This window comes from Sphaeramia orbicularis, chromosome 12 (assembly GCF_902148855.1).
Source record: "Sphaeramia orbicularis chromosome 12, fSphaOr1.1, whole genome shotgun sequence".
Lineage (NCBI taxonomy): Eukaryota > Metazoa > Chordata > Actinopteri > Kurtiformes > Apogonidae > Sphaeramia > Sphaeramia orbicularis.
Window position 1 is genome coordinate 23024174 of NC_043968.1, and position 70624 is coordinate 23094797.

Consider the following 70624-nt stretch of genomic DNA (forward strand, 5'->3'; position numbering starts at 1 on the left):
AGATTATTTAAATCAGGAATATCGGAGCACGCAGTTGGCTGGTTTAAAAATTACCTGACAGTGTGCAGGTAGACGGCTGTACTTCCAGTTTACTCACCTTGACAAAAGGTGTGCCACAAGGGTCAGTCCTGGGGCCACTTTTATTCATAATTTACATTAATAACATCAATCACAATATATCAAACGCAAAATTTCATTTTTATGCTGATGATACAGTCATGTACACTTCTGCTTCCACTCCTGTCAAAGCCCTTATCCAGCTACAACTTGCTTTTAATACTGTCCAACAAAATTTTCATGACTTAAGAGTGGTTCTAAACGCAGATAAAACAAAAGTCATGCTGTTTTCAAACTCAAGGTCCACATTGTCAAACCTGCCTTCACTGATCACTACCCAGGGAACACAGATAGAACTCGTCCCGACCTATAAATATTTAGGCATTTTAATTGACAGCTCCCTTTCTTTCTCTGCGCACATTCAGCAGCTTGTTAGAAAACTAAAACTAAAACTTGGCTTCTTCTTTCGAATTAAATCATGTCTGTCTTTCGAATCAAGAAGGAGACTGGTTTCAGCAACATTTCTGTCTGTGTTGGACTATGGTGATGTCTTGTACATGCATGCCTCCACCCATAGTTTACGGTCACTGGACAGTGTGTATCATGGAGCTCTGAGGTTCATCAGCAATTCTAAATCTCTTACCCATCATTGTCTGCTTTATGATCGTGTAGGATGGTCTTCCTTGTCAGCTCGCAGACTGAGTCACTGGCGTATTTTAATTTACAAGTCTATTTTAGGTCTGCTCCCATCCTACCTTCAGACCTACATCAGTCGGAGAACCACAGACTCTTATAATCTGCGTTCTCAGGATCTTTTCTTGTTGTCTGTTCCCAAAGTTAGAACTGAACAGGGGAAAAAGGCCTTCAGGTATGCGGCCCCATTCACCTGGAATGAACTACAAAAAGACCTGAAACTGAAGGATCTGGTTTCATTGGACACTTTTAAGAGGATGCTGTGTGATTTAGAGAGGGAGACATCTGGCTGCAGATGTTTTACCTGACGCACTTTTGTTTACATTTCATGAGCACTTTTTGAGTTGACTTTGGAAGGTTTGACTTGTCTGTTTGCTTTTTATGTATTCGTTTTATGTGTGGAAGTCTGTCTGTAACTATTTAATAGGTAACCATCTAAAAATGTTATTTTTTAGTCAGTTACAATACTTTATTGCTTATAGTATGAAAGGATAGCAATGAAACAAAAAAAATATAACAAAATTGTGCTTTATTTTCCAAATAAATTCTCCTTTACTGCGTGAAATACAATTCTCCTTTACTGCGTGAAAACATAAAAAATTAAAAACGTGGGGTCTGCTGGGACCCCAGGTTACCTATTAAGGGTTAATGTACTGCTGCCCGTCTTGGCCAGGACACTCTTGAAAAAGAGATTCTTAATCTCAATGAGGTTTTCCTGGTTAAATAAAGGTAAAAAAAATACAAAAAATATGATTTGAAGTTAAAATCTTACACAAGAACACCAAAACATTTGTTGACAACAGCAACAAATCCAACTTAAGCAATTTTTGGGAATCATGTTTATGGCCGCCTTCTAGCCCAGATCTAAACCCTCTGGATTATGCTGTTTGGGGCGTTTTAGAACATGCTACCAATAGAATTGAGGTGGTTTTCAGCTGTTCTCACACGCTAATGAGATTGGTATGCCAGGAATGTGTGCTCTGTTTTGGTGTTTTCTGACAAATCTGACACTTTTCTAAGGATTATTACACTTATCTAGGATTATTCTGTTCATTTATTTCAAGAAGACAATGCGCTCTTTTCTCTAACATGCTGTGTGTTTTTTCTGCCGCGGTCTGAACCTTTTTCCACTTTATGCTGTTCACTTAAATTTAAAAGAAAATTCAAGGTGTCAACCTATGGTTTGTTTTGGTTAAATGTCTGAGAAGGACTGTTGATGTTTGTGTCTTAGTTTTTTATTCTGCTCTTTACTGTACATTGTTACTGTTCCAGTGAACATTAGTACAAGTTGCTCATTGTTGAACAGCTGTGTCTGTGTTGTTCCTCCACTGTCAATGTGATGTCATCATCACACAAGTCGACTCAACTTTGACTTCACTGATACAAGTCAGTCTGAAAAAATCTGAAGTCACTAATACCCTAGTTGTAATGCAAGCACTATTGAACATGTACCCAGCAAAATATTACTCAAAATGGATTAGTAATGCCTTACACTACTATATTACAGCAAAAAGTAATCTGTTACTGTAAAGCATTACTTTAATCCCAACACTGAAGATGGATGGATGGATGGATGGATGACAGCTCACATAAATACACATCAGTTGAAAACAGTTGCAGTAGTTATAAACATTTCCGCTGCTGTTTTCACAATCATCATTGAGATAAAGGTGAGAAACTCCACCAAGAATATGACAGTTCAGTTCACAGCCATTTATGGGAACAAGTATGTGTCATTTTTGCGCATGTTGAACAAAGACTTCCTCATTTTGCTGATAATTATTGCAGGTTTTTAAGAGACTCTCTTCACTCTCCTGAGGAACTTGACTTCTCTACAGACCTTGTGAAAATGTAAGTCCAGACACAAAACTTTAACACTTGATTATTTTCTTTATCTATTGTCAAGATGGGTCGAGTTCAAGGCCCTAAAGGTCACAGCAGGCACCAGAAGGCCTCATACAGAAGTGCAACACCCAGCATTTTAACCAATGTTAAGTATAGCTTAGTATTAACAAGATGATTTAAGCTGATGTATTACATTGAATTTGATATATGTAACTGCAACTAATAAGTATGCTTAAAGGTAAAAGAATAATTAAGAATGTGCATATTTGTGCTTACTGATATGTATTATGTATGTAAGGACGTGTCTTTAGGTTAAGTCAGGACATGTTTTACACAAAATAGAGGTAAACTTAGGAGAAATCTAGCAGAAAAGGAGAACTAAAGTAAACAACACCGAGCCATCTGCTGCTGACGCTAACTGATGACGGTAAAAAAAGAGAACTTTCTTAAAAAATAAGGAACTTTCCCTAGAGAAAAGAACTTTCTTCAAAAAGGAGGAACTCGGCCGCGAACATCCGGCCATTGACACGGAAAGAAGAAGTTTGGCCGAGGACATCGAACTATGACCAGGGAAAAGGGGAACTTCCAACGGAACCATCTGGACACAAATCATCTAACGATGAAGTCAGCAAGGCGTAGCCTTGTAACGAAGTCCGATAAAATCAGAAATAACTATAATACCATTTCAGAAGTACTTGAAGCCTCACACAGGCTAGAACTCTGTATCAACAACGGAGTAAGATTAGACTCCGAGTTACGCTCTTTTGAGACCAGAAAAGATCGGCCGGGAGTTGTTAATCTTTACTTCTCAACTAATGCTGGAGGTTCATCTGACAGAATAACTTTGCATCGACGGATCGAACTTTTAAAAGCAAAGACCTATTTCTTCAGATGACAAAGGACCAAAGACTCTTAAAAGGTAAGAACTGTATTTTAAGAACTTTTACCCTCTTATGGGGAACATTTGCCGACGGACCATCTGTTTAACAGACTTTCGGTATTTTTCTCCACTTTGGCCCGGACTGGAAAAGAAGAAGAATTTTTACATTTTCTTATTTCTTTTCTTTTACCCAGTATCTTAAGGCAAACTCGACAGCCCTGATCAAGCATGCTGAGGATGTCTTTTTAAATTGAATTACTTTTTACCCTTTTGACTTTTTACAGAAATTAGATTAAATTTTGTTTTTAATTTTTCTACATTTAACCTATTTCTGTAACTTCTTGGCTTTTTCCCATTTAGGTTTCTGATACCGATTAAGCTCAAATTTTTGATTTTTACTCTTCACAATTCTTCGGTTTTTGTAACTTTTTCCGATTAATTCTCGGTAAGTGATAATCCTATTTTTCTAAATTACTCAATTGTCTATTTTTACTAGATTGGATATGGGGCCATTATTATAGCAATATTATTTGCAAATGCGTGTGGAGAGTTGAGTGTCCGTATTTCAATCTGTCTGTGTGCAGTCGGATTTGCAAATGTGTAAATGAATCTGTAAATGCGCGATGAGATTTGTGTGTCTGTACAACAATCTGCAAATGTGTAAAACAACTTGTGTGTGTGTAATCAGATTTGAAAAGTCAAAGTATTTTCACCACAAGACCCAGAAATACAGACAAATCATTGGTTACAAGTCAAGCGGCTTCTCGATTGGCTCTCTTTACACACGTGAATTTTGCTACACTTCTGCCGTGCCAGATCCACAAATGCGCAGCGGGATTTGTCTGTAAAACCAGGGTTTGCGTGCCTGGGCTCAGGCTGCCCTGGGCTCAGGCTCACAGGCTCCCTCATTCCGGCTGCGATCGGCTTTGCTCGTTCTTGTACCTGACCTGAGTTTACATGAGTTGAGCTTGCAAGGTTCACCAACCTGCCACTAAAAATCGAAGAAGAAGATTAATCTTCTTCTTCTTCACAAGGTGGATTCCATGACCCTTTTAAAACGAACAGTGAAAGATCTTTCACTGTGAAAGATGAGCCCAGGGCAGCCTGAGCCCAGGCACGTAAACCCTGGTTTTACAGACAAATCCCGCTGCGCATTTGTGGATCTCTCTCGGCAGAAGTGTAGCAAAATTCACGTGTGTAAAGAGAGCCAATTGAGAAGCCGCTTGACTTGTAACCAATGATTTGTCTGTATTTCTGGGTCTTGTGGTGAAAATACTTTGACTTTTCAAATCTGATTACACACACACAAGTTGTTTTACACATTTGCAGATTGTTGTACAGACACACAAATCTCATCGCGCATTTACAGATTCATTTACACATTTGCAAATCCGACTGCGCACAGACAGATTGAAATACGGACACTCAATTCTCCACACGCATTTGCAAATAATATTGCTACAATAATGGCCCCATAATTGGACCTTTTTCTAAATTCTGTTGTAATTACTATTTTTATATTTTCAATTATTGGACACTTTTTCTAATTTTACAATTCCTTAGGAATTCAAATCTTTTTTGACAACCTTGTAGTTTCAAGAAGTTTTTGATTTTTGTTCTCATTCATCCGATTTTTTTCTCGGTTATTGGATTTTCTACGAATTCATTCCATTCGAGTCGTTAATTTAGATTAATTTCAGATTTTATTTTGCAAGATCCTATTTTCCGATTTATCCGGATTTACAACACCTTTCAATATTGATCTTTTTACCAATTCGTAATTTTTCCTTTTTGCAGAAGTTAGAGAAATATTTATTTTTATTTGGGAACTTTTCCAATTTTAACTTTCTTTCAATTTTTGATTGATGAAATAGGTCTTTTAACCTCACCATTATTATTTTTATTATTTTTATTTTTTCCCCCTCGAGAACTACAAGCTATGCAACCACTGAAACAATTTCAAGGACTGATAGACTGAACTAATGGGATGTGGGTTATCAACCGGAATGTAGTATTAGATGGATTAAGATTAGTTTTAGACTCGGAGCTTCAGTTTATGGATTTATTTTTTGATTGAAATTTAATTCATGCATATGATGTGCTTTGCTAAATTGCCTACAATAAATTTATAAAAAGTAAATTCTAAATTCTCCTTGAGTTGTTTCCATATGTAGTATACTAGGTTGGGGAATGTAAAACGCTAGGTTTATTGTGTGCATTACAACAAAAGTCCTGAAGGTATTTTAGCCTAAATCCACCTACCATTTTTATGTCTCAAAAGCCTAATATTCCTGGCTTTTAAATTACTACCTGTCATGTAACAAGTGCACTAAATCCACGAAACAGCTATCAACCAGCTGGGCTAATGTCATCGCTGACCACAGAGCGGGTCTCTCCTGGCGCCAGGTGAGATCAGGACCCTATTTAAACGGAGAGCTGAACCACGGTAGTACCGAGGATTTAACACTATAATTAGATTAAATGTGTTTTGGTGGAAGTTACATAATTTTTAACTTTAATCCACCAAACTCTTCCTGTCACTTTCTTTTCTATTTATCACTTCCTGTTTTATGTTAATATGGAAAAAAAAAGACTGAAATAAAACTGAAGAGTAAACGGAGAAAAAAGTTTTTACGGGGATCAGTGTTTTAGTGGGTGTTTAAGGTTAAGATATAACAAATATGCAGAGGATTTTGTTTAGAATCATCGGCCTATTTTTTTTTCTTTTTTAGTCAAACAGATGGCTGGAGCTCTGAATATCCTCCTCACTCTCTGTTTGCTGCATGGTAAGTTCAGGTCCAGTTTCACATCTGAAACTATAGAAGAGTATAGAGGAGATCAAGCAGAACCATAAACTAAGGTACCCCCATATGTTTGAGTTTTGCATTCGGAGTTTAAGGATTGACAGGATATTAAAAGATATGTTAAAAAAAAGATTGTTGAAATATATATATTTTTTTTAAATCTGTTGAGTGATGCTTTAGATCCTAGACTTACATTTTGCAGTTTGTAATTGTCTTTTCACTGTTTTGTGTTTCAGGTGTCTTAAGTGCAGACTTTCAGATCTCTTTACCAGAGACAATAGAGGCTGTAGCTGGATCCAGTGTGACCATATCCTGTTCCTTTGAAATACAAGACGAATATGAACAAGGCTTAGATGATACATGTGTAGCAATGTGGAGAAAAGGAAACTATGACGATCCTGAATCTGACATTTCATCTAGATTTACCACAACAGCAACAACAGAAGACTTAAAAAATAAAACCTGCACCTCAACTATAAATAATATACAAATTGCAGACAGTGGTACATATTTTTTCAGAGTGCAATGCAACAATCCAACGATATATACTTATCCATCAGGTGTGAATATTAAAGTCAAAGGTGCAGACTTTCAGATCTTTTTACCAGACACAATAGAGGCTGTAGCTGGATCCTGTGTGACCATACCCTGTTCCTTTGAAATACAAGATGAATATGAACAAGGCTTAGATGATACATGTGTAGCAATGTGGAGAAAAGAAGACCATCGCAATCCTGAATCTGACGTTACATCTAGATTTACCACAACAGCAACAACAGAAGACTTAAAAAATAAAACCTGCACCTCAACTATAAATAATATACAAATTGCAGACAGTGGTACATATTTTTTCAGAGTGCAATGCAACAATCCAACGATATATACTTATCCATCAGGTGTGAATATTAAAGTCAAAGGTGCAGACTTTCAGATCTTTTTACCAGACACAATAGAGGCTGTAGCTGGATCCTGTGTGACCATACCCTGTTCCTTTGAAATACAAGATGAATATGAACAAGGCTTAGATGATACATGTGTAGCAATGTGGAGAAAAGAAGACCATCGCAATCCTGAATCTGACGTTACATCTGGATTTACCACAACAGCAACAACAGAAGACTTAAAAAATAAAACCTGCACCTCAACTATAAATAATATACAAATTGCAGACACTGGTACATATTTTTTCAGAGTGCAATGCGACAATCCAACGATATATACTTATCCATCAGGTGTGAATATTAGTGTCAAAGGTATGTTTTTAATTCAGTCTCTAAACCATTTGTGTTCCATTTATCTTTGTAGTTTTGTTCATTTATTTTATAAATATTATATATTTAAAGTCGTGTTTATTTGGTGACTGGTCTATATGTGATTTCCCACCAGGTGATCCTCCTAGACCGACTCTGTCTCCATCTGAACTGGAGGTGGAGGAGGGGGCCTCAGTGAGTCTGCAGTGCTCTGCTCCAGCTCCCTGTCCATCTCTTCCTCCGACTGTGACGTGGACCCCCAGTCTGGGAACCAGTCAGGAGACACTGATGGACAATCAGGACAAAACTAAAGTCATAAAGTCTGTTCTGAAATTCACTGCCTCTCACCTCCACCACGGACAGAGGTTCTCCTGCACTGCTGACTACAGGAGAGAAGACAACAGGGTGGTGTCATCTGTTAACCAAGGATGGACAGCTCATGTCAAATGTAAGTGAATTTTAATTTAGTCCTTCACTGAGAGTACAGAATTTTTTTTTTTTTTTTCCGGAAATGCTCACTTTCAATTTTCTCATAACATAATCCTGCTTATCCTACTTCATAATTGATGGCTGTAATCATTTTTCTCACCAGTGTTTTATCTGCATAATACAGTAATACACAGTACAATGTACTCTCATGTTCTGTGTGTCACATTTCAGCACCTTAGCAAATGAGTGAAATGTCTGACTCATCACTAGTCGCTTTTCCAGTGGACCTCTGGACAAAACTTTACCAATATTTACTAAATATTTGAAAATACAGAAGTGCATAATGTCAGTTTTTCCGTTAAATCACAAATGCGATGATTTGTTTATTATCGCAAGGTGACAAAAGACATCATTCCATTAACATGGCAATGAACGTAAATATGGTGTTAAAGTACGATATATTCTTATTATTATTAGGGACCGAGCTGAAAGGTAAGGCCCTCTCATACAGTGAGAGGCCTTGCCTGCAAGCAAGGCCCTATTGTTTTTCGTTCATTTTTTTTATCATTATTATACTATCGTCACTTTAAACTGGATTTTGACCCTCTAAACATGCTCAAAAACTCACCAAATTTGGCACACATGTCAGGCCTGGGGAAAAATTTTATAAAATGAAAAAATTAACCCCATAGTTGCCAAAGTGGGCTCTCTAGCGCCACCTATGTGAAAAATGACAACAGCCCTAGTGGCCAGCAGGAATGTCGTAGAGACATGGAACCAGTGCCAAAATGTTTGTTGGATGAAGCACTACAAATGATACACTGACACTGATGACCTATCTCCAACAGGAAGTTTGCAATATGCCTTTCAAAATAAAATTTTCAAAACTAACTCCGATGACACCGTTTGTTGTATTGACTTCTAAATAGTGCCAAAAGATAGAGTGAACCTTCCTCAAAATCTCGTACCTTTTCCAGGACTGTCTTCATTTTTCTTTAGAAGCCCTCAAAGTTGCGATGTTTGGAACTCATTTTTCACTTTGGACTTTTTCCCCACATGTGACATATCTATCCGTTCACAGGACTCAGCACAACGCTCACATACAAAAATTTCTGAGATAGGATGTACGGTTGTTGATTTCTAACAATTTGTTTATGGGTCATTCCAGAATTGGAGGACATTTGGGCTTCAAAATTCTTGAAAAATAAACCTTCACTTTTCTAGTTTTCCAATATATATTCATCAGTAATAGGTAATAAACAATCAAAGGCTTGATTGGCTCAGCTTACACATCAATGGTACAATTTTTATTACATGCTTTATTTGGTGTTTGTAATACTTGGTGCAACCCTGTTACCAACACTAAGGAACCTGAAAAAAGGGCATTAATTAATTTCTTAAATGTAATTCCTTTTCCATTAAGTAAAGAAAGTAACATTCTCTCTGAATAACCATTTGGTTTCACATATGACTTGATTTAAATTAATTTTAGCAACTTTCAAAATCTGTCTCGGCCAACTTTTCAACATTGGCATGTTTCACTTTAACAATTTCAGCATTTATTTTACAATATTTACTCTGACACATTTTGCATATAATTACATAAACTCTTTAAAGGACAATGGGTCAAACCCTTTTGAGCTAGGAAAGTAATTTATGATTATTTTCAATTAAAATGACATGGTAACAGGGTTGAAATTAGGGTAACAGGGTTGCATGAAGTAACAGCTACATTATTTCTGATTATAGATCATTATATAAAAGTGACAAATACTCAAGACATCAAAGTATTCTTTGAATAACTTTTAATACTTTCTGTCAGCACTATTTCTCAAATAACTACCCCCCCCCCAAAACAAACAAACAAACAAACAAACAAACAAACAAACAAACAAAAATAATAATGGGGGGGCTTATTTCAGGAAAATTTTTACATTCAACTTTAGCCCTGATTTTCTGATGCAACAAGATGTTCTAAGCACTCCTGTGTATTTTTGTTTTTTTTCTTCATCCAACCCCCCCCCCCGAAAATTACTTTTTCAGCCCTGAAAACATGGGGTTTTTGTCAACTTTCAAACCTTCTTCACTTTTGATAAAGTACAATGTAACAATCTGCTCATGCTGGGCTCTAAATGTTTTTTTGTGAGACATGTCATGTCTTCAGAGTGCTTTGCACTACAAAAGGTGTAGTGTCAAGGTCAAATTATAGGTCAAAGGTCACCCAAATGGTCCAAAATGCATATTTCATGGAATGAAGCTGTTAATGTGGGTTCTTCCAAATGTTGGGCTCAGGTTTTCTCCTCAGAACACATCTACTTACCTTAAACAACTGACATTCAATAAGACACATTCAACACAACTGTTTCCTCATGTATTCTTCATATAGACATGTCAAAAAGAACAAATGGTAGTTTCACATGACTTTGACATTTACATGTAAATGTCCTGTTGTGGGTGACATGGTGGTGCAGTGGATAGACCTGGTGCCTCACAGACAGACGGTCCTGGGTTCCATTCTAACACCAGTCGATGGGGGTAGGACGTTTCTGTGTGAAGTTTGCATGTTCTCTCCGGGCACTCCGGTTTCCTCCCACCATCCAAATACATGCTCTGATAGGTTAACTGGTTAATCTAAATCACCCATAGGTGTGAATGTGACAGTGATTGTTTGTCTCTATATGTTCAGTCTGTGATGAACTGGTCACATGTCCAGGGTGAACCCCGCCTTCGCCCATCAGTAGCTGGGATAGGCTCCAAGTGACCCCTGTGACCCTAGTGAGGAGAAAGTGGGTTCAGAAAATGAATGAATGAATGAATGAATGAATGTGTTTCCCGCCACACTAATGGCGGCAAATTCAAATGGAATGTACATGTTGCAATATTTTGTCTGTAATGTGTCTTTAAAGGGCCAAAGGCCTGGGAGGATCCCACCAGGAAACCAGAGGGAACAGAACTTAGGACAGATTTGATAAAATGTCAGAATGGTATGAATTTTTGAAAAAAACTAGGCTTTTTGGTGACCTTTAACCTACAACATGACCTTGACATTAGACTGTTCATAGTACAAAGTACTCTTCCAATACCATATGGCACTTACAGGATCATTAAATGTCCCATCATGAACATATTTATACACTGCACTAGACGAAAGAGTGGAGAAGCTGGGAAAGTTGCAATTTTCAGAGTTAAAAAAGTAATTTTCGGGGGGGGGGTTTGGATGAAAATTTCAAAAAAATTACACAGGAGCGCTTAGAACATCTTGTTGCATCAGAAAATCAGGGCTAATATGGTATTTGATATTAAGCCCCCCTTTCCTCCTTCCTTTCCTCCATTTCTGTCTTTCGTTTAGTAAATGCTGTTTTCTCCTCTGTACATCAGCATCACGCTTGGCCCGGTAGCATCTCTGCTTTTCAGCAGCACTCAATGGTGGGCCACACTGTAAGAAAAAAAAATTATCTAACTGAATTTAGTGTCCCCTATTATGAACTGTAACTCATTGTTTATATATAGTTTGATTTATGTCAAGTTAATAATCCCATCAAGGTAGTTGCTGCAACCATAATCCATTTGGACTACCATTAGGAAATAAAAGGAAACAATACAGTCTGGAAAATTCAGGAATGTGTTTACAATATGTAGATTAATTAAATTCTATCTCAGATAATGTAAATTATTGACTTGAACCATAAATAATAGTTTGTAAAATCTGAGTAAACTGGAGGAGATGCAACCCTGTTAATGTAGTGCAACCCTGTTACTCTAATAACAGTAACAGGGTTGCGAGTAACAGGGTTGCAAATCCAGACTAATGTTAGCTTTTTCTCAGGCATAGAAGCTAGCTACTTAGCTAGCTGTTACTGCTGACCAAGAGGACACACTTACTTATGTAAATAAGTAAAGAAAAAATCAAAAAGAATTTGTCTTATCCTATTAATATGGGTAACAGGGTTGTGTGAGGTAGAGTGAGACATTCAATCAAGGCTCACAATCTTATGAAAATATGAAAAATAGAAGAGAGGACATACCTTTGCTCTACCCATTCTTTTGGAAAACTGTTTGATGATGTCAATTCCAGCATATCATGCGATTCACTGCTTTCTTCTTCTTCTACCATGCTAAAAGGTAACAGGGTTGCGTGCATGTTGTGGGACACAGGTTACATGTATAATAATTATTATTAAAAAATATTATGTTTATTAAAAAAAATATTCCTGCAATTACAAGAGACAGCAATGAAACAAATCATACCAAAAAAATGACATTTAAATTTCATTTTAACTGTTTTATTTGAGATTCAATTTGATCATTGGGGGGGTGGGACAAGTGAAAAATGGCATTTTAGGGGGTACTCCAGACTTATTTGGTATTTTTAAAACTATTTACAAACATTCTTTTCTCCTAGTTTTTTAGATTTGGTCTCAGAACAAGTAAATTTACACAGAAACCCCATGTTTTAGTATTTTGTACATGGATTATTTAAAATTTGATGGGTGGGATGTAAAATGTCCTCCAATTCTGGAATGACCCTTATTTTCATACTTTTTCCACTTTAGACTGCCATTTGACCCCCTTAACATGCTCCAAAACTCACTAAATTTGCCATGTATGTCATGGCTGGTCAACACTTTGATTCAACATCAAAATTAACCCCTTAGGTGCCAAAATGGACTCTGTAGCGCCACCTATGTACTAAAAAACACACAAAATCTGCCCTAGCGGCCAGTAGGAATGTCACAGAAACATGAAACAAATGCCAAAATGTTGGTCTGATTGAGCCCGACAAATCATACACTGACACTCATGAGCTAACTCCAACAGGAAGTTGGCAATCTGCCTTTGAAAGTTACTCTACGTTTCTGCAATTACTGCTTATTCATTTCTGACTTTTGACACAAAAGTTATACCTCATTAAATTCCCACAAGTCTGCAGAATCCAAAAGTGAAAGAATTTTTCAGATACGACCTATGTGACCCATGTGGTGCTGCCTGAGTACATTATGAAAATGTCCCATTCAGATGTTTATTGTCCTTGTGTTATTCCTTTTCCATATGAACCCAGTAGTCATGAATTAGTGGTTTAGATTCATCAGCTAATACTATGTGTGTTGTTGATATATCATGTTAATGTCACCTGCACTGTGGTGTTAATACACTGTAACGAATAAACAAAGAAGAACAATCAAAAAGATGTCAACACGGTGGTGTAGTGGAGAGGACTCGTGCCTCACAGCAAGAAGGTCCTGGATTCGGAGAGGGACCTTTCTGTGTGGAGTTTGCATGTTCTCCCCATGTCTGTGTGGGTTCTCTCTGGGTACTCCGGCTTCCTCCCACCATCCACAGACATGCACTGATAGGTTAATTGGTTAAACTAAATTACCCATAGGTGTGAATGTGACAGTGATTAGTTGTTCGTCTCTATGTCAGCCCTGTGATGAACTGGGAACATGTCCAGGGTGTACCCCACCTTCACCCACAGGTAACTGGGATAGGCTCCAGCACCCCCCGTGACCCTAGTGAGGATAAAGCTATTTATAAGATGAATGAATAAAAAATCAAAAAGTGTCACTCACAAGGACCAACTGCTGAAAAAACAATCCCACTCACTTGTAATGGGGTCCTACATTATCTAATATGTAGTTGGATAGTCTCATAGTACAGTGTCTGTATAAAACACAGACATGGAGGAAACTAAATAAAGGTGTGACTGGACGGGTAGAACTAAATTTGCTTACATGTGAAATTTGGAACAGGTTGATTGTCTGCTTTACGTTCATTCTGGAGTCCAGGAACTACCACCACGACCAGCCACCACTACTAACTACACTCAGGGAAACGTTACACAGGTTCAAACATCAGACAGCAAACTTGACCCAGATCTCTGTTGTTTTATTGATATCAAAAAGCTGTGAAACTTAAAAAATAAGATAAATATTGTTTTTCTCATTTGTTTTAGACCGACCTAAAAACACCACAGTCTTGGTCAGTCCATCTGGTCCAGTTCAAGAGGGCACTAATGTGCTTCTGAAATGCAGTAGTGATGCCAACCCAGCAGTACAGATCTACACATGGTACAGAGCTGATCCACAACATGAGACTCTAATCCACGCCGGACCTGATTTAACCATTACTGCATCAAGAAACACTGGTGCTTTCCTCTGTCAGGCTGAAAACGAACTGGGAACTGGACGGTCCAACAAGACAAACATAGATGTTCAATGTATGTATCACATTTTTAAAATCTGTACATTCATCAACCAAAAGAGGTGTAAAGGTCAGATTTTAATGGAAGATAATAAGGCTGAAAAAACATTAATCATAGAACTGAATTTTGTGAACCGCAGGGAGAATAAATGTGAACACATTTTGGTCAATAATACATAAATTGCACAATGTAAATTTTTTACTTAGAGCACAGAGGAAAAACAACAGTGTGGGGGTCCCTGGACCCATTTATACTTACTTACAAATATAGTTTAGCTTTTTTCTGTGCTTTCTATATTATCCCAAAAAAAAAAAAATTCCCCTTTTGTTTTCTTTTCAGATCAGTAAACTTCTTGTCAGCTGTTCTGTTTATTATCATTTTGTCATCGTCCAGTAAAATATTGGTGGCTCAACATGTGTTTCATGAGTAATGTCATGTTTTATGGACAGTAGGATATTGTTGATGGACAGTTTATTGTCCTTCATAATGACAGCTCAGACAATTAATATTTAGGTGACAGTCTTTTATCAGTGTCTTTTTACAGAGGATCATATTCACTGGAATAATTCCAAGTTAAATGTGAAATTCCATAATGTTTGTTTCCTGAATTTGACTAGAATATCAGAACCAGTAGCAATCTTGTGTCAGATGAAAATATAAAACCTATATTTTTATTATTAATTCATTTTTCAGATGTACCCAAAGAAACCAAAGTCTTGGTCAGTCCATCTGGTCCAGTTCAAGAGGGCACTAATGTGCTTCTGAAATGCAGTAGTGATGCCAACCCAGCAGTACAGATCTACACATGGTACAGAGCTGATCCACAACATGAGACTCTAATCCACACCGGACCTGATTTAACCATTACTGCATCAAGAAACACTGGTGCTTTCCTCTGTCAGGCTCAAAACGATCTGGGAACTGGACGGTCCAACAAGACAAACATAGATGTTCAATGTATGTATCACATTTTTAAAATCTGTACATTCACCACCCAAAAGAGGTATAACCCAGCAGTCATGAATTAGTGGTTTAGATTCATCAGCTAAGACTATGTGTGTTGTTGATATATTATGTCACCTTCACTGTAGTGTTATTACACAGTAAAGTATAAACAAAGAAGAAAAATCAAAAAGATGTCAACACGGTGGTGTAGTGGAGAGGACTCGTTCCTTACAGCAAGAAGGTCCTGGGTTTGGAATGGGACCTTTCTGTGTGGAGTTTGCATGTTCTCACCATGTCTGCGGGGGTTCTCTCCGAGTGCTATTCTAGAAACGACAGCGCAGACCTCTGCCAAGGCAGATCAGTGGGCCCCCATGGGCCAACCACCACCACCCAACCACCACCCCCGATCGCCATCAAAATTTAATCATTTGTTCCTTGTGCCAGTATCAACATTTCCTGAAATTATCATTCAAATCCAGGGCACTGATCTGCCATGGCAGAGGTCTGCGGTCTCCGAGTGCTTCTAGTTTACGATCATTTTGTCATCGTTCAGTAAAATGTTGGTGGCTCAACATGTGTTTCATGAGTAATGTCGTGTTTTATAGACAGTATGATATTGTTGATGGACAGTTTATTGTCCTTCATAATGACAGCTCAGACAATTAATATTTAGGTGACAGTCTTTTATCAGTGTCTCTTTACAGAGGATCATATTCACTGGAATAATTCCAAGTTAAATGTGAAATTCCATAATGTTTGTTTCCTGAATTTGACTAGAATATCAGAACCAGTAGCAATCTTGTGTCAGATGAAAATATAAAACCTATATTTTTATTATTAATTCATTTTTCAGATGTACCCAAAGAAACCAAAGTCTTGGTCAGTCCATCTGGTCCAGTTCAAGAGGGCACTAATGTGTTTCTGAAATGCAGTAGTGATGCCAACCCAGCAGTAAAGATCTACACATGGTACAGAGCTGATCCAGAACATGAGACTCTAATCCACACCGGACCTGATTTAACCATTACTACATCAAGAAACACTGGTGCTTTCCTCTGTCAGGCTCAAAACGATCTGGGAACTGGACGGTCCAACAAGACAAACATAGATGTTCAATGTATGTATCACATTTAAAATCTGTACATTCATCAACCAAAAGAGGTGTAAAGGTCAGATTTTAATACAAGATAATAAGGCTGAAAAAATATTAATCGTAGAATTGAACCTTGTGAACCGCAGGGAGAATAAATGTGAACACATTTTGGTCAATAATACATAAATTGCACAATGTAAATTTTTTACTTAGAGCACAGAGGAAAAACAACAGTGTGGGGGTCCCTGGACCCATTTATACTTACTTACAAATATAGTTTAGCTTTTTTCTGTGTGTTCTATATTATCCCAAAAAAAAACAATTCCCCTTTTGTTTTCTTTTCAGATCAGTAAACTTCTTGTCAGCTGTTCTGTTTATTATCATTTTGTCATCGTCCAGTAAAATGTTGGTGGCTCAACATGTGTTTCATGAGTAATGTCATGTTTTATGGACAGTAGGATATTGTTGATGGACAGTTTATTGTCCTTCATAATGACAGCTCAGACAATTAATATTTAGGTGACAGTCTTTTATCAGTGTCTTTTTACAGAGGATCATATTCACTGGAATAATTCCAAGTTAAATGTGAAATTCCATAATGTTTGTTTCCTGAATTTGACTAGAATATCAGAACCAGTAGCAATCTTGTGTCAGATGAAAATATAAAACCTATATTTTTATTATTAATTCATTTTTCAGATGTACCCAAAGAAACCAAAGTCTTGGTCAGTCCATCTGGTCCAGTTCAAGAGGGCACTAATGTGCTTCTGAAATGCAGTAGTGATGCCAACCCAGCAGTACAGATCTACACATGGTACAGAGCTGATCCACAACATGAGACTCTAATCCACACCGGACCTGATTTAACCATTACTGCATCAAGAAACACTGGTGCTTTCCTCTGTCAGGCTCAAAACGATCTGGGAACTGGACGGTCCAACAAGACAAACATAGATGTTCAATGTATGTATCACGTTTTTAAAATCTGTACATTCACCACCCAAAAGAGGTATAACCCAGCAGTCATGAATTAGTGGTTTAGATTCATCAGCTAATACTATGTGTGTTGTTGATATATTATGTCACCTTCACTGTAGTGTTATTACACAGTAAAGTATAAACAAAGAAGAAAAATCAAAAAGATGTCAACACGGTGGTGTAGTGGAGAGGACTCGTTCCTTACAGCAAGAAGGTCCTGGGTTTGGAATGGGACCTTTCTGTGTGGAGTTTGCATGTTCTCACCATGTCTGCGGGGGTTCTCTCCGAGTGCTATTCTAGAAACGACAGCGCAGACCTCTGCCAAGGCAGATCAGTGGGCCCCCATGGGCCAACCACCACCACCCAACCACCACCCCCGATCGCCATCAAAATTTAATCATTTGTTCCTTGTGCCAGTATCAACATTTCCTGAAATTATCATTCAAATCCAGGGCACTGATCTGCCATGGCAGAGGTCTGCGGTCTCCGAGTGCTTCTAGTTTACGATCATTTTATCATCGTTCAGTAAAATGTTGGTGGCTCAACATGTGTTTCATGAGTAATGTCGTGTTTTATAGACAGTATGATATTGTTGATGGACAGTTTATTGTCCTTCATAATGACAGCTCAGACAATTAATATTTAGGTGACAGTCTTTTATCAGTGTCTCTTTACAGAGGATCATATTCACTGGAATAATTCCAAGTTAAATGTGAAATTCCATAATGTTTGTTTCCTGAATTTGACTAGAATATCAGAACCAGTAGCAATCTTGTGTCAGATGAAAATATAAAACCTATATTTTTATTATTAATTCATTTTTCAGATGTACCCAAAGAAACCAAAGTCTTGGTCAGTCCATCTGGTCCAGTTCAAGAGGGCACTAATGTGGTTCTGAAATGCAGTAGTGATGCCAACCCAGCAGTACAGATCTACACATGGTACAGAGCTGATCCAGAACATGAGACTCTAATCCACACCGGACCTGATTTAACCATTACTGCATCAAGAAACACTGGTGCTTTCCTCTGTCAGGCTCAAAACGATCTGGGAACTGGACGGTCCAACAAGACAAACATAGATGTTCAATGTATGTATCACGTTTAAAATCTGTACATTCATCAACCAAAAGAGGTGTAAAGGTCAGATTTTAATACAAGATAATAAGGCTGAAAAAATATTAATCGTAGAATTGAACCTTGTGAACCGCAGGGAGAATAAATGTGAACACATTTTGGTCAATAATACATAAATTGCACAATGTAAATTTTTTACTTAGAGCACAGAGGAAAAACAACAGTGTGGGGGTCCCTGGACCCATTTATACTTACTTACAAATATAGTTTAGCTTTTTTCTGTGTGTTCTATATTATCCCAAAAAAAACAATTCCCCTTTTGTTTTCTTTTCAGATCAGTAAACTTCTTGTCAGCTGTTCTGTTTATTATCATTTTGTCATCGTCCAGTAAAATGTTGGTGGCTCAACATGTGTTTCATGAGTAATGTCATGTTTTATGGACAGTAGGATATTGTTGATGGACAGTTTATTGTCCTTCATAATGACAGCTCAGACAATTAATATTTAGGTGACAGTCTTTTATCAGTGTCTTTTTACAGAGGATCATATTCACTGGAATAATTCCAAGTTAAATGTGAAATTCCATAATGTTTGTTTCCTGAATTTGACTAGAATATCAGAACCAGTAGCAATCTTGTGTCAGATGAAAATATAAAACCTATATTTTTATTATTAATTCATTTTTCAGATGTACCCAAAGAAACCAAAGTCTTGGTCAGTCCATCTGGTCCAGTTCAAGAGGGCACTAATGTGCTTCTGAAATGCAGTAGTGATGCCAACCCAGCAGTAAAGATCTACACATGGTACAGAGCTGATCCACAACATGAGACTCTAATCCACACCGGACCTGATTTAACCATTACTGCATCAAGAAACACTGGTGCTTTCCTCTGTCAGGCTCAAAACGATCTGGGAACTGGACGGTCCAACAAGACAAACATACATGTTCAATGTATGTATCACATTTTTAAAATCTGTACATTCACCAACCAAAAGAGGTGTAAAGGTCAGATTTTAAAGGCTGAAAAAATATTTTAAACAACATAATTTCAATCATAGAACTGAATCTTGTGAGCTACAGGGGGAATAAATGTGAACACATTTTGGTCAATAATTCATGAACTGCACAATGTGAATATTTAATTAAGCCCACAAAAACTTCTGGTCAGGTGTTTAGTTACCTCTGCCAAGTGTAACAGCGGAGGTTGTGTTTTCATCAGGGTTTGTCTTTTGGTTTGTCTGTTTGTCTGGTTAGCAAGATAAGTTATGGACGGACTTGGATGAAATTTTCAGGAAATGTTGATACTGGCACAAGGAACAAAGGATTAAATATTTAAATTTTGGTGGTGTTGGGGGGGTGATCTGCCTCGGTGGAGGTCTGCGCTCTCCAAGTGCTTTTCTAGTTTATTATCATTTTGTCATCGTCCAGTAAAAATGTCGGTGACTCAACATGTGTTTGATGAATAATGTCATGTTTTATGGACAGGATGATATTGTTGATGGACAGTTTATTGTCCTTCATAATTACAGTTTAGTCCATTAATATTTAGGTGACAGTCTTTTATCAGTGTCTTTTTCCAGAGGATCATATTCACTGGAATAATTCCAAATTAAAAGTGTAATCCATAATGTTTGTTTCCTGGATTTGACTAGAATATCAAAACCAGTAGCAATCTTGTGTCAGATGGAAATATAAAACCTATATTTTTTATTATTAATTCATTTTTCAGACGTACCCAAAGACTTCAAAGTCTTGGTCAGTCCATCTGGCCCAGTTGAAGAGGGCACTAATGTGGTTCTGAAATGCAGTAGTGATGCCAACCCAGCAGTACAGATCTACACATGGTACAGAGCTGATCCACAACATGAGACTCTAATCCACACCGGACCTGATTTAACCATTACTGCATCAAGAAACACTGGTGCTTTCCTCTGTCAGGCTCAAAACGATCTGGGAACTGGACGGTCCAACAGGACAGACATAGATGTTCAATGTATGTATCACATGTTTAAAATCTGTACATTCATCAACCAAAAGAGGTATAAAGGTCAGATTTTAATAGAAGATAATGAGGCTTAAAAAAATCTTAATCATAGAATTGAATCTTGTGAACCACAGGGGGAATAAATGTGAACATATTTTGGTCAATAATTCATAAATTGCACAATGTAAATTTTTTACTTAGAGCACAGAGGAAAAACAACAGTGTGGGGGTCCCTGGACCCATTTATAGTTACTTACAAATACAGTTTTGCTTTTTTCTGTGCTTTCTATATTGTCCCAAACAGACCAATTCCCCTTTTATTTTATTTTCAGATCAGTAAACTTCTTGTCAGCTGTTTTGTTTGTTGTCACTTTGTCATCGTCCAGTAAAATTCCATAATATCTATTTCCTCGATTTGACTAAAATATCAGAACCAGTAGCAATCTTGTGTCAGATGTAAATATAAAACCTATACTTCATTATTAATTCATTTTTCAGATGTACCCAAAGAAACCAAAGTCTTGGTCAGTCCATCTGGTCCAGTTCAAGAGGGCACTAATGTGCTTCTGAAATGCAGTAGTGATGCCAACCCAGCAGTACAGATCTACACATGGTACAGAGCTGATCCAGGACATGAGACTCTAATCCACACCGGACCTGATTTAACCATTACAGCATCAAGAAACACTGGTGCTTTCCTCTGTCAGGCTCAAAACGATCTGGGAACTAGACGGTCCAACAGTACAGACATAGATGTTCAATGTATGTATCACATTCTGATATAATCTTCATCTGGTTGGATTTAATGCAGCAAAGTGTCCCATAATAACTGTAGATGATATTTTATTAAGGGTCTATGCATAAGTGGTGTTGGACTGGGGCTTAGAATATTATTGTGCACAAATTCTTTTGTTTATGCTCGTTGTCTGGACCAAACTGAATGTGAGTTGACAAACAACACTCATCTTGACATTGACTTGTGGAAGATGACTAGATAATCATAACCAGATATTTACTAGAAGTCATGTTAGATTCTTGTAATATGACTGGGTGATTTGTAATGTAAAGTATGTCAATCATTATAAAGCAGCCTCCAATAGAGATAATAGACAATGTAGGACTGAAGGATGCAGTAGATTATTAGTACACCACTCACTGTTATTGTTCATTTGGAAGACTTGCTGATAGTTCAACTTTATATAAATATTACCACAATAACCCCCCTCACAATAGACTTTTTGTGTTCCATCATGACAGAGTTAACCTGAGTGTGTCTTTGCATTTTTGTAAACCTGATGAAACACTCGTCATCACAGTTGCTCCACAGATCCTGTCCCCGTCCAACTGCACCAAAGCTGCAGCAACAGTCAGCTGTTCCTGTTCCACTGTGGGAAACCCTTCTCCCAGATTACAGTGGTATTTGGACGGGCTATCTGTGAATCACTCGGACAAGGTAGACATCAGCAGTGAGTCTCTGAACGGCACAGGTCTGAGGAGCACCATCACCATAAACCTCCCACAGAAGCTGGATCTGTCCACTCTGCTCTGCCACAGCAGGAACTCTGTGGGTTCTACCGTTGGCCAGTTCTATTTCTATACTTTTGAGCAACAAACTCCTGCAGTAGGTCAAGGTTAGTGATGGTTTTTCTGGTGTTGTCCATTGGAATGAAAAGACTTATACTGTGCACAGTATTTGTGTGTCATTATTTCAAGCAGTCGTGTATACAATGGATACAGCTTTTTAACTTCATGTATGGAAGCAAATCTGTGTCATCAGAGATTGAAAGGTTGTATTTTGCAATAATTTAGGTTGAAAGGTTGTATTTTGCAGTAATTTAGGTTGAAAGGTTGTATTTTAGAATAATTTAGGTTGAAAGGTTGTATTTTGCAATAATTTAGGTTGAAAGGTTGTATTTTGCAATGTTTTTTTTTTTTTTTGAATGGTTGTATTTTTACACAGAGTTTCATATTCTGAATTCAATTATTCAAAAAAAAAATTTTTTAATTCAATATTCTTAATTACAATGTGTTTCAAATTCAATCTAAAAAAAAAATCGATATAACATCTTGACCAGGCAAAACCAATGGAGTACGGAGCCACTCGATCTAACTTTCACCCAATCATACGTCGCGCTGAAGATCACGTGATGCTCACTCAGCAGCACAGGACGGGACTCCCGTGAAAAACCATGCTCTTGTTTCGTCGCCGTGCACATTCTTGGACCTATTCCCGGTTGCACTGCTTCTTCATGATGGGGAACAGCAAGACAGGGTCTGGTACTGGAGACGCTCTCAAAGAAGCAACTGCTGCTCTTGTGTTTACAGTCCTATCTTGCAATCCACAGGCGAAAGACACAAATATTCACTCTGTGGCATGTGTCATAAACATAAATATGTGGGTTTCTATTGGACATACGTAGAAACACAATGGAAGAATAGTCTGTAAACAGATAATTAGTGAGGTCAGCAGAGCGGTATTGTTATTCAAATTTATGTGAGGCATAAGAAAACACAGACAAAATGAACTTTATGCATTTCAAATGGGTTTATTCACACTGAAGTATAAAATAACTAGGCTCAAATACAAAATGCTTTAAAAACTTGACAAAAGGGAAGAAAAATCCAGGTGCTGTTGCTGTGAATCTGCCTCCTCGTCCACGGACAACAACTGTAAAGAACACAACAAGAAACCATGGTTTAATCGGACATGTTCTCCCCAGTGTGGACAATAACCCTGTCTACTGGAACTGGGTTCAGTTAACTACTCGGTTCAGTTCTGACTTTTATGAAACCACCGAGAAACACCGTTGGAGACAACACGGAAATGTTACTATTAGCTTGTTGTTAGCATACCACTAGCTAGCGCTTTAACATCCCTAATGTTTGTACTTCACTTTCATCTCTAAAGTCGACTTTCTGTGAGCCATTAACCATGTGTTTTAGAAACAAAACTTACCAGTATCGTCTGCCGCTGTTAGAACTACAGACTCACCCACAATCGAAAGCCTCCAGTCCGTGTCTGCTGTGTCCCAGTTCAGTGCACCTGTAGTTGTAATGAGACTAGTACAAAGGCTGAACCCAAATGCAAGACCAGAACACAGATGACCAATTGAGAGTGTTTATTAAACACAATCACGGTAGTAAAAACACAGCACAAAATTGTTAACACGTCTATGAAGGCGTGTGATACTGGACTCTTCGTCCGGGCTGTGAGCGGAGAATATGGATGGTCAGCACGGCCGAGCCGGAGGATTCCCGTCAACACCCCGACTAGGGCAAAACAGAGGATAGTCAAAAAACAAGCCAGGTCATACACAGGAGGGCAATTCAGGAGGCAACGGGACATGAGGGAAAGGCTACTCACGGTCAAGGTCCAGGCGAGGGTCGAAACACAAGGTAACACGTTGGAGGCTGAGGTAGTCAGGGAATAGGCAGAATCAGAAGTCGATGTACGAACCAGGTCAGAACCAGACGAGCAGGCAGACAAGGAACAGGCAGGATCGGTGGTCGGAAGGCAAAAACGGGTCAAGAACGGGCAGACAGACTGACAGGTATCCAAAAACGCTGGTAAGTGAGCACACAAAGGTAGAACACAAACTGGCAAAGGAACAGGGGAAAACACAGGGTTTAAATACACAAGAGGGCGGGAAGACAATTGGACACAGGTGGAGATAATCAGGGAGGAGTCTGGTAATCAGGAGCAGGTGAAACAATCAAGGAGGGGAAGTAAAGACACCAGACATGACACATGAGGGAAACTTAACAAAATAAAACAGGAAATGACAGAGAAAACAGAAAAGACAGACACAGTCTGGGAGCAGACATGACAGTACCCCCCCCTCTAGGGGACGGCACCGGACGGCCCAGGAACCTCCGGGTGGCGGCGATGAAAGTCCCGGATCAGGTCCGGGTCCAGGATGTAAGAGGCGGGCACCCAGGAACGCTCTTCAGGGCCGTATCCTTCCCAATCCACCAAGTATTGAAATCCTCTTCCCCGGCGACGGGCCGCTAGGAGCCAGCGTACAGTGTAGGCTGGACCTCCATCAATGATCCGGGGTGGCGGTGGTGGCTGGGTGGGAGGAACTAACCGGCTCTCCTTAGCCGGTTTAACTTGACTCACGTGGAAGGTAGGATGAATCCTCATGGTCCTAGGTAGCTTCAGACGGACAGAGACAGGATTAATAATTTTTGAGATAGGAAATGGGCCCACGAACCTGGGTGCCAATTTGCGGCTCTCCACCCTCAAGGGAAGATGACGGGTTGACAGCCACACACGTTGGTCGCGCTGGTAGACCGGGGCTGGAGTCCTGTGCCGGTCTGCAGCTGCCTTGTAGACCCCCGAGGCCTTTAACAGAGCTTGTCTGGCGCGAATCCAGGTCCTCTTGCATCTCCTTATCAGCGCCAGAGCTGAGGGGACACTGGCGTCCTTCTCCAGGGCCGGGAACAGAGGAGGTTGATAACCACAAACTACATGAAAAGGAGACAGACCAGAAGAAGCACAGGGCAGCGAGTTGTGGGCATATTCAACCCAGATCAGCTGGCGGCTCCAGGAAGCAGGGTTGTGGGAGGCCAAAACTCTAAGACCGGCCTCCAGCGCCTGATTGAGCCGCTCAGTCTGACCATTGGACTGTGGGTGATAGCCCGAGGACAGACTAACAGACGCCCCAATAAGGGAACAAAAAGCACGCCAAAAACGTGCAACAAACTGAGGACCTCTGTCCGAAACAATGTCTCTGGGAAAACCATGTAATCGACAGACATGATATAACACCGCCTCTGCTGTCTCCTTAGCAGAGGGGAGCTTAGGTAGTGGAACAAAGTGAGCCATCTTCGAAAAACGGTCAACAATGGTCAACACAGTGGTATTTCCATCAGACGGGGGCAGCCCCGTCACAAAGTCTAGTGACACATTAGACCAGGGTCTACTGGGAACAGGTAGAGGGTGTAATTGACCAACCGGAGGTTTATTGGAGGTCTTACACGCAGCACAGACGGGACAGGCAGCGACATACTCCGCCACTTCTTTCTCCAAAGCAGGCCACCAGAAACGCTGTTTAATAACGAAAACAGTCCGCTGAACTCCCGGGTGACATGTCAGCCTGGATGTGTGAGCCCAGTGGATGACCTGCGGGCGGAGGTGATCAGGGACAAACAGACGGTCTGGCGGAACGCCAGCCGGGATATCACAGTCTTGTAAAGCATCAATAACAGATTTCTCAATCTCCCACTGCACCGCCCCCACCACACAGGTCTCAGGGAGGATAGGTCCCGGTTCAGAATCAGAGTTGACGGGCATGAAGAGTCTAGACAGAGCGTCAGGCTTCACATTTTTAGAACCAGGCCGATATGACAGTGAAAAGTTGAATCGTGTAAAGAACAGAGCCCACCTGGCCTGACGGGAGTTGAGTCTCTTAGCCGACCGCAGATACTCTAGGTTTTTGTGATCCGTCCAGATCATGAATGGTATTTCGGTCCCCTCCAGCCAGTGGCGCCATTCCTCCAGGGCCACCTTGATGGCTAGCAACTCCCTGTTGCCGATGTCATAATTACTCTCCGCTTTCGACAGTCTCCTGGAGAGGAAAGCGCACGGGTGAAGTCTGTTGTCCTTTGGGGAGCGTTGCGAAATGACTGCCCCAACCCCCAGATCAGAGGCGTCCACCTCCACAACGAACTGATGAGCTGGATCCGGAACCGACAGAATGGGGGCCGAGGTGAACGCCCTCTTCAGCTTCACAAACGCTGCGTCAGCTTCGGGATTCCATCTGAAAACGGACTTGGGAGAGGTTAGAGCATGCAAAGGGGCAGCCACACTGCTGAACCCCCTAATAAACTTCCTGTAGAAATTAGCAAATCCAAGGAACCTCTGGACATCCTTACGACTGGTGGGCGTGGGCCAATCCCTGACAGCACTGACCTTGTCTGGGTCCATCTGGACACTCCCCTCCGCGATGATGAAACCCAGAAAGGAAACAGACGGGCGGTGAAACTCACACTTCTCAGCTTTTACAAACAGTTGATTCTGGAGCAGTCTTTGGAGCACCTGGCGGACATGCTGGACATGTGACCTCTCATCCGAAGAAAAAATAAGAATGTCATCCAGATACACAAATACAAAAACATTGAGCATGTCACGTAACACATCATTGACTAATGCTTGAAAAACAGCGGGGGCGTTAGTGAGACCAAACAGCATCACTAAGTACTCATAGTGTCCACTTGGGGTGTTAAAGGCAGTCTTCCACTCGTCCCCTTCTCTGATTCTCACCAAGTGATATGCGTTACGGAGGTCTAACTTGGTGAATACTTTGGCCCCGTGTAATAGTTCGAAGGCTGAAGACATGAGGGGTAACGGATATCTATTACGGATGGTAATGTCATTAAGGCCACGATAGTCAATACAAGGGCGTAGCGTCTTATCCTTCTTGTCGACGAAGAAAAACCCTGCCCCAGCTGGAGATGAGGATGGTCGAATCAGGCCGGCCGCCAGGGACTCATCATTATATTTTTTCATAGCGGCCGTCTCCGGACCAGACAGAGAATACAGCCTCCCCTTAGGGGGGCAGGTACCAGGACGCAAATCAATGGCACAGTCATACGGTCTGTGAGGGGGCAGCGCAGTAGCGCGTGACTTATTAAATACCTCTTTAAGGTCGTGATAACACTCAGGTACCTTACTAAGAGCAGGAAACACCGTCTCCAGCTCCTCCGGAGAAATGACAGGAGCCACAGTGACCTGGACTGGCTTGGACAGAGGGTCAGGATCCCGGACCCCCTCACGACAGGAACCACACCTCTCTCCCCAAGCTTGGACCTCCCCCGTTTGCCAGTTAATACAGGGGTTATGGAAAGAAAGCCAGGGGTGACCTAATATGAGAGGGTGAGAGTCAGAGTGGTAAATATGAAAACTGATTTCCTCAGAGTGACCATCTTTGAACCGGACAGTAACTGGTTGAGTCCGTTGAGTCACTCTACAGATAATGTGATTGTCTAAAGCCCTCGCCTCCAGGGGCTTCAGAACCGGGAGCAGACTGAGGTGGAGCTGCTTAGCTAATTCTTCGTCCATAAGATTAGCGTCTGACCCGGAGTCTATCAGGACTGGAAGCTGCAGAGACACAGAGTTAGAGCACACACAGACCAAGGGCTGAACACGAGAGGCGCTGGACACACAGAACGTTCTGCTCAAAAGAGAGTCCTCACCTGCCATCGTTCTAGGCTTCACTGGGCAGTTGCTGACTCGGTGCCCCTCCTGACCACAGTAAAGACACAGACCAGCCACCAGACGGCGATGACGCTCCTCTGCTGACAGACGAGTCCGACCCACTTGCATCGGTTCCACCTTCGAACCCCCGCTGGACTCAGGTACTGGGTGAGGGGGTTCTGAGTGGGGCTTACTCACAGAAGGCTGGCAGTTCCATGATGGTTCTGGCTGCCAAAACGCCGACTGGTCAGAGACCCGAATAGCTGCCTCGATGACCTCATCCAGTGAATGGAGTTCCTGCCGGAGCGCCATCTCACGACCGATAGTGCGGTTAAGACCGCTCTGGAACGCAGAGATCAGAGACTTCTCGTTCCATTCAGATTCTGCTGCCAACGAACGAAACTCACTGACATACTGCCTTATGGGGCGATCTCCCTGCCTCAGCCTCATGAGTCTTTGACTGGCCTGTGGTCCACGGATAGGATGGTCATAAATCCTTTTTAGCTCAGCCATCAAACTCGAGGCTGACTGAGTGATGGGAGACCTTTGTTCATAGGCTGCGTTGAAAAGGCTTAAAGGAGGGCCTTCCAACAGGCTAGCAATATATGCAACCTTAGCTGACTCATTAGCAAAACGGCGGGGCTGGGAATCAAAAATGAGCTGCAGTTGCGTACAAAAATTACGGCAAGTATCAGGGTTACCTGTGTACTTAGATGGAGGTGGGATGTTGGGTTCCTCCAAGGCTTTAACGGGTGAGACAGAGTTAATATTCTCGACTGGCGGGACCGGAGCAGAAGCCTGGTTACCAGAATACTGGGAAAACTGAACGGACAGCTGATTCATCTTATCCATTAGGGAGTGCAAAATCTGTTCATGTCCCCCTAAGCGTTGCCCCTGGGACCGAACTGCCTCCCGGACCTGGTCTAGGTCTGCTGGGTTCATCTTATTGGCCAGTTTGTACTGTAATGAGACTAGTACAAAGGCTGAACCCAAATGCAAGACCAGAACACAGATGACCAATTGAGAGTGTTTATTAAACACAATCACGGTAGTAAAAACACAGCACAAAATTGTTAACACGTCTATGAAGGCGTGTGATACTGGACTCTTCGTCCGGGCCGTGAGCGGAGAATATGGATGGTCAGCACGGCCGAGCCGGAGGATTCCCGTCAACACCCCGACTAGGGCAAAACAGAGGATAGTCAAAAAACAAGCCAGGTCATACACAGGAGGGCAATTCAGGAGGCAACGGGACATGAGGGAAAGGCTACTCACGGTCAAGGTCCAGGCGAGGGTCGAAACACAAGGTAACACGTTGGAGGCTGAGGTAGTCAGGGAATAGGCAGAATCAGAAGTCGATGTACGAACCAGGTCAGAACCAGACGAGCAGGCAGACAAGGAACAGGCAGGATCGGTGGTCGGAAGGCAAAAACGGGTCAAGAACGGGCAGACAGACTGACAGGTATCCAAAAACGCTGCTAAGTGAGCACACAAAGGTAGAACACAAACTGGCAAAGGAACAGGGGAAAACACAGGGTTTAAATACACAAGAGGGCGGGAAGACAATTGGACACAGGTGGAGATAATCAGGGAGGAGTCAGGTAATCAGGAGCAGGTGAAACAATCAAGGAGGGGAAGTAAAAACACCAGACATGACACATGAGGGAAACTTAACAAAATAAAACAGGAAATGACAGAGAAAACAGAAAAGACAGACACAGTCTGGGAGCAGACATGACAGTAGTCTGATTCAGTGGTCCCCTAAAATCCAGTCCAGCAGCTCCTAATGGGATTTTTTTCCGGCCGTCCGCTGCGTCTTTTCTGGTCCCTGTAGTCCATCTTTAACTTCTTTAGTTTGTTTAGAAGCTGGTCCAGGTCCGGTCTTATCCAGCTCTCTTTATATTTTTTTTCGAACCGAATGTCGGTTCATAGCTCGGTGCCGCGGTGCCGGTGCCGTGGTACCGGAAGTGAGCCACCGGTGGTGTCGGTGCCTCAATATGCACTCGCTGTTTCTCCGCTATGAACCGGCATTTTAAAAACTACAGCCAGCGGTTTTTTTTTTTTTTTTTTTTAGTTTAATTTAGTTTTTAGAGAAAGAGTAATAGACAGCAAAAAACAAGCAGCAGTGGACGGAGGAGGAGACCCAGTGTTTTCTGACACTGTGGGCTTTGTCCAAGACAAGTTGGAGGGAGCATCTGCACAAAGCCGGTGTTCGAAAAAAATATATTTATGTTTATGACACATGCCACAGAGTGAATATTTGTGTCTTTCGCCTGTGGATTGCAAGATAGGACTGTAAACACAAGAGCAGCAGTTGCTTCTGGGAGAGCGTCTCCAGTACCAGACCCCGTCTTGCTGTTCCCCATCATGAAGAAGCAGCGCAACCGGGAATAGGTCCAAGAATGTGCACGGCGACAAAACAAGAGCATGGTTTTTCACGGGAGTCCCGTCCTGTGCTGCTGAGTGAGCATCACATGATCTTCAGCGCGACGTATGATTGGGTGAAAGTTAGATCGAGTGGCTCCGTACTCCATTGGTTTTGCCTGGTCAAGATGTTATATCGAATTTTTTTAGGTTGAATTTTTTTAGATTGAATTTGAAACACATTGTAATTAAGAATATTGAATTAAAAAAAATTTTTTTTGAATAATTGAATTCAGAATACGAAACTCTATGTGTAAAAATACAACCATTCAAAAAAAAAAAAAACATTGCAAAATACAACCTTTCAACCTAAATTACTGCAAAATACAACCTTTCAACCTAAATTACTGCAAAATACAACCTTTCAACCTAAATTATTCCAAAATAACACCTTTCAACCTAAAGTACTGCAAAATACAACCTTTCAATCTCTGATGACACAGATTTGCTTCCATATTCATGCTAACAAAACAGAATTCTGAATTTTCATCTCATTTGCAAATGTTTGAGAACAAATCAAAACTGTAAATGGGTAGTTATTATCGTTTCATCCAAATCTTAGTTTCTTCTTTGTTTCCTAATGTCCAGGTCAGGGGATGTTTCCTGCACTCATAACTACAGTCAGCGCTCTACTAATTCTTGTGTGTGGTCTGCTGTTTGCTATCAGGTAGGGAAACACCTTGAAAACACCTCATAAAACAGAGACTAAAACAGTACTTGTGAGGTTGAATGTTTTCCTGTATTTTTAGGACTATGAAGACTCGCCTTACACGTCCCAGCACAGGGACAATGTACCAACATCTGGATGGAAATGATGAGGTACTGTTGTAATACCAACAGGCCAAAGTATAGATTCAGAACATTATGACTGTTATTAGATAATGAACAGTCAAATTAATTGAACACTATGTTCCAATTGCATTGTAATGTTTTGTTTTTAATGTGCTTTTTTTAATGTGTAAGCACAACTGAGAAGTGTGGTAGCAATCTTTAATTTTTGTGGAAGTCTAATATTTTTTTTTACAGATTACAGTTTTTGTAGTTGAAGTAATAAATGTAATCTAGAGTTTTAAGAGTTAAGTCTGTTAATTTTCTGGCTTAATTTACCTGACAAAGCTGAACCCCCAGTAGAACTAACTCTTGTGTATATCACTCAACACAGATATCATGCGGGTGTAATCTGACCTGGGGGGGTATATTCTGGCCTGTAAACCCATACTTTGTATTTAATAAAATGCTTTAATTACAATCTACTTAAATGATTTAAGTTTTATTACATTTCAATAAAATGTTAAGTATATTCTACTAATTTGTAGACATAGTCGAAAGTACGAAAAAGTTTAAGTTGAATGGATTTAAATCACTAAGTTTTAGTCATAACCACACCTTTTTATCTCTGCATTGCATTGCGGGTATTGGGCATTGTCAAGTTAGGTCGAGGTCAGGGTTCCTCAGGCTGATATAGGCATAGAGTGGGAACATATTATCCAGCGTAAAAACAGTGATTAAATATAACGTAATACTAACATGATGATTTGAGTTGATTTATTAAGTTGAATTAAAGTTGATATATGCATTGTGATCAATAAGTATGATTAAAGTAAAATGATGTTGATTCATTTGAATGCAAAGGGATGTGTTGAGACATGTTAAAGCAGAGAAGGAGCATGTCAGGACATGTTTTGCACGGACACAGTCAGTAACTATTGCAAAATAGGAGAAGTGAGAAAAACAACCAGCTATCTGCCGCACCAAAACTGGAAAGAAAGGGAAGTTCCAACGGAGACATCTGGACACGACTCATCTATCGATGAAGTCAACTGGGTGTAGCCGGAGGATGTCTGAAGTTGTGTTAAAGACTAAAATGGCTATTATAGCTTTTCAGAAGTACGAGACGCTCCGAAGGAGAGGGTGCCCTACGTGTTATACGTAGAGATTAGACTTAGAGCTATGCTCTTTTAGGACCAGAAAAGAGTGTGGCAGATTGGCTTCTAAGTTGTTAATCTTACTTCTCAAATAATGCTGGAGGTTTCATCAGATAGAGTAACTTTGCATCGATGAATCGGGATTTGAAGACAAAGACCTATCTCATCTGAGAGACAACGGATCAAAGACTTTAAAGACAAGAATTGTCTTTTAAGAGGACTTTTACCAACTTCACGGGGACATTTGCCAACAAATAAGCTGTTTACCAGAGTTTGTTGGGTTTTTCCCTGTTTTGGTCCGAACTGGAAAAGAAGAAGATTTTTACATTTCCTAATTCTTTTCCCTTTTACCCAGCATTGAATTCATTTGTTTTGGCCAAGCTGATGAGTTCCTTTTCTAAATTGCATTAATTTTTTAATTTTTCTGAATTTGAACTTTTTCCCTAATTTTTCTTAAATGCGGAAACAAAACTTTTTCTTTTTCCTTTCCTTGAGGACATCAAGCGAGGCAACAATTTGGGACATTTACACAAGGATTCTAAGGACTGAACTGTGGGTTGAGGGATTACAACAGGGATTGCGTTGAAGTAAGGAAAATAGAGGGCAGTTAAGTTTAATGATTCGGATATTGATTTATAACTTTAGAAGTTCAGTTTAATGATTTTATTATAGACTAATTGATTGATGATTTATGTATATGCTTTGCTAAAATTGCCTAAAATAAATTTATAAAAAGTATATTCTAAATTCTCCTTGATTTATTCCCAATGTGGTACATTATGTTGGTGAATGTAAAAGGTTAGGTTTATTGTGTGCATAACATCAAAGGTCCTGAAGGTGTCTTAGCCTTGATCCACCTATTATTAGGGACCGAGCCGAAAGGTAAGGCCCTCTCACACGGTGAGAGGCCTTGCCTGCAAGCAAGGCCCTATTCTTATTCGTTCATTTTTTATTATACTATCGTCAATTTAAACTGGATTTTGACCCCCTAAACATGCTCAAAAACTCACTAAAATTTGGCACACATGTCAGGTCTGGTGAAAAATTTGATAAAATGTACAAATTATACCCATAGGTGCCAAAATGAGCTCTCTAGCGCCCCCTAGATACACAAAAACGGCCCTAGCGGCCAGTAGAAATGTCATAGAAACATGAAACCAATGCCAAAATTTTCGTCTCATCGAGCCCGACAAATCACGCACTGACACTCATGACCTAACTCCAACAGGAAGTTCACAATTTGCCTTTCAAAATAAAATGCTCAAATTGCAAACTTCCAGTAGGAATCAGTGACGTGCAGTGGGGTTCATGGCTGGGGAGGCACTGACTCTTTCAGAGCCAGATCTACAGATATATATGGTGGCCTGAGAACAGTGGCGGCTGCTCGTCTTTCAGACAGGGGAAGCTCATTGTCAGCTTACATTAAAAAAAAAATTTAAAAAAATTGTCAAGTTATTTAAACATACATTCGTCCCTCCGTTCCTTTTTAAGAAAATGCTCAGTGACCTTATCGTACCAAGTAGGCATCTTTTCCAGGGACTGGACCAGTGTCCTCTCTGCTCAGATTGCTTTGGCCCATTGTGTTGTGGGTGTAAGACTTCAGCCTTTTTAAACTACAGATGCTCCTTTCACTCCGACCTAGCCGACAGTATGATTGATTTAACTATCTACAAAACGATATTAAACTCGAACAAGAAATGATTAAATTATGTGACTGAAACAAGAAAATGCTGAAATTATGTTAAATTGAAACAAGGAAGTGCAATGAGTGTTTTATTTACAGTGCAAGAAACGAACGAGTAATTTCGTAGTGGTTTCTCTGATTTCACAGCAGAATGTGCGACGGTATTAAACTGAACTGTGTCAGTGAAGTAGCAGATCTGAAAACAGCTGTCAATCAAACGGGATTCAGCCTTTCGACTGATCCTCCAATCAGCACGTGGGATTCTGGCGTCCAGCCCGGCCGAGCTCCGCCCACAGCTCCATTCACCCCCAGAGACGTCCGGCGTCTGGGGGCGGGACAACATTGTGGCATTTATCCAATTACTGTCCAGTTTTGAGGCAATGAAAACAACTGTTCCACTCAGTCTCACTGAAGCCCAGAGACACCCGCAGTCTACGGACAAATGCACTGAGCAGAGATCGAATGAAAAAACAGCGCAACGGGAATGTATGAGAAGTGAACAACATCGCGTCCGTTGATTTGTGATAAAGCTGATTCTGAACGAACTCGTCTTTGAGATGAACGTGTTCTAACACATTTGTGGTCAATGAAATGTCAACACAACCGAACATATTTAACCATTTAATTTTCGTAATTTTAGGGGAAGCCGGGCTTCCCTTGCAGTCTATGAGAAATCGCCACTGCCTGAGAAACTGGAATAGAGAGAGTGAGCAAAAGGAATGGCCTGGGTATACGGGCTCTGCATCAAGTCAGCACAGGTAGGCTGGCAGGAACTCAACAGGAAACCTTCAAAAAAAGCCATTTCAAACTAAAAATAAAAAAAGTTTATGGTCTTACCTTTATTTGTACATGAAATGTAATCCTCCATTTTTGATGAGGTGAATTAAAGTGTATAAAAAAGAACGAAGACGATTATAAGTGCATGAATCTGTGGACTCACTGGCGCCATCTATCATGAGGCAGGGGTACTGTTTGCCTCCCCTAGTGACTTTTTCACTGCGGTTTTCTGATTAATCTATGAGCCTAAACACATTACAGAAATACATTCCATATGTTATGCAGATTATGGAAGGATAGAGCATAGAATCAGAGTGTTTGAAAGCATTTTAACTGCGATATACAGAGGGACAGCGACACAATATTTTCAGCAGAGTTCATGAGGGGAGGAGACAGTTCTGCGGGAGGCACAGCACAGCGCTGCCTCCTCCCTGTATTTGAACGGAGCATGCGGAAATTCTGCTATTCTAATTGACAAAAAAATAAAAATAAATAATAATAATAATATTGGATTCGAACGGAAAATGAGTTTATAGGACATACCAACTGAAAACTATCAACATTTATTATATTTTTTGATTAAGTATTTTCTTCTTTTCAAGATTGGCAAGGGAGGCTCTGCCTCCCTTGCCTCCTTTGACTGCATGTCACTGGTAGGAATGTCATAGACACACGAAACCAACGCCAAAACGTTCGTTTAATTGAGCCCAACAAATTACGTGCTGACATCTATGAGCTATCGCCAACAGGAAGTTCGCAATATGCCTTTCAAAATAAAATTTTTAAAACTAACTCCGATGACACCGTTTGTCGTATTGACTTCTAAATAGCACCAAAAGATAGAGTGAACCCTCCTCAAAAAAGTGATCTCGTACTTTTTCCATAACTGTCTTAGTTTTGTTTGAGAAGCCCACAAAGTTGCGATGTTTGGAACTCATTTTTCACTTTGGAGTTTTTCCCCACATGTGACATATCTATCCATTCACGGGACTCACCACAACGCTCACATGCAAAAATTTTAGGTTTTCAAACATGGGTTCATATGAAGCCCAGGAACTATGGCTACATTTTTGGAAAAGATCATTCACCTGCGATGTATGGTTTGGATGGGAGGGCGAGTTATTCAGAGAATTTTCAGTTGAATTTTCGCTGCTCTTCCACTCTAGCGTGATGACATCACACACTCTAACTCAGGAAATTTGGACAATTTTCACTCAACCCAGGGGTTTTTGAAGACTCACCTATTGAAAACCATAAACCACATCCTCATACCAAGTACATTTGTGCGCAGAGGACAAAAAATGCCTACGTTTTAAAGTTTAAATGAAGTCTGTAGGTCAAAGTATGGCGAAGTAGTAGTGTCTGGAAAAAAGTGGACTTTTCTGGCTGATTTTTTCCTCTCCTCATTAGTTTGAGTCATGTGTGACCTGATTCACTGATGCTGATCACCTGACACCTGAGCTTCAACTGTCTGTGTTCTATACTCTGTCTGCAGCTGAGAACTGAAGAGCTGTGTGTGTGTGTGTGTGTGTGTGTATGAGAGAGAATCAGTTTGAGTCAGTTTATTCTATCAGTAATAGGAGAAGCAGTAAAAGAAGTAGTATTTTTAATAGTAGTAGTAGTACTAGTAGTATTTATAGTAGTAGTTGTATTTTTAGTAATCCTAGTAGTAGTATTTTTAGTAGTAGTAGTAGTAGTAGTAGTATTTTTAGTAGTAGTAGTTATCATAGTAGTAACAGTAATAGTAGTAGTGTCAGTACTGTCTCACACACCCAGCGTTGCTATGGACTCTCCAGGGTTGCTATGGGAGCAGAAACATGTCAGATTGATTGGGTTTATTGGACACACCTGGGACACAGAGCAAAGGGGCTGTTACCGCAGCAACGGAGCTGCACTGACACACACAGAGAATGAAACTGACACACAGAGCAGCAGGAATAGGCTGAGACTGGATCAGAACAGGTCTCAATCAACAGGTAATTACGGGAAAACCGTAAAAGATAGGTGAAAACCGCAATGACCATGAGCGTCAGAAGGGCCTGGGGAACACACAGATGTAGGTTTTTTTCCTGTACTGTGAAAAATGACTGAGTTTGGGCAGTTTAAAAACAGTCAACTGACCAAGACAAGAAGGAATCTGCTAAAATGGAGAGTTAATGGGAGAAAAGCAGGTATATGCCTCCAAAGTAGTGCCTGCCATGTCACTTTAAAAAGAGCTAGGTCTTCAAACATGGATTCATATGAAGCCCAGGAACCATGGCTACGTTTTTGGAAAATATCATTCACCTGCGATGTATCGTTTGGCCGGGAGGGCGAGTTATTCAGAGAAACTGCCATTACTAGGGGTGTGTATTGGCCAGAATCAAGCGATACAACACAAATCACAATACTAGGATCATGACACTATATATCACAATATATCATAATACTGTTAAAAAGACAATCTTTTGTTTGTTTCTTTTTAAAAATGATTATTTCCTGGAAGAATTGAATTACACCAGAAATATGCACAAATACTAAACACATTTTTATTTCATCACAACAGGATCTAATATTATATAGCAAAATGTTCCTGTGTTAAAACTTAAATTATGTTTTACAGACATTACAGATTAAGATCCTGCTGAAATGTTCATATTCTATTAGTTCATAACTAACATCATAACATTGTTTTTGTGCAATCCCAACAAAGGAACCAACATCTGCCTCTCAGACACTGAAAAGTGCTTTTAGGATGCTTCAAATAACCATTATTTAATCAAACAGTATTAAATAATAATAAATAAGAAATTAAAAAATAATGAAAACCAAAAAAGAAAAATGAACCTCCGCCTTATCGGCATTTGAATAAATACCTAAAAATATCATTACAGTACTTTTAATATCGATACGGCATTGTGAAATGAAATATTACGATATATTGTAGAACTGATATTTTCTAACACCCTAGTCGTGACGTCATTTTTAGGCGACATAAGTCTCACTCGATATAGCTAACAGTAATGACAATGGATGACATTGAGGTGATGCTGTACTTGTTGTTCAGTCTGTGGCTTTTTGTCACAGAAAAGGTGAAACGATAGAGCCAGAAACAGATACAAGTGATGAGACGAAACACGCTTGAAAAGCAAAGAACAGTTATGAAAGTCATACAGAGGTATGCAGCTGAAAACCAGCATGTGTGACGACACTCCCTCTGACCAATCAGTGGCCACCAGTGAAATTTCAGTGCCAAACTCAGCCCAGACAGAACCTCGCCGAAGGTGGTACGAAAAAAAAGTATGGTTACCAGGTACAACCCCCAGTGGAAAAGCACTAAAACTGCGTCGAGTCAAGTCAAGCCGAGTCGTGCTAGAAAGGTGCAGTGGAAAAGGGGCAATAGTTCTTAGTACACAGAACAATAACTGAAAAGTGCTTAGAGACTGAAGAATATCCGCAATAACAACGTGTGTCCAAAATTCCATGAAATCCCAAATGAAGCAAAGACATGAAGTGATTTTGCTTCACTAGACAAACTAAGTCATGAAAATGTCCAGTTTTTCTATGTGGAAACATTTTAATACACACATGTAAGATTCTTTTTAATTCTGGAATTTGGTCACTCAGCCCACAAACATTTTCAAAGCCAAAAACACCCACAGGATAATAAGACTTCATCCCATTCATTTGTGAGGGTTGATAATATTTTTTTGTAAACTTTTAGAAGGTCACTTGTGCTCCTTCTATTTGGGTAAAAAAGACATGATGGAGAGGATTTTTTCTGATCATGCAGCCACTGAGCAAATGTTACGGGTCTCACAATGGACACCCATAAGCAGATAAGGTTCCTGTATAAATAGGATAAAAATGATGAGACAGGCAACGGTGCTTCCTTCCAGTTCAGCCTCGCTCAGCAGAGTCTTTATTACTCAGTATTACAAATAAAATAAAATCATCCAATAAAATCATCTTTCCCATTCCATTCTGCATTGGTTTTGATTCTTTCCAACATTACTTCATTCACAATCACAGATCAAAAATACTTATACACTGATTAGCCTAAAACTGGATCAACAAAGCTTTCAGTACATAAAATCTTGCATATCTCAGTCATTCAGTTCTGAAACTGAGTCAAATTTTACCTTTAGTTCCAAGACTCATTAAACTAACACATTGGCACAAAATGTACACAAAAAAAAAGGTCCCTACTTTAACCTTCCAGTATTTAGCCTCACTAATAAGTGAAATAAAACTACGATATAACTCCAAATGGGCAAAAATAAAACACGAGCTGAAGACTGATAACCAATACTAATAAATGTGTTTAAACTGTAAACATACACCTAAGCATACACACATGACTTTCAAGAGTTTTCAAAACCATGACACAAAATTCAGCCAACCATGGAATGTGCTGGAGCCAGAAACTTAGCTAGCTTTCTACCTTGAGACAAACCAAAAGACGGGCGCCATTTTCGCCGACATGAAACAGAAAGTACAAATCGATACTCCACCCGTTCATAAGTTCACGTAATTAAACTACTTAAAAAAAACCGTTTTGTGTCTTATCCTTAGTGTTCAATGACATTTCTGTACTCATATTCAAGTTTTCAAACCGTACTGGCCTGTATAAACAGGATAAAAATGATGAGACAGGCAACAGTGCTTCCTTCCAGTTCAGCCTCGCTCACCTGAGTGAGGAAGCAACGACCGCCGCTAGCAAAGACAGTCCATAGGGAGAAGTACAGCACCACACTGCCTCTTGCTGGCCAAGCTGAGGCATCCAGGATAAACTCCACTGAATTAAGTCAGTTATAAAATATATACATTTGCAGCCATAAGGACTAAAATAACTGTTTCTTCTCTCTTTTTTTTTCCACAGGAAAACATTTCTACAGTTCAAAACAACACAACAAACACAAAACGTGACGACATGTGTGCGTCACACAAAGAAGAACAAATGTGTGTTGTTAATGTTGAGTATCCAATTCTCCTTAATACATTCATGCTCTTCAGCCAGAAGATGTTTTGCATGTCCGAGCCCCTCTGCTCAACAGCCATCCTTTTAGTGCAGATTGAATATTTTTCATGCTCTCCATGTTTGTAAAAGTGTTGTTTGGAAAGCCATTCCAGCTCTGGTTGTTGAAATTAGATCGCAAAGCTTTCAACCAGCACTTCAAAGGTCCATCCTGATCACTTTCTGAATTAATCTGATTCTACTTATGCGCTACGGATGCTCTGAATGAAGCTCTGTACAAAATGCAGCTAAAAAAATACACCAAAGATTACAGTATTACATTGAAAACTGAGTAGCAGAAAGTCTGTTCTAACAGTGTGTGAAGCGTTCATGCCAGTGTGCTGAAATCACAAGAACATACTCTTCCTGTCCTAGTGACATCTCTCTTTACAGGTTACTCTTCTGCTAAATGTTTTGGCTTGGACTAAACGTTGGCGTCCTCGAACTGGAGGACAATCTCATTAATCTGCCAAGTGACTTTCCCGCCCCTGTCATTCCTCTCTGGCCCCTCAGATAATGGGTTTCTAATATGTGGACCAGTGTGTAATCGCCCAGCCTCGCAAACCAGGAGGATTGCTTTGGGCCCTTCATGGCTCTGTAATACTGTGGGTCTGCACACACCTCACATTCACCTCCTACATTTATCAGTTAGAATGTAGGCCACAGGTAATGCACGCTGTGAGAAGGGAAGGTGGGGTGGTTCCAATTTATCTGGGAACAAGTGCGTCCTATAAAAACCTTTGGTGGAAGCATCAGCTTCAGTGTTACTTTATAACTTTGTTGGCAGATTTAAGAATGGGTGTATCATCTACTTCTGTTATAACGACAAATGGCCAAAGAAATAGTCACATACGGATGAGATGGATAATATTTTTTATAGTCATGACTTATCACTGGCATATTTCTTTAAGCTCTCCTTGTAATCCTACAGTGATGCTGGTGAGACTAGATACATGTTTACAGTACTTCCTGCATGCATATGTATTTCTTAAACATGCAGAAGATTCCATTCGCTCTTTTTCAAATATTTCAACCCTGTCCGAAAAAGGATTGTACCTCCTCAAGGAGAGACGGTACCATCCTGATGATTTTTACTGTACCTTCAGCTACTTGAAGCATTTTACAAGTAATGTACAATACTGTGCAAAAGTCTAAGGCCACCTCTAGGTTTGTTGTTTTTTTGTTTTTTCAGGGTTGCAATAAACATACATATTTATTTCTCATTCTCTTTTCTTCAGATACAAGAAGATACAGGGAATATGTGCACAGCCTCAAAAGACACACAAACTGACCTAAATGGGTGCTAAAGATTAAAGTCACTATTTATTGTGACCCCTGACCCCATGAACAGAAGCAGCAAAAACAGAAACATCTGACATGTGTTGAATGAAACCTGGTACACTGAACAAAAATATAAACGCACCACTTTTGTTTTTGCTCCCATTTTTCATGAGCTGAACTCAAAGATCTAAAACTTTTTCTGTGTACACACAAGGTTTATTTCTCTCAAATATTGCTCACAAATCTGTCTAAATTTGTGTTAGTGAACACTTCTTCTTTGCTGAGATAATCCATCCACCTCACAGGTGTGGCATATCAAGATGCTGATTAGACAGTATGAATTTTGCACAGGTGTGCCTTAGGCTGGCCACAATAAAAGGCCACTCCAAAATGTGCAGTTTTATCACACAGCACAATACCACAGATGTCACAAGTTTTGACTGTGCGAGGAAAATGGTGGTCACACCAAATACTGACTGGTTTTCTGAGCCCCCTGGACCACCCAATACAGTAAAAGTGCACATTTTAGAGTGGCCTTTTATTGTGGCCAGCCTAAGTCACACCTGTGCAATAATCCTGCTGTCTAATCAGCATCTTGATATGCCACACCTGTGAGGTGGATGGATTATCTCAGCAAAGGACAAAGGAGAAGTGCTCACTAACACAGATTTAGACAAATTTATGAACAATATTTGAGAGAAATAGGCCTTTTGTGTACATAGAAAAAGTTTTAGATCTTTGAGTTCAGCTCATGAAAAATGGGAGCGAAAACAAAAGTGGTGCATTTATATTTTTGTTCAGTGTATAAAACATCAGAAAATTAATGCAACAAGTAAAAAGTAAACATAGCCTACAAATACCCCCATCCACTCATACACTTGGCCCCTCCTGCTCACTGATACCCTGCCTACAAAGGGGTCAATTTTAAGTCTTAATATTCAATCTTTTCAAAGACTTTTCAAAATTTTGCTTAAAAAAAACAAAAAAAAACAAAACAAAACATGCAAAAAGTGGGAGAAAAGCATGCGTGTCAAATTTAAAAAGAATCGGGACAATTTTTCTGTGTGGAAATTTTCAAAAAAATAGTAACAACTCCAAAAATTAAAATTCAGCCATCAAACTGTGCACTGCACCTCTAGTGCACCCTAGTGGTAAAGAACATGTGTGTTAAATTTGAAAGAAGGAGGTGAATAGTCTTCGAGAAATGCATTGGACAGTAAAGTCAGGTGGACAAAGGATGGACTTAAGGACGACTGGAAGAACGGACAGAATTATTATATAATTGTATGCATTATTGTATCTGTATAATAATAAATCTCATATTGTCTGAACAAAAGTGTTAAAGACAGGTTAAGTGCAATGGGAGGTCACACTAAATACTACCATTTTAGTTTATAGAAGCTGTTTTTTCCCTGAAACTTGTTTTTACTGCTGTATATTCTGCTGTATATTCATCCCATACATTCAGACTGGATATATGGGATCAACTGTTCTAAACCAACTAAACTAATGCACAGTACTGTGTTCCTGGAGTTCTAAGAATTATACGACTGAATAAAACAATTATTGTCTAAAATCAGTTTTATTTTTACTTCATCAAATGAACATATCTTAAGTAATCATTATCAGCAGTTACAAATGATAAGAACTGGAGGAGGCACTAAACTGCTTTGTTCTCAATGTAGAAAAAAAATATGTAAAAAAAATAACTAAATAAAAAGTCTTTGTACTGATGAATCCATAATTAGAAATCCAGAGATATCTTAGTGACTTCTCTATAGTGAACAAGGAAATACTGAAAGTATTTCAGACAACAAAAAGGAGAATAAAGGTAAAGGTATAGAGCTAAGAGATGAGTAAAGTCTCATGTCTAAGCTCTTATTTTCATGTGAAATACATTATATTTATTCTCTGCTGGTTCACAGGACTGACTTTGAAAACCTCACATTCATGAAGTAACACTGACTAAAAACGTCATCTGAGGAGCCTCACGTTTCCCTCTTTAACTCTTTGTTTCTACAAAATGTCGACTGAAAACACATCATTAATATCAGTGTGCAGAATGCTTTGTCCTGAGTGTATTCAGGATAAAGACAATGAAGAGGAATGTACTGATGTGTTGGAAGGCTGTGATTGGACAGCGGTCTGCTGGGACACAGGGGGACATCAGAGACACAACATGTTGACTTAATTTCAGATCGAACATGCAGATTCCATTACATTGATTGAGTGTATGACTCCAACGTGTGTGTCATAATTCAATGACAATGAATGCATTAGAAGGCACTGGAAAGACACTGGAGTACTGCTTGTCATCTTGACTTCAATCTTGTTTTCACTGTTGAATAAAAACAAGTTTCACGCTGCTTTGACCTGTGGAATACAAACACAGATCATCTGTACAGGTTTGTTCCAGCAAACAGTAAAAGTAATAAAAGCTCATCAGGAAACGCCTGAAATAAAATCCATCTGTAAACCACCCCAGATTTAAAGGGGTCATATTTATCTAAATCCACTTTTATTAGTCTTTGGTTCATTTATTTGTGTATTTGGACTCTAATAATTGATAGTTTGAGTTTGAACCCTCCAGGTGCTGCAAAGCTATCTTTATATTCATGTTGGCAAAAATTGAGTGGATTTCTACAACCTGTTTTAATTCCTTCTTAATTTGTTATTGCATCACAACATTTGCACAAATAAGATCAAGACTTCTGAGGAACATTTCTCCGAGTACGACATAATTGTTTGTCAGCAGCAGCAGTTGTAATCCATACTGAAAATATATCCAAATTTTAAGCCGATTACCTAAAATGTTCAGTTGTTGGTTGTATTTAACGAACACAAGTGGCTAAACGGGACAGAGCAGCATGGCCAACAACCTGGAGGGGGTGGGGCTTAAAGTGGCTCATGTGCATTTAAAGGGCCAGCGCTCAAAACCACCTTTCTAGTGTCATTACTCAGAAATAGGGTTGAAGATGGACCTGTGGAGTTGAATTAAGAAGAATTCAGACCCAAGCATAGCATTTACAGTTTATGTAGACCACAGGGAAACGTTTTAAAATGTATAATTCCATTAAAAAAAAAAAAAAAAGGGCAAAATATCACTCCTTTAAGATTAAATGCAAAGATTTTGTTGAGTTTTGGGTTCTTTTTTATCTACACAGAAATATCATTTTAGATTACTTAAAATGGAAAATTTTGAATGTGGCATCTACAGTAGAATTTTTCTCAACACCAACAGCCATTGTTGCCATGTCAACGGCAGACAGTCCAACCAGGAATAAGCTGTTTCACATACAGTCCTCACTGTAGTTTGTCTATTTTTAATGTTACATGTGGCTCGTCCCTCAGGAGAATCACTATAAATATTGGAAACATGACGAGATTATCTCTTTCTGAGATTTTTCTACATTTTTTGATCTTCACCAGTGACTGGAGCTGCCGAGTGTTATCATTATCTACAATGCATTATGTTTGTCACCTGATTTATCTTTTGTTATGACCCACAACATACAGCTGTATTTGCAGTTGAAATCTCTATGGTTTGACCTTTGAATTCACATGAGTTTATCACATACATTTTAAGTGTGTGAAGATACATCATCTCTGGTTTCAGATTTATGCGCCAGTGATGTTCACAGCTGCTCCCTGCTAATCCAGTGACTGAAGTATGCACTGCACATCCACATGTTCAACACAATTAAGGAATCATTTTTTATATGAATTGCTCCTAATCTGCACAACTCTTTCTGTTTAACATTAATTGGCTCATTAAATCAGTGCTAGCAGGCTGACAGCAGTGAGAGATTAATAAGGTGCATCTCTGTGATGTGGAGAAAATCTCGGCTTCGGTGGAGATGACAAATGGAGGTGAAAACGCCTCTATATTAAATTTATAATCTCACTCACCTCCTGTGAATAAAGTAAATGCAGCCCAGTCACAGAGATACTCTTTTCTTCATATGAATCGCTGGTCTGTGCTAAAAATAGTCACAAGAAGCAGCACATTAGTCTGTAAGGAGGCAGATTAGCTGCTATATTAGTCACTGGGTCTCCACTACAGTCACACAAGTACTGCTGATTGCTTTTGTTACCTCCCCCGGAAAATAACTAAAAGCCCATAACAGCGAGTGGGAACGCTGGATTACCTTACAGGATGGAAGCTAGAGGCCAAGAGAGAGAGAGCAAAGCTACACTACCTTATTTATCTCTCTCTCTTCCCATTCAGACAATCACATTTTCCAATTATGACCCACTTTTCCACAAATTCCATTAATGTCACACTATAAAGAACTGTGTTTATTGCATTATTATTGTGGTTGTTAATGACTGATGAATTGTTTCTGCTAACAGTTTTGTGTTGTACAGTAGCCTATGTGTTCCCAAAACCTGACACTAGTCACTTTTCCATTGACCCTCAAATTGCACGAATATAACTTGCACATTAAAATGTGCCTAACAGGAAAACAACAATTTCACCAAAACTTTTATTTTTTGATGAAAAGTTTTTGTGCTGGTAAGAGGTAGTTTTTCAGGCTCAGCAAAATTGGTATATCACACAAAACTGCAACGGATATACCTTTTTCCGCAACCAGTCACATGAATTAACTAGAAAAGCACTCGGAGAGCGCAGACCTCCGCCAAGCGCAAAAATTCCCCACATAATCGGTGATACAAATCCTACATTTATTTTTTAAAATAAAATCCGCCTTCTGGATCAGATCCAGATCAGCCTTTGAAATGTGATAGAGGACCCCATTGTCAATTCCTGAGTTAAATTTCATGAGTTTTGGTCAATAATTAAGCGAGATATTGGGAAACGAAAATTTTGGGCCCATTTACCACAATGTTAACGAAAATCTCACAGTGATCCAGAATCCAGGATCTCTTCCGGATCACCCCCAAAAGTTAATCATTTCTTCCTTATCCCATTTCCAACAAACCCTGACAATTTCATCCAAATCTGTCCATAACTTTTTGAGTTATGTTGCACACTAACGGACAGACAAACAAACAGACAGACAAACAAACCCTGGCAAAAACATAACCTCCTTGGCGGAGGTAAAAAAACCAAAACAATGTTGATGGACATTACAAGCCAAGGAGAATAGTTTTTAAAGAAACATGGTATGTGTGGACACACCAGGAAACAGAATTATTTTTTAATTTAGTACGGGATAGAGGGGTTATATTTAATAACTAGAGGCACTCGGAGAGTGCAGACCTCCGCCAAGGCTGATCAGTGACCCCCCCTGTGGTCCCCCCCACCCCCGATCACCAGCAAAATTTAATCATTTCTTCCTTATCCCATTTCCAACAAACCCTGAAAATTTCATCAAAATCTGTCCATAACTTTTTGAGTTATGTTGCACACTAACGGACAGACAAACAAACCCTGGCAAAAACATAACCTCATTGGCGGAGGTAATAATAACGAATATATGTGTAAATCAGCGTGATATTTATGTTCATTTCCATGTTTATGGAATGACCTCTCATGTTATCTTGTGATAATAAATAAACAAACTAGAAGCACTCGGAGAGCGCAGACCTCCGCAAAGGCTGATCAGTGGCCCCCCCCCGTGGGCCCCCCCACGCCAAGGAGGTTATGTTTTTGCCAGGGTTTGTTTGTTTGTTTGTCTGTCTGTCTGTCTGTTTGTCTGTCCGTTAGTGTGCAACATAACTCAAAAAGTTATGGACAGATTTTGATGAAATTTTCTGGTCTGCGCCCCCCCCCCCCCCCCCCCCCCCCCCCCCGTGGGCCCCCCCACCCCCGATCAGCAGCAAAATTTAATCATTTCTTCCTTATCCCATTTCCAACAAACCCTGAAAATTTCATCCAAATCTGTCCATAACTTTTTGAGTTATGTTGCACACTAACGGACAGACAAACAAACAAACAGACAAACAAACAAACAAACAAACCCTGGCAAAAACATAACCTCCTTGGCGGAGGTAATGATCGCATTTGTGATTTAATGGAAAAACCGACATTACACACTTCTGTTTTTTCAACATTAAGTAAATATCAGCAAAGTTTTCCGCAGATGTTCAATGGAAAAGCCACTACTGTGCATGTACTGCAGCAGAAATAGGCTTTTTCAACACAAAATGTTAAAAAACACTGGGCAACATGCTCTGTTCTTCTCATCAATATACACACACTACTTCCTCATCCACTGTTCTGCTGCCACAAATAATCACCCAGACACCCAGTGTGGATTAGTCGGCTGCTAAAAATAGCACCCCCAGAGGTCTATGTATTCATTAAGTAAAGTTTCACAAAAATAATGATGGGATACAGTAACTGAGTTCTGTGAGACTCCATGCAGGGACAGTTGTCAGTCCTCTCTATGGGAAATGGACATTTACATAGCGCTTTTCTACCGATGATGTCACATTCACCCATCTGCACATGCTAACATCCACACATTCACACATCAGTGAAAGTGTCAGGGGGAGCAACTTGGAGTTCCATGTCTTGCTCAAGGACACTTCCATGTGTGGACAAGGGTCAGGGACTGAACTGACTGACTCTACCAACTAAACCACAGTTTGTATGAGTCTCCACACAAAGCCTATTTACACCATGTTAACCACTGTCTGCATATGAGTAGTGAATTCTCTACATATTCATAGAACCAAATGGATCAACATCCATTAAACAAAAAGAAATTATCAATACGACAGATGAGATCCATATTTGAACTCTACTGATGGTGTAAAATGATTGAAGTGAAGTTAAATTTGCAGTGTAACCTGTGACCATAAGTTATTATTACCTCCGCCAAGGAGGTTATGTTTTTGCCAGGGTTTGTTTGTCTGTCTGTTTGTCTGTCCGTTAGTGTGCAACATAACTCAAAAAGTTATGGACAGATTTGGATGAAATTTTCAGGGTTTGTTGGAAATGGGATAAGGAAGAAATGATTAACTTTTGGGGGTGATCGGGGGTGGGGGGGCCCACGGGGGGGCCCACTGATCAGCCTTGGCGGAGGTCTGCGCTCTCCGAGTGCTTCTAGTTAAGAATTTTTGTGGACCCAATGCATCCTTCACTCACCAAAGTTATTCCATCAATTTGTATCGTCAGCCTTAAGCAATTTTATATCAGTCACAGATGCATTAATAAGGAGGAAGGTTATTAAACCAGATCTCTTTTTTTTTTTGTTGCAGCTGGAAGAGAAATGTGACCAAGTAAAGCTTATACGAAGTATTCTGGGTTAAAATGTCACATGACTTTGATTGAACATGTACAGTTTAGAATGATCAATGGTAGATTTGCAGGTCTAACATGTTAAGATTAACCTGCATAAATGTATTGTTCTACAGTCATACTTAATTGGATCTATCTATCTGTCTATCTGATTCTTTTAACTAACTCGATTCTTTCGGTTCATTTGTCTGTTATGAATCGATTCCGAATTGATTTGTCAGTTAAAAAAAAAAAAAAACATCCTGTTAGCATCAGTCGCAAAGTTGTGGTGCCTAACTGCCAAGTGTACATTTAACCCACTGCACCATTTGACATGCCTAAGTATCAAGAGGTCTAACCCTTAATATCTCTCTTTTCCATCCATCTATGAATTATCTGTCTGTCTGTCTGTCTGTCTCTGTCTGTCTCTGTCTATCTATCTATCTATCTATCTATCTATACTGAACAAAAATATAAATGCACGACTTTTGTTTTTGCTCCCATTTTTCATGAGCTGAACTCAAAGATCTAAAACTTTTTCTGTGTACACACAAGGTTTATTTCTCTCAAATATTGTTCACGAATCTGTCTAAATTTGTGTTAGTGAACACTTCTTCTTTGCTGAGATAATCCATCCACCTCACAGGTGTGGCATATCAAGATGCTGATTAGACAGCAGGATTTTTGCACAGGTGTGCCTTAGGCTGGCCACAATAAAAAGCCACTCTAAAATGTGCAGTTTTATCACACAGCACAATACCACAGATGTCACAAGTTTTGAGGGAATATGCAATTGGCATGCTGACTTCAGGAATCTCCACCAGAGCTTTTGCCTGTGAATTGAATGTTCATTTCTCTGCCATAAGCCATCTCCAAAGGTGTTTCAGAGAATTCATGAAGAAGACTGTGCGAGGAAAATGGTGATCACACCAAATACTGACAGGTTTTCTGACCCCCCTGGACCACCCAATACAGTAAAAGTGCACATTTTAGAGTGGCCTTTTATTGTGGCCAGCCTAAGTCACACCTGTGCAATAATCCTGCTGTCTAATCAGCATCTTGATATGCCACACCTGTGAGGTGGATGGATTATCTCAGCAAAGGACAAAGGAGAAGTGCTCACTAACACAGATTTAGACAAATTTATGAACAATATTTGAGAAAAATAGGCCTTTTGTGTACATAGAAAAAGTTTTAGATCTTTGCGTTCAGCTCATGAAAAATGGGAGCAAAAACAAAAGTCATGCATTTATATTTTTGTTCAGTGTATCTATCTATCTATCTATCTATCTATCTATCTATCTATCTATCTATCTATCTATCTATCTATCTATCTATCTATCTATCTATCTATCTATCTATCTAAAGTCCAGATGTCAGTATCAGACCTACAGAAGGTGGGTCAGTCCATCCTTACACAGTAGTAAACTTTTTTAAAGTTTGACACTGTAGACAGTTGATGTCTTCATATAAGAGCCCAGTGGACTCGCGAGTTCTCCGGACAGTCTGGTGAAGTTGTGTTGAGACAACTACCACATTGTTGGTGTATTTTGTTCATTACATTTGTCACCAGCCTTATTTCGTATATTATGAAAAACTGTACAAGCTCACATATTAATTCATTTCAGCAGCACAGTTCACTGGGCACAGACTAAAAGCTTGGAAACCAACCCTTTAAAGGGTGCTCTGGTATTTTATGAAGCACTTGAATAATTTATGAGAGACAGATTAAAAATACAACCATGTTTTAAATTCCACTATAAAAATGTGATGCATGCTTTTCCTTCAAAGTTGACATCAAGAGGGTTGTTTTTCTCAGACTTAAAGCCACAAGAGCAGCAACACAAAATAACCTCATGACTTTAGGATGTATTAAACACATTTCAATTTCTGTCTATGAGGAATTCACATCTAGCAATGCAAGAGCCAACACTGCCTTAATTTTAATAGGCGCTGGAGAATTCATGAGTTCGACCAACCGTTACTGTGTTACTGTGCAGTTTGGGATCATGTTGATTAAGCTCATAACATAATTACTGCTGTTCTGCTGTATCCAGTCCGTTTACTGTGATTGTGCTTGCATTTCCATAATTGAAGCAAGACCCGTTCGCCATCCAGAGCATAAAAACATGATCGTATCTCATGCATAACTCATATTTATGGCCCATGAGAAATAATCTCAAACCAGAATCAATGAAAATCTTTTGTCTTACTCGGCTGCTTCTGAAATCTTCCTCTTGTGGTATTTGCACTGAACCTATCACGTATTTTTAGCATTTAGCATACTGGGTGTTTTATAATATCAACATATCCATAATGCATAAACAACATCAGAGCACACATCCTGAGGCAAACGGAAAAGTTAAGAGTCTGACTGTCAGCTCTGTACAGTAAACAGAACAGATATTTTGAATTTCCATTCGAAGAAACAGCCCTTACTTTAAAACTGTGATATATCCGTCAAATTGAGACCTCAGTCGTTTATACGAACACCAGCCTTGACAAATGCATCAAGTCTGTGATAATATAAGTATTCTAAATCTCCAGGATATAAATGGCTGCAACATTAATAATGCACATGGTTGCACTGGAAGATATTTTTAAGGAACAGAGGAAGGACAAAGATGCAAGCAGACATTTACCTGAATAATTAGGATCATTAGAAGCACTAGTGCAGGGGTGTCCAATCCTGGTCCTCAAGATCTACTATCTTGCATGTTTTAGATGTATCCCTCTTCCAACACACCTGATTCAAATGATAAGTCTATCATCAAGCTTTGCAGAAGCCTGATAATGACCATCAGGTGTGTTGGAAGAGAAACATCTAAAACATGCAGGAAAGTAGATCTGGAGGACCAGGACTGGGCGCTCCTGTTTTAGATGCTTCCCTCTTCTGTTGCGCTCTCCGCCCGGACGTTCGAGGGAGATGGCTGCGCTGTATGTGGTGTTGAAATGACAACGAACCCGCTGCGTTTTCCTCACTCATCTGGTGTTTATTCAACAGCCGCCATTACAACACTCAACTCAACGACGCACATGCGCACAACAACTTCCTTCCAGACAACATGAATCAATCAGGCATGAAACATTGAACAAACTGTGTATTACTTGTTTTAAATAAAACCTTTTTTAAATGCATTTGATTTTTAAACAAAATATGTGGCGATTTTAAAAACTATTTTAAATGTAAAATTAAATTTATATAAACCTATATTTTCCATCATTAATTAAATTTAAATGTAATTATACAGTACCTTTGAACTTCAGTAACAACATATATATATATATCTATAATAATACCTGAGAACAAATAAATATATTAATGACCAAAGAAGAACATTTAAAAAAAAAAAATCATAACAATGTGCTAAGGCATTTTAACCTGTCACACTTTCAGCACACCTAATGGTCATTATCAGGCGTCTGCAGAGCTTGATGATAGGCCTATCATTTGAATCAGGTGTGTTGGAAGAGGGATACATCTAAAACATGCAGGATAGTAGATCTGAAGGACCAGGATTGGACACCCCTACACTAGTGCATCAAGGTGAATAGTGTCAACATATCTGAGCTTTACCTGGACTAGAATTAGTTCAGTACAGTGACTATAAACCAAGCATGTCATCAATAATATCTGTTGTTCCTTCTGCAATTCAATCCAATGTCCAAGTTACATTTTCCATTTCCTGTGGCGGTTTGTTAACAGAAGATAAAACATTGTGTGGCAGGACACAGCACAATATTTTTATTTATTATACCTATACACATGGGTGCCAGAAGCAAAAAGAAAAAAAGTATGTGAGACAAAATTTGTAATGAGAAGATGCTATTACCTGTATTCTGGTGCATTTTAACATCTGGTTTGATACTTTTATCAAGCTATAGCAAGACAAGAAATATGGGTCCATTTTGTAATTTCCCTCAGAGGTTGGCTCCAGTCAGATCACGTATTTGAAAATATTGAAGAACAGAAAGTGATGCAGTGACTAATTTAGAGGATCACTTCATGTGTCTTTATGTCCGCTTGCAAATACAAATAGGCTACTTTAAATCCAACCCATAGAACCTAAAAATCTCCTAAAATATTGAAATGATTATGACACAATGACCTCAAGCCCAAAAATGCTTCTTACATGTAACAGGTTTCGAGTTGTATTAATGAACAAAAGCACAATATAGATAGGAAGGGGTAAAGCATTTTAATTCGAGACAGAGAGCAGAGAACCTTTCATAATGTGGCTAGACAATAATTCAAACTTACCTCACTCTTCCTGTCAGTCTGTCTGTCTCCTTCTCTGTTGCTGTACCACTGCCTCTTGCCGTCTCTGCTGCCTATGTTGACATATACAACGTTTCCACATTATAGCATATTTCACTTACTTCTTAACATTCTTTAATCAACTATCTTTTAAAGTGATAGGCTATGGGGCTCTTACTTTGTGTGTTTGGGGTACTAAAAAATGTTTGGATGTTAAAAGTATATACAGTAAGTATAAAAGGTTTTAACAATCTGAAAAAAGGTACAGTCCTCAACTCATAGGCACCAACTTAACCAATAACATGATAATTGTAAAATGTTGCTGTATATGGAGGGCATTTCCTGAACATCAGAGGTGGTTATTTTAAGGCTGTGGTTAATAAGGGTGTTCCTACAGCCAACCTTCACCAACGAAATCCAAATTAAAAACAGAAAATGTGATTGAAATGCGCATGTGGTGTTGAGCTGCAGATCTAAACTGATGGCGTGGAGCTGCTGGAGCTGCTGCACTGCGATTGGATGTGCCTCTTTAAAACTGTGAGGAGCACAGTGGAAAATCCAAAGTGACTGGAATTATGTAAAGTAACACACTACTGGCTTTTTATAGAAAGGGACCGCCTCCCGTCGGCATGGAAACCAGGCGCCATAATTGGCCCCCCGGTTCTAGTGGTGTAAATCGAGGCATTGCTCTCTTCTCTTGTCTTGCGTGTGTGGTTCTGGATAATGGAGATGGTGACGGAGAGGTGAACAGATCCGACTTACGCTGCACAAGAGGCTGAACAGCCCACATGGGGGGGGGGGGGGTATGAGTGGGACAAAAGGGATGACAGTTCTAGGGATGGGAATAGAGAACCGGTTCTTTAATGCCGTGTTTCCACTACGTGGTACTGGCTCGATTTGGCTTGACTTGACTCGGGTACCAGGTACTATAGAGGGTACGCACGTGACGTCACCGCCAGTGGAAGTCACCGCGGTTCCATCCACTAGTGGCAGAAAGAGGGAGATGAGTAGCGGCTTTGGCTTGAATACTGCGAAAACTTTCGAACAATCTAAAAAATGGGGAAGAGCTGTTGTGCCATTGATTGCACAAATAGGTTTAAAAAGCACTTGGAGCTATCGTTTTAGCGGCGACCTAAAGCCAAAGACAGAAGAAGCAGACGGATCGCTGCAATTCAGAGAAATAACTGGAATTAAATTACATATCGTTTTGGCTAACATTACTTCTTAGTAAAGCTCTTAATGTTAGCATCTGTCATTTAGTTCTATGTTTCAGAACTGAAATGTTTTTGTCTTCAATTGGGATTCTGAACCTTGTGCTCTACATAATTTGTGAACTAGCTTAAACTGAGGCTAACCTAGTTTTCCAAATAAGGGGGTACTCTAGCACAAAGCTGTTGTAACCCTGTTGTATCAAGTATTTGATGTTAACTGTACTTAAATCTCCACAGTACCAGTAGATCATCCACTCACTTGGGTCAATACTAAGGGTTCAACTTCAGTAAATCAGTAGTGAACTGTGAGCACTACTGCTGGGCCTTTACCTTGGCAATCACCGCCAAGAAAATATGTCTGCACTGACAGAAAACCTCAAAAACAATCGTTTGTTGAATTGAAAGCACTCACCAGCTGTAATCCTCTAATTAACGATGACGAGGATGTCAACAGTTCTTTATCTTTTGTATGCTTTCAGCCTTTGCATTGTGGATTTTCCCGGCATTGAAATCAGGTTCATATAAATGTTAGGATAGGTGATTTCCGGCCACATATCAATGTTCGTAGACCACTTGTTGTTTGGTAGTTGTATGAATCCATGTCCAGTCCAATTGTCTTTAATTTCATGTTATATTCCACATTTTTCCCAGTCTCGCTGTAGTTACTGCTATACTCCCTCATGTTGAGCTGGTTTGTTTTTGCCACTCAGTCTGACTTAGAGGGGCGTGGCCCAGGGGGGAAGTGACGTATGTGCATTCCCTCTATTCCTGGAGACTGTTTCCATTACAGGATAGGCTACTACCGACTTTACAGTACCTGGTCGTCATAGTGACACTGCATGTAACTTCTGTAACTTGCTCGTTGTGTGTTGTCCCATCAAGCGCAGGCTGAATCTTTTCAGCAGCCACCAAGGACAGAAAAGTCTGAACCATCTCGACCGACCATGGTGTCGTTTTGCGGGCTGTCATCATGGATTAACCAACTGGTATATTTACTGTAAACTTCTGAATCTGTTTTTTTTTTTTTTTTTTTAAATGGCAGGTCGCATATTGATGATGCAATGACATAGAGACAACTCTGACCAATCAGTGGTCTGCAGCGTTTACACGTCACATTTTAGTACATCTTCACCTGTTTTGGAACCTCGGCCAAGCAAGTACTAAAAAAACAGTACCGGGTACCAGATTTCAGGTTTTTTTACATATTGGAAACACAAAAAGACAGAGTCGAGTCGGTACCAGAGGGGGAGTGTGAGAGCGAATGACTAAGTCAATAATGTGAAACGCTTTGAGTGCACCAAAAAGCACAACAGAAATCTAATCCATTATATTATTACCACGTAGTGGAAACATGGCAATGGAGAACTGGTCCCCGGTGGCTCAGTCAGACTGGAATGGTTAGTTTTCTTGCTTAATGATCCCACTTATCAGTTTTGCAATGTCATCACCTCAAATGCGTCACAGGTCATTTCTGTATTTTGGTTCAGAAGCTCTAAAGTATGATTATCTTTCCCCAGTAAAAACAAGGTGTTTACAACAGTTGCTGAGTTTCCATCCCAGTAAAGGGGGGAAAAACCTCCAATGTGTGGAACCATTTAACCACAACGTCCAGTTAAACTGCATGAATGTAACGTCTTTGATTGGCTGCTTAGTGAAGGCGACGGTGACTCTGGAAGTAGACTGTACAGCCAGGCGTCCTCTGTCACAGCCGCTAACACTAAACATCCTCTGGGTTTTATTAATAGTTAACATTAACTCCATTTCACAGTGTCAGCCTGCTTTCACTGTTGTTTATGAATAATCTCCATGTTCTATGGTTACATTCAGATGATGACAAGGCTCAGAGTCTGCAGGTAACTCACACTCCTTTAACTACGCCTTTATGAATTCTGTTTGAAACAAATGCAAGGTGTTAGCACATATTTGAGATTAAAGAGTTAATACAAACAAAGCCATTTGCACTATAGTTTATCCCCTGATCCAATGAGAATCGATATGAGCATAGGGAAATGATATCATTGAAAAAATATATATGTCTAAATATAAAAGGTGGGTTATGTCGTTCTCATCAGTCTTGTATAAAATTTTAAAATCTATTGTAAACAGAATATTGATCCATGTCTGCACAGTGTTGGATTTTTATGGTGAAGTGGAGCACAAAGTGATATTTTTTTTCATGGGGCTCCCATCCCCAGTGCCACCCCCCCAAGCCCACATATGTTTCAGTCCATGGGATCCACTCCACTCCTGTTCTCAGGCTGAATTGAGCCTTCTCCTTAATGCTCTCCATCATCAGCAGAGGACCTGACTTTACTACTACAGCTGTACTAGTCTGACGCGACCGAATGCAAACTGTCTGCTCTCTATTTACATACCAGTTTTTACTAGTAAAAACCCGCTCAGATGTCCCAAATTTTATTTTTCCTGCTCTCGTGTGACACAGATCTTAGATTTCGAACCAGAATTAAAAAGCAGCACAGTGTCTTTTCCTTTTTTTTTTTTTTTTTTTTGTCTCAATCTGGGCCACATGGAAATCCTCGTGTTGAAACACATGACCTACATGCGACTCGTATTTTTAACACTCAGACAGAAAATTCCTCCGCGTTGCCATGACGATAAGTAAATGTTGATGTTATTCACCTGAGATGGCGGTCATAATCGGTGACAGTTTATACTGCTACCGCTGAGGATGATACTGCACGACAACGGGAAGAAAGACAAACAACAACTTGATCAGTATTTGTGGAGACACATCAAAGTAAATTGTGACAGGGACACCAGGGAAAAGCAGGGCCACGAAAACAGATGTGACGTTTGCTGTTACTGTCATACTTCTGTAGAAACACGGCTGTCAGGTCATGTAGCTACCAGATATGCCTCACAACAGGGAATAACTAGGGATAAGGCGGGAACATAGAATTACTCACACTTTTCTCTCAGGTGTAAAAGTACACACACACACACACACACATACACAGACACGCACAATAGGATCATACTTCTTATACGTCACATACCTGAAAATCTCACAAGAGATGCTGTCAAACCCTCAGCCATCCTTTCAGTCTATTGCCAGGCGCTCTCCACACATTGATTATGGATTTCAGAGACTATGATAACACCTAAAATAGATGATTATTTTTACTGACAAGGTAAAATATGTTCAGTGTTTAACAACAATCTGTCGTGGGCTAAATAAGCTGCAAAAATCTTGTGGTTATTTTGACAAATATTGCAGTCATCATTTTAGAAAAGACGGTAATTTCCTAGTTAACCCATAAAGACCCAGTGCTACTTTTGTGTCAGTTCCCAAATGAATTTTTCCTCTATATTTAACCTTTAGTAATTTTTTTTTTTTTTTTTTTTTTACCATTCATTCTAATATTATCCTCTGTATTTTGTGCTATTTCAGTGAAAATCAGTTATTTTCTTGTATTTAATTTACTGATCATATAGATGTTCATAAAAGCTCAGATTAAAGTTGGGGGTTATTATATCAGAAATGGATAAAACTGGGGAAAATGTTTACTTATTTATTATAGGAAACTCTATCATTAACTGAAAATAAACCAAGTGTGTCCATCCACTGTCATTGATCCAACTCCATGGGTTTTACTGGTGAATCAATGTTGTAGAAGATGATGGTATCGCCACGGTAACTACAGAGCCTCTGAACATCCAAATGGGTAATATCTGATGACCATGAAAAGAAGACAAACTGTATTTTACACCAATTATTTACATGTATTGATAAGCTTAGTGGATCAGCAGGTATTAAACAGTTTAGATCAGAAGAGGATTTTTTTCAATGGTTGATGTTTGGGTCTTTATGGGTTCATGTTCTCTTAAATCCTTCATCATGGTCTGTAATTTTATATCATTGTAATGGTATAGGCCATTAAATTATTTAAAATATCAATAAATGTCTCATTATTTGCTCCCTTTACATGAGATTTTAGAGAAATAAAAATAACTGCATCCCATTAGACAATGATTGAGTTAAATGTGTGAAACATTTAGATGAACTTTCTTTCAAAGCAGAAACTTTTCAGGTTATATTTGTCAATTTGAAAAAAACAAATAAACAAACAAAAAAGCAACAACTCTTAGTAACAAAGAGGAAGCATTTTACGAGGAAGCTCTAGTGTTGGTGTCTACTGTACTAGATAGCATTTTTTTTTCTTCTAGTACTGAAGGAAACAGCTGATCTTGACTAAATCATGCATCTTGATTTCAAATGTCAGAATTTCTTCAGTGCATCAGGATTTTGAATGATGCAAATATGACTAAATTTGTAATCTTTCCTCAATAAACTTTCATTGTGTATTCCCAATGTGAGATAATATGAGCTTAATTGGTCAAATGTACTTATGATCTATGAATATTAAGCTTTATGAAGACTAAACCTAAGTAAAATCCACCATCAGAATAGTTCCAAATGTCTGAAACTTCTTGGTTTCCTGGTTTCCATTTGAGAAATATCTTAATACAACTGTTCACTGCTCAGTTGGCTGGAGACGGTCAAGGTATGAGCAGAAGAAATTAATTTTAGAGACATTTTAGTGACAGACACATTCTACAACCCATCTGTTCATCTATATTTATCATGTCCTTAACCCTTTATAGTTCACTCACAGAAATACTCTGAAATTCAAAGTTCCGACCTTAGTGTGTTATTGGAGGATATAAAAAGATGTCATTACTTTTGTGAAATTTGAAAAAAAAAAAAAAAATTTCAATTTTATATAGAAAATGAAGGTCAATGAAGTTACCATATTTGGTTCCTTACCTATAAGTGGCAAAAATAAATAAAAAAATAAAAGAAGTAAATATAAAAAAATTCAAGAAAAACACATGTAAGGTGAAAGGAACATGTATTTTAGAACATTACAACATAAGTGCTGCTCCAGACCCCTGTCCACATCCACATGATCCCTTTGAACATCATTCCTTACATTAGTACCATTACTTCATGGTACCTAACGAAGCAGGTCCACTCACTATTCGTGCAGAGGTGGACCTTACAGACCCTGTAGACCAGGGGTGGCCAACCCTGGTCCTGGAGAGCCACAATCCTGCATGTTTTAGATGTATCCCTCTTCCAACACACCTGATTCAAATGATGAGCCTATGATCAAGCTCTGCAGAAGCCTGATAACGACCATCAGGTGTGCTGGAAGAGGGAAACATCTAAAACAGGGGTCACCAATCGTGGTCCTTGAGGGCCGGTGTCCTGCATGTTTTAGATGTTTCCCTCTTCCAGCACAGGTGACGGTCATTATCAGGCTTCTGCAGAGCTTGATGATAGGCTTAACATTTGAATCAGGTGTGTTGGAAGAGGGATACATCTAAAACATGCAGGATTCCGGCCCTCGAGGACTAGGATTGGTGACCCCTGATCTCAGACATGCTGGACTATGGCTCTGCAGGACCAGGGTTGGCCACCCCTGCTGTAGACCACAATGGACCTGAGATTGTTGCCTCATTATTGTCACTGGAACTGTCGTTATCACTGTCTTGTAAAGTGTGCGGAAATGACCAAAAATAGTCACTTGCCCAATGATAATAATTTGTGGCTCTAAAGTTGCTCAGAAAATTTTAGGTTTTCACAAATGTCACAAATGTACAGGGCTGAGCTTTGAGGAGAAAATAGAATACACTTTGCTCCTCTTGTTCACTGATTTTGAGACTTTTGATATTTTCAAATACTTCTCAAAAATGTGAAAAAAGCAAAAATTGAGACAAAGGCACATGTAAAGAACATGTGTGACAAATTTGAAACAAATAGGGTGAATATTGTCTGAGAAATTGGTTGTACAAAAATCACAGACGGATGGAACTCCTGGTATATGTATATACCACCACTGGCAGGGGTATAATAACACCGGGTTACAAAAAAATGTTTTTTGCAAGTTGTCTAGGTTTTTTCAACTGAATTAGGACCATTTTGCACCACTAAATCCAAAAATGACATCTGTTTTTCTCAATCAGGTCTGTTTTTTTTGGTAATTTGATTTTGAAAAATTTGATCTTCTCACAAAATTGATTACATTTTTGTGACTTTATCAGTTGATTTTTTTATATAGTTCTCACCCAAAATAGGTTTTAAGAGAAAAAAAATCATTTGATCACTTGATTCCTGTTAGGTACAATGGTGTATTCACCGCAGATGTAGCAGAATACGTCAGGCTTATTTTTGCAAGATCTTCTAGTCGAAGCCATTTCATTCACCTGTAATATTAAAAAAACATTAATCATAAATTGGCAAAAGTAAAATCTTCAGAACTTGTTTATTGCAAGGAATATGAAAGAATTTTGCATCATATGATGTGAAAATGCCCATAAATGTAAGCAAAAATGTTAAAAAGCCAATATGTAGCATAGTTCAGAAAGTTGACCTGATTAAGTAAAATTAATGTGATTTTTGGATTCAGCACACCAAAATTATCCTAAATCTGCTCATAAAACTTAAACAATAAATTTGTTGTTGACCAGTGTAATAAGATATAAACTGGAGTATAAAAGACTTGGTGAAAAGTTACATTTCACCTAAAAGCTTTTTTTTTTTACTTCTGTTAATCAAAGTGTCTATCATGAACAATACATTACCCGATTCATTTTCAGCTTTAAAGAAGATATTTAAACTACAAGATGAGTTGGGAACCACAGTCATAGATGGTCTGACGGTTTGATTTTGTGCATCAGTGCTTTCTTTCTTCAACATGTCACGTAATGGACATGCCTTTCAGGTGTGGAGCTCTGCCAGCCTTTTTGATTATTACCTTTCCCTCAAACTAAATGAGACACTGACAGCGTTCTGTCACCATTGTTGAGGGTGCTCTGATAGCTGAAGTCATTTGGAGGCTAAAAGAGACAGGGTCGTCACAGCCGACAAGCCCGCCGCCATCATCGAGGAGACATCAAAGACAGAATGTGAACTGAGCTGACAAACCGCTCGCTTCTGTTCTGAATCCACTGATTGGAGGAGAGGAAGAACATTACTGCTTCGATTTTTATCAGCACTCACCGCTAACCTGTTGTATTTATTGACACCTGACGAAAAAATCACCTTCACTATCCGCAATCAAGCAGGGAGACTTGAGGTCAAAGGTCACGTGTCTTCTGAATGAAAAGAACTATTAAATGCAACTTATGATCGACTCTAAAAGGTAAAGCGACTCCAGATTTTTCTCTACCAGATCTGGCTTGTTGCTAGGAAACGTCCACATAGATTTCTGACCCTGTGTATCACTTCGATGCTGTGAGCGCTGCTTATCTGCACTGTCCGTCCGTCCATCTGTCTGTCTGCTTCTGTGCGGCCTATATCAAAGACCTCTCGTCCAGGCTGGAGTACAGGCTGCCTCACCTCAACACAAGCTCTGCATTACCTCGGAACCACAGTGAAGACCTTTGCAATGAGGTGACGTGAACTTTAATTTACTTCATTTTATTTCACATAATGTTATATTTAAGTGGTACATTTTCAGTGTAGACTGCCACTAACAGCCAGTGTAATATTATCAAACCACAAATAAAATGCAATTTGGAGCCTGTGTTTTCCTCCTTTTTGTCAGTTGCATTCCCATAGATGTATTAACCCATAAAAACCCAAACCTCCACTGGCGACCAAAACCATCTACTGATCTAAAATGTTTAATAATTTCTGATCCACTAATCCTATCAATACATGCAAATAATTGGTGTAAAACACAGTTTGTCATCTTTTCATGGTCATGAGATATGACCCATTTGGACGTTCAGAGGCTCCATAGTGAACGTGGAAATGCCGTCATCTTCTACAACACAGATGTCAAACGTGTGGCCCGGGGGCCAAAACCGGCCCGCCAAATGGTCCAATCTGTCCCACGGCATGATTTTATGAAGTGCAAAAATTACACTGAAGATATTAACAGTCAAGGGTGTTGAACTGGTTTTAGCCCAATGTGATCTAAAGTAAAATAATAATCTAATAACCCTTATAATAAAACGTGACTAACCTGAAAATTAAGTACAATTTTAACAATATTCTGTCTGTTACGAAATGTTTTGTGGATTTGTAGATCCGATTTGTAAGTTGTATTAATAAGCTGATACATAATATTGTAGACATTCTTATTTTAGTTACAAATTCCAAACTTCAAAATTTCAACAATATTATGTTTGTGTAACATTGTGTGTAATGCACATGTACAAGTTATTAGTTGAGGCATAATATTGTTAAAATTTAGCTTATTTTTCTAAAGAAATTAATGTTTTTTTCTGATTATTCACATCTTTTTTTGTGAAAACATAGTTTGTAAATGTAAATATTTTCATAATTTAATGTTTTTTATTACACAAAAAATCACGAGAAAAACTTGGAGCTGTCATTATTTCTAGGTTTTTATACAATTATTTTAATGGTAGGGCCCGCTTGAGATCGAATTGGGCTGAATGTGGCCCCTGAACTGAAATGAGTTTGACACCCCTGTTCTACAACACTGATTCACCAGTGAAACCCATGGAGTTGGATCAATGACAGTGGATGGAGACACTTGTTTTTACGTTCAGTTAATGATATCTTTGCTGAAAAAGTAACTTTTCCTTGAGTTTTTTCTGTTTTTGATGTAATAACCTTCAACTTTACTCTGCGTTTTAATGAATATCTACATGATAAGTGAATTAAATGTAACAAAATACATGATTTACACAAAAAAAGAGCAAAATAAGGAAGATATTACAATCAATGATGACAAATCATTTAAGAAAGGTTAAATATAGAGAAAAATTCATTTGGGAACTGCCACAAAAGTAGCACTAGGTCTTTATGGGTTAAATGCACATTTTAAAGCTTCACATTCAAAATTCAAAGGAAAGTAAATGCACTAAAAGGGAAATGGAACTCCTATTTAACTCACATGTATTTTCAGCGTCTTCCCACATATTCCAATGAAGTGTGAAAACATGCAACAGGTAGTGTGGACTGATGAGGAAATGAAATTGTTCCTTGGTTTAATTTGTGGGAAAAAAATTGCAAGCATTTTAGATAAAAACATCAACAAAATACTGTACTTCTACTGTATTTATTAGAGTCAACATCTATGGAGCACAAAACACAGCTTCACCTTCCTAAAAAAAAGTAAAATCACATCATGAAAATGTTTATATCTACAAACTATCCTTTAACAACCACAAACAACCAAAAATGTCTTGGAAAAAAAACCAACTAAAACCAAAAAAAAACTCTGCAATTTTAACTCAAAGGTTGAGACACAGCGTATCGTGTGTCTGTGTGTGCAACCCAATACCACTATCACAGCTGGTACGGTCTCTATAGCAACACAGCTGATTCTGATTGGCTGATTACACTGTATTTTTTTCAGCAGATTATATGTTTATCTTATATTTACACAATTCTTAACTGAAAAACATCTTTTTGACTTGTACCTCTGACAGTACTGTCAGTGAGTTTTCAGCTATAACCGTACACTTAGACCAACTCAACAGTCCAAATGTAGGACATTTTAACTGGTGGCTTCAGTTGATTCATTTATTATGGATATGCAGATTAATGCAGTTTAACCAGTTGACAGGTTCAATCCTACTGCTGTAATGTTACAAATCAAATCCATCTGTCTGCTACACACACATTAACATTTATGCTGGCTTTATGTATTAAAATAGGTACATCCGTTTCAAACGCTGCCAAGCGTCACTGCTTTTATACTTCCATTGTGTTGGAATGTGTTTGTCAATCAATCCACCAGAGGAGGCGGCTCCTAATGAACATACGAGCCAAATACCACGAAGAAGAGTAATATTTTTTAAGAGAAGAAAAAGAAGAAAGTCAATTATAACAAACATGACAATGACAGAGGAGGTACTGCTACGGTTGATGTTGACAGGGGGAGTTAAATGGTAAATGGACTGCACTTATATAGCACTTACAGTTGTCATAAATACATCAGTAGTTTTTCACTAACTCACAGTTATGTTACTTCATCCCTTTATCACTGGGACACAACCCTGCGGACTCTCATCACCCTTATCCTGTCACCCTGCGGGCTCTGCAGTATTTCCACCCTCTGGTTTGTGTTTGTTTCTCTGTTTGGCTTTCTGTTAAATAAATAGCGTTTTTACAGCAGGTGACACCCAGCACTAAGGTGCATTATTGTCATCTACTGTATTTGAGACCAGACACCTGAGTAAAAAGCCCAGAACAGAACTACATAATCTCAGCCCTTGCTCTGCCATTCTAAGTCTCATGACAATCAGTGCAGTGGTTTTTGTGTAATCCTGCTGACAGATGGCGGTTATCATATAACCTCTCTGGCAGAGGTAATAATTTGAATGATAAAGCAGCCTTTCTCCTCCAGCCATAACAAACAGGGATATGTTTTCAGTGCCCTGAAAAACTTGTCTAACTTTTTGGTTTCAGCTCAACTTCCACCTACAAATCAACAAATGTTTGGAAGGTGACCTTGCCTGCCCTTCCCTCCTCCTCAGTCTTCTCCACTCTCCTCTCCAGATTGTTTACCTCCTATCAGTGTGCAAAAGTTAGCTGTAAGCTCTTTTATTTTCATTTCCTATTCTGCTTGAAGGCTGCTGTTGCATGACTGATGAACGCAGACTTATAATTTCAGAGCTGTAAAGACTCATGATCCAAATGACATGGCTCCTCTGTAACACATGATGCTTCAACATGTTGACTTCATTGCATTTTGCATTCTAACCTGTTTTTGTAACTGTATGTACTCGTTTGTCTGCAAAATAACATGTTGCTAAAGTAATGAAGCTCCATTCAGGAAAACAGCCACTTCTCACAGCTCACTGAGATGATTTGTATGGATCCGCATTTGACCATGTGGAGTAGGTGGGTGATGTGTAATGGATCCCGCCTGGGGCTTCACATGCAACTGCACCACAGTCATGTCCATAATGACCGTAAACATCACTCTCTAGTGTAATATCACAACATGACACTATGTCACATAAGTGGCACATCTATTATCTTTGCTTGATGTACGACTTCACAGCCTGGAGCTTCAGCCAGTACGCACACAGCTTTAAATGGCTCTGCTGATGGGACTGTAATCACTCTGTGTGTCAGGTTCAGACGGCAGGACGACACCGGAGCTGCAGGCTTGGAAATGAACCCACATATAAGCCTTATTTTCGGGTAAAATTACAACATTATCAATAGTAACATTACGACACCACATCGAACAGGTAATCAATAGGTTGACCTGTTTATTCATCAAGTTAATCTTTTATTCTGTATGTATTCACATACATCTGCTCAGGGGGTTTCTCGGTGTTCGATTGTGATCTATGCAACTTATTGAAATGTGATATGGAAACTTGAGTTTACTACAAATATTGCATCCATTTATTTATTTATTTATTTTTTGTGAAAACCCATAAAAGACACAACTTATTGTTCAATGCAGAATATTTTTTATCATTGCATCGCATCTTATGACATAAATGGAAAACCAAAAATGTTACAATTTGCAGAGAGCAAGCAATTCACTAAAATACGTATTTAAAGGAGTGATATTTAGCTTTTTTTAAAAAATGGAATTATGCATTTTAAAACATTTCCCTGTGGTCTACATAAACTGTACAGGGTGGGGAAGCAAAATTTACAATGAACATTTAGTTGTTTTTTCTCAGCAGGCACTACGTCAATTGTTTTGAAACCAAACATACTGATGTCATAATCATACCTAACACTATTATCCATACCTTTTCAGAAACTTTTGCCCATATGAGAAATCAGGAAAGCAAACGTCAAAGAGTGTGTGATTTGCTGAATGCACTCGTCACACCAAAGGAGATTTCAAAAATAGTTGGAGTGTCCATAAAGACTGTTTATAATGGAAAGAAGAGAATGACAATGAGCAAAACTATTACGAGAAAGTCTGGAAGATACTATTAAAGAAGAATGGGAGAAGTTGTCACCCGAATATTTGAGGAACACTTGCGCAAGTTTCAGGAGGCGTATGAAGGCAGTTATTGAGAAAGAAGGAGGACACATAGAATAAAAACATTTTCTATTATGTAAATTTTCTTGTGGCAAATAAATTCTCATGACTTTCAATAAACTAATTGGTCATACACTGTCTTTCAATCCCTGCCTCAAAATATTGTAAATTTTGCTTCCCCACCCTGTAAATGCTATGCTTGGGTCTGAATTCTTCATTAATTCAACTCCACAGGTCCATCTTCAACCCTATTTCTGAGTAATGACACCAGAAAGAGTGTTTTGAGCGCTGGCCCTTTAAATGCACATGAGCCACTTCAAGCCCCACCCTTTCCAGGTTGATGGCTGTGCTGCTCTGTCCCGTTCTACCAACAACTGAACATTTTATGTAATCGGCTCGAAGTTTGGACATATTTTCAGTATGGACTACAACTGCTGCTGCTGACAAACAATTATGTCGTACTCGGAGAAATATTTGTCGGAGGTCTTGACCTTATATGTGCAAATGTCGTGACGTATCTAGTTACAGACGTAACAAATTTAAGAAGGAATTAAAACGAGTTGTAGAAATCCACTTGATTTTTGCCAACGTTAACATAAAGATAGCTTTGCAGCACCTGGAGGGTTCAAATTCAAACTTTATGAACTATTAGGGTCAAAATACACAAATAAATGAACCAAAGACTAATAAAAGTGGGTTTAGCTAAATATGACTCTTGAAGGTACTTTTAGAGTTTAGATTAGAGTGTATTTAAGTAATGGTTTCATACAGTTATGCAGTACATGGCATGACAATAAATGTGAAAAAGCAAGAGCAATCCCTCAGAAATATCTAAATAGGTCTTTTGTGGTTTTAAGTTTAATAGACATCAAGGGTTCATGTTGCGTGATACAACTATAAAGAGAATTAGTGTGACACAACTTTAAATGTGCTTTTTTCCCCCCATTGTTTGGTTCTATTTTGTTGATAAATGCTCAGACTGTTTAAATGTTTTGGGGCTTTAATTCATTTTCCTGTGGGTATTGAAGAAACATTTTGTTCTGAATAGCTATGTCTAGACTTCTGAAATGTTCTGCTGTTTGGTGTTTGTCATACTCTGATCATCTAGAGGAGTTTAAAACCACAAAACAACATCTCATTTCTGGACGCCAAAGTGAAGTAATAATGATTTGATATTTGTTTGATCATTATAATGTTAACTTTTTGGTCATATCATCCATCTCTGGATGCATCCATGTATTTTTGTTATTGTGAAAATTCAACAATGCAGGAAAACTCAGAGTATCTGCTAATACGCAAACAAAAAGCAACAAAAAAGTGTGATTCTCTATTTCAAACTTAAAAGTTACAGAGTGAATTAGCTGAATAATGTTTAAAATTATGCAAATTTAACACAATTAATTATATCTCCACAGCAGACAGAAACACATGCACACTCTACAGCCTCTTTTCCATCAGATTCCCAGAAACTTTCATTACAAGGAACTTATTTATCTGGATAAAAAAAATCCTGGCAATCTGTGTGCTTTTCAAATGTTTTCAAATGAGGCTCAATTGTGTTTAGTCATCACCTGCTCAAAGTCCAACTGAAATTCTTTTGGTGTATTCACTGTACGTTTGACGAGGTCCAGGCTTATTATCCAGAGCGTATTTGGATGGACAGATGGATCATTGTAACGCACTCATAGGGGCTGCTTGAGCCGAATAGCGTATTCGACAAATGGACCTCGTCTTTCATCCACTTCTTGCAGTTTCTCGTCTTTTGCTCTATTTTCCAAATAACCAAAACACAAACGAAGTGAAGCTTGTGGAAGCGTGTTTGCAGTTGCACCCTGGCTGTAGTGGGTGAACTTCAGAGCTGATTTCAAGTGTGTTTCACTGATCAGTTTGTCTCCAAGGTCAAGGTCAAGGTTACTTTATTTATACCCGTAGGTAGATTTGTTTTGCAGTCTAGGTGATTGCTTTGGCATTACAACAACACATACATTGAACAAGCAAGACAGGCACTTGATCATGCTTACAGACAGGACAAAAAGACAGGACAAAAAGTGCTCAGTGTTCCACCATTCATCAGTATAGCTGCATGGATAAGTAAAAGAATAAAATAAATAAGCACACAGCCCCACCCCCAAGAATTCCAGAGAATCTGAGAAGTCCTACCCCCCTACTACAAACTTTTTTCAGGGAAAATTTGGTACAGAGGGAAGGTTTTTTACCTGGGAAATTTCAGTGGAAATGCAAAGATCCTGGTAAAGTAAAAGTTCCTGGAAAAAATTCCTACAATGGAAAATTGGCTTATGTCATTTGACTACCTTCACATTAGTTTTTAAAAGTTTAGCAGATTGTGATCACATCATGACTTGGACTCTTCACTCTAATTACATAACTTGTCATAATCTGGAACAAAAATAAATAAAGAACTTCACTGAAATCAATTACAAATACTACACAATGTGAAATAAGATATATCGACTTATCAAAGTTCTCATTTCAATACATATTAGTACTTTCTTGTAACCTACTTAGTTACTTTCGGCACAACAGACCCCTCCTCCTGAGTCTGCAGGGGGATGTGAGGCTCTGGGAGCTACAGTCGCTCTTTGTGCATCGTCAAGTAGATGTTGAGTCTGAGCAGAATGAATCAATCGGACATTTGCAATTGCTTTGATTAAACTATTTGAAGACTGCGCTGCTCTTCCTTGTAAGTCTTCACTTTTCAATCTAGACTTAAACTACAGTTTTTTTCTTTGAGGTTTTAAAGGTCTGGATAATTTCCTTAGAAATGACCCGACAGAAATGGTGCAGTGTGTGCTGAATCAACATAGAAACACTGTTTGGTATGTCACCTAGTTGTCTGATTGTATAGCTGTGTCTGTTAGTGTGGCACATATGTATGAGCCTCATTTGCACTTTGAATAGAATCAATAAATGCGTCCTTTTATGGCTAATAAAATGATGTAGACACGTGTCTGAGTAACAGTACTTGAATTGTATCAGTAGTGAGTGCAGCTGTCTCCATCTGTAACCCCTCAACAATGGCTATGGCCTTCATGTTATCATTACTCATTACATACATCTGTAAAATACCATGAGCTGTAATATCAGACCCATCAGAGACAAATGAAAAGTGAAATGTATATCATCGGCATTTTGAGACGTTCATATGTGTGTATCTTTGTACTTCTGTACTTGGGTATACAGTATGATAAATACAGTATGGTTGTCTTTTCTTTAAAATTTTCTTAAATTCTGTTTATGCACGTATGGATGCATGTATGTATGTATGTGTGTATGTAAGTATGTATGTATATACTGTATGTAAGTGTGTATGTATGTATTTATGTATGTATTTATTTGGGATTATTATTGAAACAACAAACAAAAAGGCATGCTGCCAGGTTATGTATTAGTCATATATTTAGTTATATATTATTATATTGTTAGCCTCATAGCATAATTGGCTGAGTCCTATTTTTGGTCAAATTGTGATCTTTGTGTAACTTTACTCTCCTACCACTGCTGCGTCATTTTGCATCATTTGCTATGACCTAAAAAAAATGTGACTGGCAGTTATGCTATGAGGCTAATTGTCAAATTAAATACACACCTTTGTCACATTACTGTCCCACCATGAACGCAAATACAAACACACATACAAAAAAGGAAATAAACTATTTAAATTTTAATGACCAATTCAATGTTGTTCAGATATTTCCAATTAACAAATTAATTGTCTTTTACTGTCTGTTAGAAAATTTTGTTATATACATGAGTGATTGTCTTACATATAGTATATATACAGGACATACAATTTTTCACCATGTTACAGTTTCTGTTTCTTCACAATCAGATTTAATTTACATGGATATAGTCACATATCATTGACATCATAAATCATATTACATCTCTTACACATATAAATAGGTACATGTTTATCACAGACACAAGTTCATAAACCATATATGCATAGGTGATTTCTGTCCTTCTGCTGTCCTCCAATATTTGTTCTTTTCATACTAAAATAATACTTTTTATGCTTTTCTGAAATGCTTCTATTTTCTTATTTGTCAAACTTCCTCCTAATACTAATAATGAAAAAAAAAATTCTCATTATACATAACCAGTTTACATTTAGCCTATAGTTTATCCATACACATACGAATTATTGGCAGTGAATACTGAGCACATGAAAAAAAAAAAAAGGCTCCTCATAATGAAATATACAAAGAAATAGCGCAACTGATGTTTGTTCAAATAGCTGTGATAAGGTGGTTGTGCAGAAACTGTGACAGATCCACTAATATGGGGAGTATTACATTTGCAGAATAGATCTAGAGGCTGAAATGAATTCCACGCTGATGATACTAACCCATCATCATTTCTGAAGCAAACTAACCACAAGCTGCTCTTCTGCTCTGTTTCACTTCCTGAATCAGTCAACTTTCTTGGTACACAAATCCACTCATTTTTACACTTTTTAGATGCATACAATTAATATGATTAGCTGCAATCCAAATAAATAATGAACTAATGTAAAGCTTTGCATCGAAATCTCCATCATTGAGCTTATTTTTTACTGTTACAAATGATAAAACAGTCATTATGTGTACACACTTCTACTACATATGCTTCTTTTTCTTCAATTTTTATCCAAGCTAGTTGTTATTTAGGTGTATATCTTGTGCATTTTATGTTGTTGCTTCTCTCTCTCTTCAAGGTTTCATTTGCAAAAAGGTCATATTCATCACCAGACAAATAGTAGCAAAGTAAAATATATCAGCTCTGTAGACGTGTTGTGTAAGGAACGCACAGCAGCAGCAGTCGACATGAAATTAACCCGGTACATCTCCTGCTGCTCTCCTAAACAGATTGTCACGGCCTCACCTATATCACCACGCTCCAGTTGTAATGTGAGAACAATGAGTGGAGTATAATAGCAGAGGCAGCCAGTGGAACGGAGTGGCTGGTAAATGTTGTGAAGCAAACTGTTAGAGATAATAATGATCTATTGAACTCTGTCGTCACTAGCTCTAGGTAATCGAGTAGAGATTTAAAGAAGACCTTCAGATGACTTCCACAGCAGGAGACATGTTGTAATGGAGCTAGATGGAGTAATAAAACAAGAATAGGGGAGTGGTGGAGTGTGTGCAGATGTTTAATAGATATGTGAGTGTTTGTTGGTTCTACTTATGGGTTTATCTCCCTGTGTATATGCATATAAAGGCATTAAAGGTGCTACTGACCCTCTGCACCAACGTCACAGTTATCATGTGACTAGGGGTGCAGCGCCACGGTGGACGGCAAAAACGGCCACAGCAAACAAACAAAAGAGCGATGGATGATTTTACATGGTGGCTACCAGCGCTGAAAATAATGTTTTGGACTTGTCCTGTGAAGTGACTCACCTTACAGGACGGCACAAAGAACGCTATTTGGAGAAGCTAGCGATAGCAGGGCTAGCTACTGACTAGAGCCCGA

General features: G+C 39.0%; 1 protein-coding gene across 4 annotated transcripts; it reads left to right on the forward strand.

The window, feature by feature from the left end:
- Nucleotides 1-3020: 3020 nt before the first annotated feature.
- On the forward strand, nucleotides 3021-32479 carry LOC115429163 (B-cell receptor CD22-like). Of its 4 annotated transcripts, XM_030148413.1 has the most exons (15): nucleotides 3022-3514; nucleotides 6208-6261; nucleotides 6516-7532; nucleotides 7666-7977; nucleotides 13912-14175; nucleotides 14854-15117; nucleotides 15959-16222; nucleotides 16898-17161; nucleotides 18003-18266; nucleotides 18941-19204; nucleotides 19983-20246; nucleotides 20736-20999; nucleotides 21554-21868; nucleotides 30448-30526; nucleotides 30609-32477. In XM_030148413.1, the coding sequence occupies exons 1-15, from the start codon at nucleotides 3487-3489 to the stop codon at nucleotides 30688-30690; spliced, it is 3999 nt and encodes a 1332-aa protein (XP_030004273.1). In that variant the 5' UTR covers nucleotides 3022-3486; the 3' UTR covers nucleotides 30691-32477. The 4 variants fall into 4 exon arrangements, with proteins under 4 accessions (XP_030004275.1, XP_030004273.1, XP_030004274.1 ...); XM_030148415.1 differs by lacking the exon at nucleotides 18941-19204 and having other exon boundaries at nucleotides 3021-3514; nucleotides 30609-32479; XM_030148414.1 differs by lacking the exon at nucleotides 20736-20999 and having other exon boundaries at nucleotides 30609-32478.
- Nucleotides 32480-70624: the final 38145 nt, after the last annotated feature.

Bases quoted from the DNA above. Each gene is read 5' to 3' on its own strand.
- LOC115429163 (XM_030148413.1), top strand. From the start codon at position 3,487: ATGACAAAGGACCAAAGACTCTTAAAAG. The intron at 17,162-18,002 runs GTATGTATCACG...TTCATTTTTCAG, and splicing joins GACAAACATAGATGTTCAAT to ATGTACCCAAAGAAACCAAA. The intron at 18,267-18,940 runs GTATGTATCACG...TTCATTTTTCAG, and splicing joins GACAAACATAGATGTTCAAT to ATGTACCCAAAGAAACCAAA.